Genomic DNA, 68,428 nt, shown 5'->3' with positions numbered 1-68,428 from the left:
CTCAAAAAAAAAAAAAATAAATAAATAAAAATAAAAAAAGAGAGAAACCGAGGCTTGAATCCTAGCTTTACTATTTAGGAGCACTGTGACCTCAGGCAAGTCACTTGGCCTCAGTATTCTCAGGTGTAGAGTGGGGAGGTCCATGGCACCAACCTCTTGAGGATTGTGGAGACTAAATATGCGTTATGGATGTAAAGAGCTTAAAGAGCTTACAATAACACCTGGCCCATAGTTAGCATTCTAGAACTTTCTTGCGGTTTCCCTCCTGGATCCTCCTAGCTGCAGGGTCTTGGGATTCTGGTGTAAGATCTTCCCACCCACCAGGCTTTGGTGGAGCAGGAAGAAGTTAGAAAAAAGTGATAATAATGATTAAGGTGCCCATCTTGGCTGGACACCTGTAATCTCAGCACTTCGGGAGGCTGAGGCAGCAGCATTGCCTGAGCTCAGGCGTTCCAGACCAGCATGAGCAACATAGTGAGACCCCATGTCTACGCACACACACAAAATTAAAAATTAGCCAGATGTGGTGGTGTGCGTCTGGAATCCCAGCTACTCAAGAGGCTGAGGCAGGAGGACTGCTTGAGCCCAGGAGTTTGAGGCTGCAGTGAGTTATGATTGCGTTACTGTGCAATCATTGTGTCACTGGGCTACTGAGCAAGGCTCTGCCTCAAAAAAAAAAAGAAAAGAAAAGAATGCACACACTATGCTGAACGCTTTATGTATGTAATTTCCAAATTCTCACAGCCACCTAGTGTGTGCTTGTCCAACCCACGCCCCACGGCCCTGGCCCAGGATAGCTTTGAATGCAGGCCAACACAAATTCGTAAGCTTTCTTAAAACATTATTAGATACGTCTGGGTGTGGTGGCTCATGCCTGTAATTCTAGCACTTTGGGAGGGAGGCCAAGGCGGGAGGATCACTTGAGGTCAGGAGTTTGAAACCAGCCTGGCCAACATGGTGAAACCTCATCTGTACTACATATACAAAAATTAGCTGGGCATGGCAGCCCACACCTGTAGTCCCAGCTACTCAGGAGGCTGAGGCGGGAGAATTGCTTGAACCCAGGAGGTGGAGGCTGCAGTGAGCCGAGATCGTGCCACTGCACTCCAGCCTTGGCAATAGACTGAGACTATGTCTCAGATAAATAAATAAATAAATAAATAAATAAAAAGATTTTCTTTTCTTTTCTTTTTAAGCTAATCAGCTATTGTTAGTGTTAGCGTATTTTATATGTGGCCCAAGACAGTTCTTCCACTGTGGCCTAGGGAAGCTAAAAGATTGGACACCCTTCATGGCGCATTGATACTAAATCATGAACCTGTTTTATTGCTGGGAGAATGAGACTCAGTGGGATGAATTCACTTGTTCAGGGTCCCAGAGCTGTGAGTTGTTTCAACTCCTAAGACAGACTCTGTCATTCCTCAGTTTCCCTTCCATGCCCCATCCCTGGGAAGGGGCCCCAGGAGAGGAGGGGGTGTCCTGGCCACCGCTGTGGGCTCTGGGCAATGCAGTGAGCTGGCTGAGCCTGCCTTCCAATCTGGACTTGCTATTCCCTGGCTGGGTGACCTTGGGCAAGTTTCTCAACTTCTCTGTGCCCCAGTTTCCTCAAACTGGGAACAAGAACAATCGCCAAAGGGCTGCAGAGGATTCCATGAGCTTCTGTGGGTCAAGAACTCTGAGGGCTCGGCTTGGCCAGGGCAGGTTTGTGGGAGGCTCAGAGATGGTTTTCAGATTATTGTGTGTCTCACATGCAATGAAGGGGCAGGGGCCCTCCTTTGCCCCCACTCCACCTGGGTTTCTAGGGGAAGTGGGAGAGGCAATGACCAGCCCAGGCCTCAGGGACAGTTGGCAGATGACTAAGGAGGGATTTTCCAGTCCATGAATCAGAGCCTACCCATCCACACTTGGCCCAAACCCATCCGTCCAGGCCGACTTCCTAACTCCAGAGAGGCTGGGCAGGAAAGAACACCCCCTGAAGCTGGACAGAGGATAGAGCCCGAGTGTGCTTCCTGTTCAAGTCTGGGCCATGTCTCCAACTCCTTGGGGGCCCACACTGAAGCCGAAAAAGGGGACTTAAAGGGCCCCAACTCTGGGACATCCTGGCAGTGCCCCCAGAAGCCACAGAAGAGAGGTTCTAGGTGCACCTGTCCAGGGACCACGACCCAGGCTCCGCCCCTGCTGTTTTCCTCTGGGAAGGGATAGGATAGGTCGGGGGATGAGTGGGGGAGAAGGAGGGACCCTGGCATTTGAGTAATCCCTGCTGCAAGTCAGGAGAAGCTGGGCAGCCCCGAGAGAGGAATCTGGAGGAGAGGGGTCCCCAAGGAACAGGTGGAATCTGGAGGCTTGAGGGCAGGAATGAATGGGGAAAAAAGGGGTGTCTTGAGCTGGAATCTGGAGAGATGGGGGAGTTATTTACTTGGGGTGTAAAGTAGGGATCTGAAGAGCAGGAATGGGGTAGTGTGAGTCTCTAGAGGCTACGATGGAGGGAGACAGGGTGTCCCCAAGCGGGGGGCTGAAAAGAGGATTGAAGACTGAATGGGGTGCCCTGATTGGCGAATAAAGATGCAGTAGGAAAAGAGGGGTACCGTTGGGGGATAAGGTGGGACAAGAGGGGTGCCCAGGGTTGTAGGCGGACCATGGGGGCCAGATCTCAGAGATTTGGGGTTGGTAGGAGAAGAAGGAAGTGTCCTGATCTGGGATCTGGGGCGCTGAGGGGCAGAGATGGCAGAGAAAGGATGGGGGTGGGTTACTGCGTTCGAAGGACAGAAACAGGAGGATGAGGGAGTGTTTCCAGGCAGGGTTAAGGGTCCTGGGGGTGGAATCTCAGGGGGTGTCTCTGATTGGGGTAGCTCTGGAGTCTGGGGATTGGGGAGGAGGAGAAGACAGGTGGGGAAGGTGCTGGGGGTGAGTCCCTGCCCCCGCCCCCTTCCCCCGCGGTCACCTGCTCGAAGGCCCAGCTCTCGGCTACCCGCTTGGCGCTGAGGTCCAGCAGCGCCTCGGGCCGGCCCCGGCCACGCGCGGCCCCGGCCCCGGCATCGCGCTCCTCGGGTCCCGCGGGGCAGCCCCGGCTCCGCTTGGCCGCGGGGGGTTCCATCCGGCCCGGCCGGGGCCAGGGCCGGGGCGGGGCCTCTTTGGGGGGCTCGGTCCGATGCCCGCTCCGCTTCGCCGGCTCCTACGCCCCCTGCCCGCCTTCCCGTCTGTCCTCTGCGCTCGGCCGCCCCGGGGCCCCTGCCGCACCCACCCCGACCCGCGCCGGGCCGGCCGGGTGATGCGGCCCCTTTAAGACTCTTCACAACAATGAAGCTGCTTCGGCCGCCGCTTTAGCTCGGCCGTCGTCCCGCCCCCGCCGCCGGTCCCCATTGGCCCCTCCTCGGCCTCCTCGGCCCTCCCCCACCATTGGCTGCGCTGCCAGACCCGTGTCCAAGCCTCGCTGCTCACTCGATGGCTGCGATGCCAGTCTTTTCTTGTTTACCCAACCACAGCGCACAGCGAGGGGCGCTGTCAATCACGGGGCGCCAGAGGCCAATCAGAGCGGGAGGACCCCCGCGGCCCAAGCCTTATGCGGAGTTTCGGGGCGGGCCCAGGGTTCATTCACAACATTCCTCCCCCGCCTCCCTTGGGCTGGACTGCGCGCCCCGGGCTTCTGGGGCTGCGCCCACACACGGCTTTGTTTACTGAGGGTCGCTTCCGGGCGCCGCGAGGGGACAATCAACATAGCCTGGCCGGTGAGCGAGACGGAGCAGCGGGTTCCCTTGGCAGTGGCTCAGTCCCTCGTCCCTCCCAGCTGTGCGACCCGAGAAACTCACTCAACCTCTCTGGGCACCGGGTCAAGTTTTGGTTCTTGTAGGGGCGGAGGGGTCGCAGGCTCACTGAGGGAGCTCATGCGTGCCGTGGACCCCCGCTCCAGAAACAGAGCTCGGTTAGGGGGTTCATAGGTCGTCCCTTGAGCCTCAAAACTAGTACCCGGCCCCTCCTTTCCTTGCCCTAGATACTACCTTGGGTCATATGAAATTGCTAATTTTTTTACCATTTTTGGCCCGTTAAAATGGCAATTCCATGAGGTTCAGCCTAACACTTATCAGACCCCAGCACCTCTGAGCATTTTTTCTGACTCAGCTTGTGTAGGCCACAGTCTCTGGCCTGGAAGCCGGCCATGGCTTCCATCACCCGTTCCTGTCCCGGCTCCTTGCCAATGTCCTCAGAGAACCCTGCATTTTCCCTTCCTCATACTTCTCACCATTACCATTTATTTATCTGTTTCGGCGGTTTTTTTTTTTTTTTTTTTTTTGAGACGGAGTTTCACTCTTGTGGCCCAGGCTGGGGTGCGGTGGTGGGATCTCGGCTCACTGCAACCTGCGCCTCCCGGGGTCAAGTGATTCTCCTGCCTCAGCCTCCCGAAGAGCTGAAATTACAGGCGCCCACCACCATGCCTGGCTAATTTTTGTATTTTTGGTAGAGACGGAGTTTTGCCGTGTTGACCAGGCTGGTCTCGAACTCCTGACCTCAAGTGATCCACCTTTGGTAGTAGCTTAATTTCAATCTCTCCCTCTCCACTGTGAGCCTCAGGAGGCAGGAGTTTGTCCCATCTGTGCTTTACTGTACCGACAGCACCTGGAAGGTAGGCGCTTAACCTAGAACTTGTTGAATGTACCAACCAACTCATGCTTTGCCTCCATTCAGTTAAATGATAGGCACAGCAGAAAAAAAAAAACAGTGATTATCCACCCATCCATATGGAAGCCCTAGCTTTTTCTTGGAGAAACTTCGAGTCTCACAGCTGCACCCTCTGGCCAGTCTTCACCCACTCTTCCTGCCACCCCCTCAATTAATTAAACTCCCCTGCAGACCTGCACTGTCCAGTATGGTCACCAATGGCCACAAGTGGTCTCTGAGCCCTTGAAATGGGACTGGCTGAAATTAGGTTGTGCTGGAAAGGTAAAATACAGAGTGGATTTTGGAGACATAGCAGGAAGGGAACAAGGAAAAATATTTCTTTTTTTGTTTGTTTTTTGAGATGGAGTGATCTCGGCTCACTGCAACCTCTGCCTCCCAGGTTCAAGTGATTATCCTGCCTCAGCCTCCCAAGTAGCTGGGACTACAGGCACCCACCGCCACGCCCGACTAACTTTTGCATTTTTAGTAGAGATGGGGTTCCACCATATTAGCCAGACTGGTCTCGAACTCCTGACCTTATGATCCGCCTGCCTTGGCCTCCCAAAGTGCTGGGATTCCAGGCGTGAGCCACCACGCCCGGCCTAAAATATTTCATTAAGAATGTTTTCCATCCTGGATAACACAGTGAAACCCCATCTCTACTAAAAATACAAAAAATTAGCCGGGCGTGGTGGTAGGCTCCTGTAATCCCAGCTACTCAGGAGGCTGAGGCAGGAGAATGGTGGGAACCCGGGAGGCAGAGGTTGCAGTGAGCCAAGATCGCGCCACTGCACTCCAGCCTGGGGGACAGAGTGAGACTCCAAAAAAAAAAAAAAAAGAATGTTTTGGCCAGGCGCGGTGGTTTCACGCCTGGAATCCCAGCACTTTGGGATGGTGATGTGGGAGGATCACTTGAGCCCAGGAGTTTGAGATCAGCCTGGGCAACATGGCGAAAACCCATCTCTATTAAAAAATAAGAAAATTAGCTGGGTGTGGTGGCACAAGCCAGTAGTCCCAGCTACTCTGGAGGCTGAGACAGGAGGATCTCTCGAGCCCAGAAGGTCCAGGCTACAGTGAGATATGACTGTATCACTGTGCTCCAGCCCGAGTGAGAGAGTGTGACCGTCTCAGGAAAAAACAAACAAAAAAAACAGAAAATGAGGCGGGGCAAGGTGTCTCACGCCTGTAATCCCAGCACTTTTGAAGGCTGAGGCAGGCGGATCACCTGAGGTCTGGAGTTCAAGACCAGCCTGGCCAACATAGTGAAACCCCATCTCTACTAAAAATACAAAAATTAGGGCCGGGCACGGTGGCTCACACCTGTAATCCCAGCACTTTGGGAGGCCAAGGCCGGCGGATCATGAGGTCAGGAGATCCAGACCATCCTGGTTAACACGGTGAAACCCCGTCTTTATTAAAAATACAAAAAAATTAGCTGGGCGTGGGGGCAGGCACCTGTAGTCCCAGCTACTCGGGAGGCTGAGGCAGGAGAATGGCGTGAACCTGGGAGGCAGAGCTTGCAGTGAGCTGAGATCACGCCACTGCACTCCAGCCTGGGCAATAGAGCAAGACTCCGTCTCAAAAACAAAACAAAAAAACAAAAATTAGCTGGGCGTGGTGGCAGGCGCCTGTAATCCCAGCTGCTTGGGAGGCTGAGGCAGGAGAATCACTTGAACCCAGGGGGCGGGGTTTGCAGTGAGCCAAGATTGCACCACGGCACTCCAGCCCGGGCAACAAAGTGAGACTCTGTCTCAAAAAAAAAAAAAAAAAAAAAAAGACAGAACAAAAGAAAACAAATGTTTAGTGTAGTTAACATGTTGAAATTATATTTTAGATAAATTTGGTTTAATAAAATACATTATTAAAATTGATTTCATATGTTTTCTTTTACATGGTTTCAGGACATTTAAATTACGTATGTAGGCTGGGTACAGTGGCTCAGGGCTGTAATCCCAGCACTTTGGAAGGCCGAGGCTGGCAGATCATCTGAGGTCAGGAGTTTAAGACCAGCTTGGCCAACATGGTGAAACCTGTCTCTACTAAAAATACAAAAAATTAGCCAGGCATGGTGGTGCATGCCTGTAATCCCAGCTACGTGGGAGGCTGAGGGAGGAGAATCACTTGAACCTGGGAGGCAGAGGTTGCGGTGAGCCAAGATCGTGCCACTGTACTCCAGCCTGGGTGAAAGAGTGAGACACCATCTCAAAAAAAAAAAAAAAATATATATATATATATAGATATATAAAATAAAGTAAAATAAAATAAAATAACATATGTGGCAGGGCACAGTGGTTGGTGCCTGTAACCCCAGCACTTTGAGAGGCTGAGCGGAGAGCAGTACTTGAGCCCAGGAGTTTGTGACCGGGCTAGGCAACACAGTGAGATGCTATCTCAAAAATAAATAAGTAAGTAAATAAATAAATAAATAAAAGTATATATGTGTCTCGAGTTGTATTTCTTTTTTCCTTTTTTTTTTTTTTTGAGACAGTCTCATTCTGTCACCAGGCTAGAGTGTAGTGGCATGATCTCGGCTCACTGCAACCTCACTTGAACCCTGCGTTCAAGCAAGTCTCCTGCCTCAGCCTCCCAAGTAGCTGGGACTATAGGTGTGCGCCACCACACTGGGCTAATTTTTGCATTTTTAATAGAGATGGGGTTTTACCATGTTGGCCAGGCTGGTCTCGAACTCCTGACCTCAAGTGATCCACCTGCCTTGGCCTCCCAAAGTCCTGGGATTACAGGCGTGAGCCACCATCCCTGGTTATTTATTTATTTATTTTTTTTTTTTTGAGACAGAGTTTCGCTTTTATTGCCCAAGCTGGAGTGCAATGGTGCAATCTCGGCTCACCGCAGCCCCCACCTCCTGGGTTCAAGCGATTCTCCTGCCTCGCCTCCCAAGTAGCTGGGATTGCAGGCACCCGCCACCATGCCCTTCTAATTTTTGTATTTTTAGTAGAGATGGGGTTTCTCCATGTTGGTCAGGCTGGTCTCACACTCCCAACCTCAGGTGATTTGCCTCCTTCTGCCTCTCAAAGTGTGAGGATTACAGGTGTGAGCCAGCATGCCTGGCCAATTTTTTTGAAATTTAATAGAGAGGAAGTCTTGTTATGTTGCCCATGGTCTTGAATTCCTGAGCTCAAGCAATCCTTCCGCCTCGGCCTCCCAAATTGCTGGGATTACAGGTGTGAGCCACCACATCCGGCTTGAGTTATATTTCTGTTAGACAGTGCCCGTCGTGAGAAGCCACAGCCTGCCACAGTGATAGCAACAGAAATAGCAATAATAATAATGTGCTGAGTGCTCATGCAATGCCCGTAGCTATGGAGATAAACGCTGAAGTGTAAGCCGTCAAACAGTGTTGCAAAGTGGGGACTGTCACTTCCGTTTCTTAGAGGAGGAAACTGAGGCTTGGAGAGGCTGAGCCACTTGCTTGAGGTCACCCAGCAGTAGGAGCTGGACTAGTGGAAGTCAAATGGGGGCTGCTTTGGAGCCCTAGACTTACTGGGGTATCTCCTTGCAAGGATTTAGACCTATGGGGAAGGAGTAACTGGGGTCAGAGGAGACACAGGGAGGAGTTCAAGCAAAGGATGGCCGGGTGCAGTGGCTCACACCTGTAATCCCAGAATTTGGGGAAGCTGAAGCGGGAAGATTGCTGGAGTCCAGGAATTCAAGACCAGGCTGGGCAATATAGCAAGACCCCCCCCATTTCTAAAAATTTATTTGATGTTTATTTATTTATTTATTTTTTAATTTTTGAGATGGAGTCTTGCTGTGTAGCCCAGGCTGGAGTACAGTGGTGCAATCTCGGCTCACTGCAACCTCCGCCTCCCGGGTTTAAGCTATTCTTCTGCCTCAGCCTCCCGAGTAGCTGGGGTTACAGGCGTGTGCCACTACACCGGGCTAATTCTTTTGTATTTTTAGTAGAGACGGGGTTTCACCGTGTTAGCCAGGCTGGTCTCGAACTCCTGACGTTGTGATCCACCCACCTAGGCCTCCCAAAGTGCTGGGATTACAGGCATGAGCCACTGCACCAGGCCTATTTATTTATTTATTTATTTATTTATTTTGAAATGGAGTCTTGCTCTGTTGCCCAGGCTGGAGTGCAGTGGTGAGATCTCAGGTCACTGCAAGCTCCACATCCCGGGGTCAAGCAATTCTCCTGTTTCAGCCTCCTGAGTAACTGGGACTATAGGCGAGCGCCACTACACCCAGCTAATTTTTGTATTTTTACTAGAGATGGGGTTTCACCATGTTGGCCAGGCTGGTCTCAAACTCCTGACCTCAGGTGATCTGCCTGCCTCGGCCTCCCAAAGTGCTGGGATTACGGGTGTGAGCCACTGTGCCTGGCCTAAATTTTTTTTTTTTTTTTTAATTAACCGGGTGTGGTGGTGCGCATCTGTAGTCCTAGCTACTCAGGAAGCTGTGGTGGGAGGATTGCTTGAGTCTAGAAGGTTGAGGCTGCAGTAAGCCATGATTGCGCCACTGCACTCCAGTCTGGGCGACATAGCCAGACCCTGTCTCAAGAAAAAACAAAGCAAAACAGAACAAAAATGAAAAGCATGTCTTTCTGGTGCTCCCCTTGCAAACAGAACCTCGGGGCTGGCTTTTCCCAGCAGCCCTCTTCAGCATCTGATTCGTGGCTATGTCAGCTAAGTCTAGCTTTGAAAGGGCTCCAATGTACGTCCTGTAATGCTAAATCAGAGAAGTCACTCTAGGCCAGTGGGTAGACTTTAGTAGGAACAGAGAATGGGGTATCAGAGGGTGAGAATGTCTTATTTAATTCTCTAACAATAGATACTAACATATATATATATATAGAGAGAGAGAGAGACAGAGACAGAGTCTCGCTCTGTTGCTCAGGCTGGAGTGCAGTGGAGCTATCTCAGCTCACTACAGCCTCCGCCTTCCGGGTTCAAGCTATTCTCCTGCCTCAGCCTCCTGAGTAGCTGGGATCACAGGCCACACCCGGCTAATTTTTGTATTTTTAGTAGAGACGGGTTTCACCATGTTGGCCAGGCTGGTCTCGAACTCCTCACATCAGGTCATCCACCCCCCCTCCCCCAGCCCCCACCTCCCAAAGTTCTGGGATTACAGGTGTGAGCCACGGCACCCGGCCTCTAATATTTAACATCAAGCCCATCTCTCAGGTGAGAAGACTAAGGCATGGAACAGTCATGTGGCTTGTTCAAGGTCCACAGCTGGAAAGGGTAGGGTCTGCACAGAATTTGGAAAACAAGAATATTCTGCTCACCTCCTCTGATTTAACAAGCGAGGGAAATGAGGTCCAGAGGGGTTGGAAAGCTGCCTAAGGCCACCCAGTGGTCCTGCCTGGGACAATGTGGGAGGTTGGGGCTGTCCTCAGGATGAAATCTCCAGGCTTATTGCCTGCCTCCGCTTCCTAGCAATTTTTAGGGCGGGAAAGCTGGGCAAGGTGGTGCGTTCCTGTAGCTCCATCTACGTGGGTGTCTTTTTTTTTCTTTTTTCTTTTTTTTTGAGACGGAGTCTCGCTCTGTCGCCCAGGCTGGAGTGCAGTGACGCGATCTTGGCTCACTGCAAGCTCCGCCTCCCGGGTTCACGCCATTCTGCCTCAGCCTCCCAAGTCGCTGGAACTACAGGCGCCCGCCATGACGTCCGGCTAATTTTTTGTATTTTTAGTAGAGGCGGGTTTTCACCGTGTTAGCCAGGATGATCTGGATCTCCCACCTCGTGATCCGCCCATCTCTGCCTCCCAAAGTGCTGGGATTACAGGTGTGAGCCACCGCGCCCGGCCTTCATTTTGGTTTTGTTTTGTTTTGAGACGGGGTCTCGCTCTGTTGCGTGGGTTGAAGTGCAATGGCGTGATCACGACTCGCTGCAGCTTCAACCTCCCAGGCTCGAGCAGTCCACCCGCCTCAGCCTCGTGAGTAGCTGAGACTACAGGCGTGTAGGACTATGCCTGGCTAATTTTTTAAAACAATTTTTTTAGAAGAGATGGGGTCTCACTATGTTGGCCAGGCTGATCTTGAGCTCCTGGGCTCAAGCGATCGATCCTTCCACCTTGGCTTCCCAAAGTGCTGAGATTACAGGTGTGAAGGGCTGTGCCCAGCCAGTCCCATATACTTGAAAGGCAGAGGAGGTAGGATCGCTTATGCCTCGGAGTTCAAGACCAGCCTGGACAATACAGCAAGACTCTTGTCTCAAAAAAAAAAAAAAAAAGGAAAAAAAGGAGTTTGATGGGGGTAGTTCCAACCACCTGCGTCCTTCCTTCTCAGTAAAGCCAGCAAGCTTGGGCTTTAGGGAAATGGAAGCCACATTGATCCTGCCTGCGCCCAGCATGAGCTCACTGTCTAGGCATGTACAGCTCCTGACCCCAAACCACGTGTGCTCTCAACCCGTGGAAGATGGGGCTACCCTGGGGGCTCAGATGAAGGCGGAGACAAGGACCCCCAGCTCTGTGGATGTCTCCACCCCAGCTTTCTGAGGGTCCCTCCCTTCTGCCAGCCCCCTGCAGCACCCCCAGCCACCGCTGACTCAGGCAGGAAACCAGCTGGGTAGGCTTCGCTTGCTTCCTGGTCGCGACGACGCAGCCCCTCCGGCATGCCCAGCTGGCAAGATTTCCTTCTTGCATTTCTTTTCTTTCTTTTTGAAACAGAAGTTCATGGGCAAAGTGTCAGGGTCCTGCCAGGAGAAGTGGGTGTGCCAGGTCGAGGTGGGGGAAGGTGGAAGCAGGAGAGAAAGGCTTAGGCAAGAATAACTGTGTTCTTTTTTTTTTTTTTTTTTTTTGGGGGGGGGGGGTGGAGTTTCGTTCTTGTTGCCCAGGCCAGGCTGGAGTGCAATGGCACGATGTTGGCTCACCAAAACCTCCACCTCCTGGGTTCAAGTGATTCTCCTGCCTCAGCTTCCTGGGATTGGGATTACAGGCATGCGCCAACACGCCAGGCTTATTTTGTATTTTTAGTAGAGGCAGGGTTTCTCCATGTTGGTCAGGCAGGTCTCAAACTCCTGACCTCAGGTGTTCCGCCCGCCTCAGCCTCCCAAAGTGTGTTTTTTTTTTTTTTTTGAGATGGAGTCTCGCTTGCTCTGTTGCCCAGGCTGGAGTGCAGTGGCGCAATCTCGACTCACTGCAACCTCTGCCTCCCGGGTTCAAGTGATTCTCCTGCCTCAACCTCCTGAGTAGCTGGGACTACATGCGCCCGCCGCCACGCCCACCTAATTTTTGTATTTTTAGTAGAGATGGGGTTTCACCATATTGGCCAAGCTGGTCTTGAACTCCTGACCTCAGGTGATCCACCTGCCTCGGCCTCCCAAAGTGCTGGGATTACAGGCGGGAGCCACAGCGCCCGGCCAATAACTGTCTTGAAAAGCCACATTTAATGACCCCTCTGTCCCTGGGAGAGGGGAGCTAGGGAGGGACAGAGAGGACGGCGGATGGCAGGACTTGGGTTCCCACTGCTCTGCCCCCAGCACACAAGCGCAGCTCCTAGTCACATTGGTATGTCCCGCTGGGCGTGGTGGCTCACGCCTGTAATCCTAGGACTTTGGGAAGCCGAGGCAGGCGGATCACGAGGTCAGGAGTTGAGACCATCCTGGCTAACACGGTGAAACCCCATCTCTACTACAAAATACAAAAAATTAGCCAGGCATGGTGGCGGACGCCTGTGGTCTCAGCTACGCAGAAGGCTGGGGCAGGAGAATGGCTTGAACCCAGGAGGCGGAGCTTGCAGTGAGTGGAGATCGCACCACTGCCCTCCAGGCTGGGAGACAGAGCAAGACTCTGTCTCAAAAAAAAAAAAAAAAAAAAAAATTGGTATGTCCCTTATCCTTAGGCTCCTGAGTTCACACTGAGGGGGAGTGGGGATCCCAATTTAACAGACAGAGAAACTGCGGCTCAGAAAGGTTTTAATTTTTTTTTTTTTTTTGAGACAGTCTCACTCAGTTGCCCAGGCTGGGGTGGGGTGCAGTGACATGATCTTGGCTCACTACAACCTTCGCCTCCCAGGTTCAAGCGATTCTCCTGCCTTAGCCTCCCGAGTAGCTGGGACTACAGGTGCGTACCACCACACCCGGCTAATTTTTGTACTTTTGGTAAAGACGAGGTTTCTTCATGTTGGCCAGGCTGGTGTTGAACTCCTGACCTCAAGTGATCTGCCGGCTTCAGCCTCCCAAAGTGCTGAGATTACAAGCATGAGCCACGGCCCCAGGCTGAGACTCAGAAAGGTGAAGGGACTTGAAGGTCACACAGTCAAAAAGTGGCAGAACCTGGCAAAGAACTCAAGGTGTGGGTTCTTCCGGAGTCTGGGGCTCCTGGCTCCAGCAATAATGAGGGCTTGGGGGAGTGCAGGAGGGGAAAGTCACCCAGGAAAGTGAAGGGGAAAATGAAGCTGTTTGGGGAGGCCTGAGGGGAGAGGTGAAGGGGGAATGGGTGAGTGGACATTCCAGACCCCATACCTGCAGTGCCTGAAAGCCCTTCCTTGCCCCTGGGGTCCTCCTGGAAGGGGCTGGCGTCAGAGGCACAAAGGGAGCCAGATTGCAGGATTCCTGGGCTGGTCGAGACGCCACCAGCCTGCGGGTGAATTTAGCCCCGGTTAGAGGCGCCTCCTGGTGTCCAACTCCAGTGCCAGATGGCACCCAGAGCCCACCCCGTCCTGGCCCTTGCCTTTCTGATTCCAGATAGAAAGACTGGAAGCTAATTTTTTGAAGATGGCGAACTCACCACTCCCTTAACATATAAAGATGAATGGGTGCTAAAATGTTTCTTTCTTCCTGTTCACCAGGTCAGAAATTTTTTTTGTTTCTTCTTTTTTGTGTTTTTTTGTTTCTTCTTTTTTTCTTTTTTTTTTGAGACAGAGCTTGCTCTGTTGCCCAGGCTGGAGTGCAATGGCGCAATCTCGGCTCACTGCAACTTTTGTTTCCCGGGTTCAAGCGATTCTTCTGCCTCAGCCTCGTGAGTAGCTGGGACTATAGGTGCCTGCCACCACGCCCAGCTAATTTATTTATTTTTAGTAGAGGCGGGGTTTCACCATGTTGGCCAGGTTGGTCTTGAACTCCTGACCTCAGGTGATCTGCCTGCCTTGGCCTCCCAAAGTGCTGGGATTACATGTGTGAGCCACCACAGCTAGTCTTGTTTTTCTCTTAATTTCACTGATGTGGGAAACAGGCAGATGTTATGTTCAAGACAGTCTGAAAAAGACACTTTTGTTTTTGAGATGGGGCCTTGCTGCATCGCCCAAGCTGGAGTGCAGTGGTGCGATCTCGGCTCACTGTAGCCCCAACCTCCCGTGCTCAAGTGACCCTCCCAGTTCAGTCTCCGGAGTAGCTGGGACTCCAGGCATGCCCCACCACACCCAGCTAATTTTCAAAAATGTTTTGCAGAGATAGGGTCTTGCTATGTTGCCCAGGCTGGTCTTGAACTCCTGGCCTCAAGCGATCCGCCCACCTCGGCCTCCCAAAGTGCTGGGATTAGGCCGGGCGCAGTGGCTCACGCCTGTAATCCCACACTTTGGGAAGCCAAGGTAGGCGGATCACTTGAGGTCAGGAGTTCGAGACCAGCCTGGGCAACATGGTGAATGCCCAACTCTACTAAAAATACAAAAATTAGGCGGGTGTGGTGGCACGCGCCTGTAGTCCTAGCTACTTGGGAGGCTGGGGCAGGAAAATCTCTTGAACACGGGAGGCGGAGGTTGCGCTGAGCTGTGATCATGCCATTGCACTCCAGCCTGGGTGACAGAGGGAGACTATCTAAAAAACAACAGCATCATCAACAAAAACCACACACAAACACACACAAAGTGCTGGGATTGCAGGTGTGAGCCAGGGTGCCTGACCTTGAAAAAGACACTTTAGAAATCAAGCTATTGAAGCAAAGGTGTGAGTGTAGGCAAATTGGGTTTTCCACAGGGGAATAAGGGTTGTCAACTGAACCTCTAGGCTGGACAGGATATGACATTTGCATGTCTGTAGATAAGAACTATATTGTATTGCTATCAGTTCTCACAACTTACAGAGTTGTAAAATAGTTCAAAGACAATGATATGAATCAGGTACTCGGAAGGGCGTATTGTTTATAGCTAACAGGCTGAATGAACCATTGAATAATCATAACTCATTCACTGAAACAAAATGTTTTAGAAGGAACCGTTCCTTCATTCAATAAACACCTGCTCATCGAGTACCTATTGTGAGCTGTTTTAGGTGCTTGAGACACAGCCCCGAAGTGAGTTGGGATCCTTGAGAAGCAAAGTAGAAACAGAGGAAAGTCACAGAAAGTGACCCTGGCTAAGAAGACAATCAAACAGGTCACTTCTGGGGGCAGGGGACAAAGAAAGCTTCTCTGAGGTGATGTCTCAGGGGAAGGAACTGTGGGCGCAAAGGCAGGGAGGACTGTGGCCTGGATGGGAAGGGGATACAAACTTGGTGTTGTCCCTTTTTTCTGTTGTCACTGGAATGTCAGGTTTGTTTGTTTTGTTTTGTTTTTTGAGACAGAGTCTCGCTCTGCCACCCAGGTGGAGTGCAGTAGCATGATCTCAGCTCACTGCAACCTCTGCCTCCTGGGTTCAAGCGATTCTCCTGCCTCAGCCTCTTGAGTAGCTGGGATTATAGGCGTGTGCCACGATGCCGGCCAATTTTTGTATTTTTAGTAGAGACAGGGTTTCACCATGTTGGCCAGGCTGGTCTTGAAGTCCTGACCTCAAGTGATCCGCCTTCCTCAGCCTCCCAAAGTGCTGGGATTACAGGCATGAACCATCATGGCCAACCTGAATGCTAGTTCTTAGTTCTGCCTAGAAGAGAGGTTGGCATGAAGTAGTCACAATAGCTGGGTGTGGTGGCTCATGTCTATAATCCCAGCAGTTTGGGAGGCTGAAGTGGGAGGATGGCTTGAGGCCAAAATCGGTCTGGGCAACATAGGGAGACTCTGTCTCTACGGAAAATAAAAAAATTAGCTGGGCGTGGTGGTGTATGCCTGTGGTTCCAACTACTAGGGAGGCTGAGGTGGGAGGATCACTTGAGTCTAGAAGTTTGAGTTTGCAGTGACTTATGATCGGACCACTGCAGTCGCGACACAACAAGACGCTGTCTCTAAAAAAATATAAAAGTAACCACAATAAGTACTAAACGAGGAGAACTTGGTTTCTCAAGTTACCCGTCTGTCCCTCTTCTAAGTTATACTTTCTTTCCTTTCCTTATTGTTTTAAAGCTTTTTAAACTTTCATTCCTGCTCTGAAAAAAAAAAATCCTGAATGAGCCAAGTGGCCCTACCTGAAAGGCCTTAAGTCAGCTGGGTGGCTCATGCCTGTAATCCCAGCACTTTGGGAGGCCAAGGCAGGAAGATGGCTTGAGGTAGAAGTGTTTGAGACCAGCCTGGACAACATAGTGGGACCCCATCTCCCAAAACAAAAAACAAACAAAAAAAAACAGTCCAGGCGCAGTGGCTCACATCTGTAATCCCAGCACTTTGGGAGGCCGAGGTGGGTGGATCACCAGGGGTCAGGAGTTGGAGACCAGCCTGGCCAACACGGTGAAACCCCATCTCTACTAAAAAAAAATTAGCCGGGTGTGGTGGTGGGTGCCTATAGCCCCAGCTACTCGGGATGCTGAGGCAGGAGAATCACTTGAACCTGGGAGGCGGAGGTTGTAGTGAGCCGAGATCACGCCACTGCACTCCAGCCTGGGTGACAGAGGGAGACTCCATCTCCAAAAAAAAAAAAACAAACAAACAAAAAAACAAAACCAAGGAAAGAAGTCAATTACTGCCTGAGGTGGGCAGACAGCCAGAGAAACCAGGTTCCCTAGGTGGGGCCCAAGGATGTGTGCCCTGGGAGCTGGAACAGCCAATCCCCGGCCCTGAACAGAGGCTGGGGATTGGCTGTGAAAGGGAAGCCCAGAAAGGAAAGAGCTACCCTTATCCCTCAGTCTGGGATCTGGGCCTCATTCATACTCCAGCCCCTCCCTCCCCCTTCAGAAACAACGAGGGCGGGGCCTTCCTGGCAGCTTGGGAAACGCCAGACTACTCAATCTTTCCATCTCATGCGGCTTCCACTGCCCCAATTCTTGATTTTTCAAGATGCTAAGTTAAGACTTTTTAATGAAATTTCTCTCTGCATGTTTGGGCGGGGCGGGGTGGTGGTGGTAAAATTCACCATTTTATTTTAATTATTTTTTGAGACCATGTCTCACTCTGTCACCCAGGCTGACATGCAGTGGCACCATCTTGGCTCACTGCAACCTCCACCTCCCAGGTTCAAGTGATTCTCCTGCCTTAGCCTCCCAAGTGGCTGGGATTACAGGCACTCACCACCATGCCCGGCTAATTTTTGTATTTTTAGTAGAATTGGGGTTTTGCCATATTGGCCATGCTGGTCTCGAACTCCTGGCCTCAAGTGATCCACCGGCCTTGGCCCCCCAAAGTGCTGGGATTACAGGTGTGAGCCACCACGCCCGGCCTAATGCACCATTTTAACGTGTACAGTTCAGTATAATCACAATGTTGTACAATCACTTCTGACTCCAGGACATTTTCATCCCCCTTGAAAAGAAACCCCATTCCCGCTCCCTCAGCCCCTGGCAACCACTCATCTGCTTTCTGCCCCCATGGATTTGCCTGTTTGGGACATTTCACATAAGTGGGATGATTCAAGATGTAGCCTTTTGTGGCTGGGCACGGTGGCTCACGCTTGTAATCCCAGCACTTTGGGAGGCCGAGGCGGGCGGATCACGAGGTCAGGAGATTGAGACCACGGTGAAACCCCGTCTTTACTAAAAATACAAAAAAATTAGCCGGGCGTGGTGGCGGGCGCCTGTAGTCCCAGCTACTCGGAGAGACTAAGGCAGGAGAATGGCGTGAACCCGGGAGGCGGAGTTTGCAGTGAGCCGAGATCGCGCCACTGCACTCCAGCCTGGGTGACAGAGCGAGACAATGTCTCAAAAAAAAAAAAAAAAAAAAAAAAAAAAGATGTAGCCTTTTGTGTCTCGCTTTGTTCACTTATTTTCAGGCTCATTCTTGTAGTTTCCTGGATCAGTGCTTCATTCCTTTTTAAGAGTCAGGGTCTGGCTTTGTCACCCAGGCTGGAGTGCAGTGGTGAGATCATAGCTCACTGCTGCCTTCAACTCCCAGGCTCAAGTGATCCTCCTGCCTCAGCCTCCTAAGTAGTTGGGATGACAGGCATGAGCCACTGCACTTGGCCTTCCTCCCTAAGGGTGAATATTCTATTGAAGGATAGGCCTCAGTTTATCCCTTCATCCGTAGATGGACTTGTGGGCTGTGTACACTTTTTTTTTCTTTTTTTTTTTTTGAGATGGAGTCTCACTCTGTTGCCCAGGCTCGAGTGCAATGGCACGATCTCCACTCACTGCAACCTCGGTCTCCTGGGTTCAAGTGATTCTCCTGCATCAGCTTCCTGAGTAGCTGTTATTACAGGCGTGTACCACCACGTCCAGCTAATTTTTGTATTTTTTTTTTTTTTGAGACGGAGTCTCGCTGTGTTGCCCAGGCTGGAGTACAGTGGCGCGATCACGGCTCACTGCAAGCTCTGCCTCCCGGGTTCATGCCATTCTCCTGCCTCAGCCTCCCGAGTAGCTGAGACTACAGGCGCCCGTCACCGTGCCCTGCTAATTTTTTGTATTTTTAGTAGAGACGGGGTTTCACCGTGTTAGCCAGGATGGTTTCGATCTCCTGATCTCGTGATCCATCTGCCTCGGCCTCCCAAAGTGCTGGGATTATAGGCGTGAGCCACTGTGCCTGGCCTAATTTTTCTACTTTTTTTTTTTTTGAGACGTAGTTTCCCTTTTATTGCCCAGGCTGGAGAGCAATGGCGTGATCTCAGCTCACTGCAACCTCCACCTCCCGGGTTCAAGTGATTCTCCTGCCTCAGCCTCCCAAGTAGCTGGGATTACAGGCATGTGCCACCATACCCGGCTAATTTTGTATTTTTAGTAGAGACGGGGTTTCACCATGTTGGTCAGGCTGGTCTTGAACTGCCAACCTCAGGTGATCTGCCTGCCTTGGCCTCCCAGAGTGCTGGAATTACAGGCGTGAGCCACCATGCCCAGCCAATTTTTCTATTTTTAATAGAGATGGGGTTTCACCCTGTTGGTCAGGCAGGTCTTGAACTCCTGACCTCATGATGATCTGCCTGCCTCAGCCTCTCAAAGTGCTGGGATTACAGGTGTGAGCCACTGCACCTGGCCTGTGTCCACCTTTTAGCTATTGTGAGCAGTGCTGCTATTTACATGCAAATCTGTGAGTGAACATCTGTCTTCCATTCTTCTGGGAATATACCTAGGAGCAGAATTGCTGGGTCATACGCTAACTCTACAATGAACTTACTGAAGAACCACTGAACTGTTTTTCCCCTCTATACAGCCTGTAATCCCAGCATTTTGGGAGGCTGGGGTGGGTGGATCATTTGAGGTCAGGAGTTTGAGACCAGCCTGGTCAACATGGTGAAACCCCATGTCTACTAAAAATACAAAAATTAGCTGGGCATGGTGGCACATGCCTATAATCCCAGCTACTTGGGAGGCTGAGGTGTGAGGATCGCTGGAGCCTGGGAGGCAGAGGTAGCAGTGAGCCAAGATCATGTCACTGCACTCCAGCCTGGACTACAGAGCAAGACTCTGTCTTAAAAAAAAAAAAAAAAAATTGGCAAAGTCTTGACTGTTACCATGTGGAACCCAGAAAACACATTTGAGATGGGGTTTGGGGGTAGCTGCTGGTGACCCAGCACCTCTGTCTCCTTGGTAGGTGAGGTGACCAGGAGAGGCTAAGCCACTAGGGAACCAGTCACCCCGCCCTGTCTCAGGGTAGAAGCTGACTGTATGCACAGGTACCACTCCCCAAAGACAGCAGTTCAGTATCACCCTGACTACAGCCCGTCTTTTCCCTGTGCTGTGACCTTGACCTGGATCCAGTGAAGGGAGAAAAGGAAGATTATCAGGCCAGAGATCCCAGAATATTCCATAGGCACTGTGTGGTACAACAGACTCAAACAATTTGGAGATGGAGGAACTCCAGGATGGGCAGAAGTGAATTCTGGTCTTGTGACAGTGACAGGTAGCAGAGGGTCAGCTGACAGCATGGATCGGGACTCTGCCAACTACAGGATCAATTCCACTCTGGAATGTTATGCAGGACCTAAACAGGGCATCCTGCTAGATGACATTTATAACGCATTAGAACTGGTGGGGCGTGGTGGATCACACCTGTAATCTCAGCACGCTGGGAGGCCAAGGCAGGAGGATTGCTGGAGGCCATGAAGTTGAGACCAGCCTGGGCAACTTAGCAACACCCCATCTCTACAAAAAGCAATAAATCAGCTGGGTGTGGTGGTGCATGCCTGTAGTTCTAACTACTTGGGAGGCTGAGGTGGGAGGATCGCTCGAGCCTGGGAGATGGAGGCTGCAGTGAGCTATGATTGCACCACTGCACTCCAGCCTGGGCAACAGTGTGGCCTGGCTCATAGGTAGCACTACCGCTGGCTGTCCTGACTCCCTTACAGTTGGCACTCTTTAACCAGGTAGTACTACGTGGTTTCTGAATGTATTCTGGTTTAATCAGTGCCTTGCTCCTGTGGGGTGGCATCTGACCTACTGATGTCCAACTTGACTCTGGTTGTGTCCCCAGGGCTGAGGACTGGCCAGGAGGAGGGAGTGAGTCACCCAGGGTTAGATGGAGAAAAGACTCTTTCCCGGCTCTCAGGCTCAGGGCCAGAGGTGTAGAAGCCCAGCTGTCCCTGGGCACGTGGCTGCTAAAGGTGGTGGGGTGGGGCATGCCCGGCCACGTCACTCATGGAGACTTGTGGGCTCACCTGGCCTGCTCACCCGAACACAGGACTGCAAGAGGGATGACAACGCCAGGTTTATTGTTCTGGGTTAAACCTGTGGAGGCAGGACCTGGGAAGGGGCACGGGGACAGATGAAGTTGGTGACTGTATCTTCCTGGTCATTGCTGGGTTCTCAGCACCCGTGGCCCCCACTGAAGTTCTAGGTGAAGCCCAGTGCTGGGGGACAGGGTCCTCTCTTCCTGACAGTGCAGCCTGTGGGATGACTTGCAAGGTCCCATATGGAGGTAGGGGGTGGGGTGTTGGCCTGCGCTGGGGCCAGCGTCCTCAGGAAGGTGTCTTGGAGGAGGTGGCAGCAGCTGCCCCTTTCTTCTTGGCCGGGGCCTTCAGCAGTGCCAGGTTTTTGGGCAAGCTGCTGCTGGCTTTCATCACCACATCATGTTCGATCTTCTTCCGGATCCCGACTTCTAGGTTCTGAGGGACAAACACAGGGCAGTCAGATTGTGACCTGGGGCTGAGAGAGGGCCTGACCAGTCACCCTCTTCCCAGCTAGAGCTCGCAGGGGGCTAGTTCAGCAACTATCCCCTAGAACCGCACTTGAGTGTGGGTCTGGTGGCTGGGGTTTAAGTCCTGTACTCTCCGGGTCCTCCACACACACACAAATCCTCACCTCTGCACCTTTGCTTCTAAACCTCTGCTCATGCCCATCTTATGGATGGGAAACAGTCTGCTGCAGCCAGGAGGCACTGGAGGCACTGGTTGCCCAGGTCCCTAAACCGCAAGGGATCCAGTGTGCCCACAGCCTCTGGTCCCAGCCTCTAGATGGGCAGCCTCCTCTGCCCCAGGTCATCTCTGCTTTGCAGACGGCAAGCTGAGGATCTGAGGAGTTGGCAAGGGAGCTGGCAAATAAGGCACAGGCGTGGGGCAAAACCAGCAGTGTGAACCCCAAACTGGTGGCTCAGTCGCCTTTCCCAGACTGCCCCTGCCCTGCCGCTCTGAGTTCCAATGGCCTGGGTGTGGTGGCTCAAGCCTGTAATCCCAGCACTTTGCAAGGCTAAGGCAGGAAGATCACTTGAGCCCAGGAACTCAAGACCAGCCTGGGCAACATAGCGAGACTGCATCTGTACTAAAATAAAAAATTAGCACAGTGTGGTGGTGTGTGCCTCTCGTCTCAGCTATTTGGGTGGTCGAGCCCAGGAGGTCCAGGCTGCAGTGAGCTATGATCATTCCACTACACTGCAGCCTGGGGGACAGCATGAGACTCTGTCTCAAAGAAAAAAAAGTTCCGGCTGGGTGCAGTGGTTGTAATCCCAGCACCCTGGGAGGCCAAGGCAGGCGTATCACCTGAGGTCAGGAAGCTCTAGACCAGGCTGGCCAACATGGTGAAACCCAATCTCTACTAAAAACACAAAAAGTAGCCAGGTGTGGTGGCGGACGCCTGTAATCCCAGCTACTCAGGAGGCTGAGGCAGGAGAATTGCTTGAACTCGGGAGGCAGAGGTTGCAGTGAGCCCAGACCGCACCACTGCACTCCAGCCTGGGCAACAAGAACGAAACTCCATCTCAAAAAAAAAAAAAAAAAAAAAAAAGAAAGAAGTTCCAATGACCACCAGCATTGGGACAGCTAACCAGGTGCCTGGGCACAGGGGTCATGGAGCCGGAATTCAGTGCGTGTACCGGGACAATATAAGCGTCAGTGGCGTTAATATGTTACACTGTTAAAGGATGGTAAGCGCTGCTATGGCAAAAAGGAAACACGAGTGAGGAGGGACGGGTACAGGTCACCATCAAGGCAGGCCTCTTTGAAGCGAGTTGGAAGAAGGGAGCAGTGTGGATTATTGGGAGAGGAATCCAGGCAGAGGAGACAGCCAGTGCAAAAGTTCTCAGGTGGGACAAGGAGCCCAGGAAGGGCTCCGGGAAGGAGGGGTCAGGGGCCAGTAAGGCTAGAGGGAGTTAGCAGACGAGAGGGTGGAAGGAGATGAGGGCAGATTCTGCAGGGCCTTGTGGCTGAGTGAGGACTGGGCCTTTTTCCTGGGTGAGGTGGAAGCCATGGAGGATTCTGAGCCAAGGAGGGAGGGAACCAACTCAGGTGCTCATGGGCACCCTCTGGCTTCTGTGAGAGGACCAGGTGGGATCTAGGAGACAAAGGAGAAGGTGGTTGCACTGGTCCCGGTGGGAAATGATATGGGTGGGACCAGGTAGGGGCCAAGGAGGTGGGAGGCGGGTGGATTCTGGATTGATTCTAAGGGCAAAATAGGGGCGAGCACAGTGGCTTATGCCTGTAATCCCAGCACTTTGGGAGGCCGAGGCAGGCAGATCATGAGGTCAGGAGTTCGACACCAGCCTGGCCAACATGGTGAAACCCCATCTCTACTAAAAATACAAAAATTAGCCAGGTGTGGTGGTGCACGCCTGTAATCCCAGTTACTCCGGAGGCTGAAGGAAGAGAATCGTTTGAACCCAGGAGGCAGAGGTTGCACTAAGCCAAGATCACGCCACTGCACTCCAGCCTGGGCAACAGAGCGAGACTCCATCTCAAAAAAACAAAACAAAACAAATGGGATGAGACCGGGATGTGAGAGAAAGGAGGGATTCAAGGATGACCTATGGCATTGGGAAGGAAGTGATCACAGGGGGAGGAGGGCAGAATGGGAAGGGAGGATCAGGAACTTGGTTTTGGACGTGCTGAGTACAAGGTGACCATGAGATTCCTCACTCCATTGAAGTAAGCGGGCCGCTGGGTACCCAGTTCTGAGAAAACCGACATGCTGGGGAGACGGAACAATTTGCTCAAGATCAGAGGGCTGTTTACTGTGGAGTACAATTCAAACCCAGGTTTGACTCCCACCAAAACCAGTTTTAAATCTCCTTCCAACTTCTTTACAAGCTCAACCTTACCCATCTACATATAAACGTTGCACTTAAAAACAACCACAGGGTGGCTCACGCCTGTAATCCCAGCACTTTGGGAGGCAGAGGCGGGAGGATGGCTTGAGGCCAGGAGTTCAAGACCAGCCCAGGCAGCATAGTGAAACCTGTCTCTACCAAAAATACAAAAAAAAAAAAAATTATCCGCGTATTGGCGCGCACCTGCAATTCTACCTACTCGGGAGGCTGAGACGGAAAGATTGCCTAAGTCCAGGAGGTTGAGGCTGCAGTGAGCTATAATGGGGCCACTGCACTCCAGCCTGGGCAACAGTGAGACCCTGACTCAAAAAAAATGACGATAACCAACGCACCTCACGCTTCTTTGAGCCCTCTGCTGTTCTAGGTTTACAAAGCTGGGCTTTCAATTCCCTTCCCATGTCACCTCGCTGTCTTCCTGAGTTCCATTTAAGAAAACAGTAACAGCAAGAGGCTGACGTTATTGGAACACTTTTTGCGCCGCAGGTCTTGCTTTTACGAGGCCCTGTTGAAGTGGTAAGTGGTGTTCCTGCACCCCTTGCACAAGGAAGAAAAAAGGGAGGCTCACAGAGCTGGGAGTCCTCCAGGCTTCATCCCTTGCCCTTTGCCGATCCCTGTGCTCCTTCCCTCGCCAGCTTCCACCTCTTGCCCCTCTCTCTGCGCCCCGGGCTCCATCCTTCGCTCCTAACGCGGTCCCTGGCTCTATCCCCTAGCTCCTAGCTCGTCTCCAGGATCCACCCTCTCTCCTCACCGACCCCCGGGCTCCACCCCTCGCCTCACGCCGTCCTCCGGGCTCCATCTCTCGTCCCCGCACACCTTTTTGAGCTTTTGCTGCTGCACGACGCGCGCCTTCTTCGGAGCGATAACACGACCTGGGGAAAGACGTGCTCACGTGAGGCCGGGAAGCCGGGGGTCCACCTCGCCCCCAAGTCCCCGGGCCGCTCCTTACCGCCTTTTCTCGGGCCCCGATTCTTTTCAGAGGCCGCCGCTGCCGTCTTGCTCTTTGTGGGTTTGTGCGCCTGGAACTTGCGCTGCCCCTGCGCCATGGTCCGGCACGCAGAGGAAGAGGCGGCGCTGTAAGCAGTCGTAGCCGGAAGGCACAGGGAACCATGGGATACAGCGGGGCGGAAAAACGCAAGAACTCACGGGATACAACGTGGCACAGAATTAAAGAGACAGCATTCCACAAGGGTAGTGGATCACAGCTGGAGTTTTCAAACATTACGAACAAAAAGGTGACAATGATAAGCTAACGTTTATTGAGAGCTTATGTGTTTTAGAAAACTTACAACGTTTTATGATCTTTACACATAAAAACTCAGACAAGGTTAGGGTGCGGCACTCACCTCTGGTACAGAATTTAAGGTCCAAAAACTTGGTAACCGTAAACAATATCCAAAATAATCAAATTGTTAAACTACATCCTACAGACCGGCAGCATAATTTTGTCAATAAAGTTTTAGTGGAACCAGGGTGTTGAGGTAAGCTCAAGGCACAAGTGCGGGGCTCTAGCCTCTTCAAAATTTTATTTAGGCCGGGCACGGTGGCTCATGCTTGTAATCCCAGCACTTTGGGAGGCCGCGGCGCGCGGATCACCCGAGGTCAGGAGTTCGAGACCAGCCATGACTAACATGGTGTCTCTATAAAAATACAAAAATTGGCCGGGCGCGGTGGCTCACGCTTGTAATCCCAGCACTTTGGGAGGCCGAGGCGGGCGGATCACGAGGTCAGGAGATCGAGACCACGGTGAAACCCCGTCTCTACTAAAAAATACAAAAAATTAGCCGGGCGTGGTGGCGGGCGCCTGTAGTCCCAGCTACTCGGAGAGGCTGAGGCAGGAGAATGGCGTGAACCCGGGAGGCGGAGCTTGCAGTGAGCCGAGATTGCGCCACTGCACTCCAGCCTGGGCGACAGAGCGAGACTCCGTCTCAAAAAAAAAAAAAAAAACAAAAATTAGCCAGGCATAGTGCCGGGCTCCTGTAATCCCAGCTACTCGGGAGGCTGAAGCAGGAGAGTCGCTTGAACCCAGGAGGCGGAGGTTGCAGTGAGCCAAGATGGCACCTCTGTACTCCAGCCTGGGCAACAGAGCAAGACCGTCTCAAAAAAATATTTTTTGTTTTGTTCATCATGGATTTTTTTTTTTTTTTTTTTTTTTTAAGAGATGGGGTCTCACTCTGTTGCTTAGGGTGAAGTGCAGTAGTGCAATCAAAGCACACTGCATCCTTGAACTCCTGGGCTCAAGCCATCCTCCCACCTCAGCCTCAGTAGCTGGGGCTAGAGGTGTGAGCCCCATGCCCGGCTCATTGTTTTTAAATTTTTGTTTGTAGAGACAAGCTCTTCCTATGTTATCCAAACTGGTCTCAAACACCTGGGCTCAAGGGATCCTCCCATCTTGGTCTCCCAAAGTGCTGGAATTACAGGCATGAGCCACCAAGCCTGGCCTCATCATGGATTTTTGCATTAATTTTGATTTTTAAAAAATACTGCTGTAAGGTCAGGTGCAGCGGCTCATGCCTGTAGTCCCAGCACTTTGGGAGGCTGAGGCAGGGGGATCATTTGAGGTCAGGAGTTCGAGACCAGCCTGGCCAACATGGTGAAATCATGTCTTTACTAAAAATAGAAAAATTAGCTGGGCGTGGTGGCGCATGCCTGTAATCCCAGCTACTCAGGAGGCTGAGGCAAGAGAATCGCTTGAACCGGGGAGGCACAGGTTGCAATAAGCTGAGATCACACCACTACATTCCAGCCTGGGCGACAGAGTGATACTCTGTCTCAAAAAAAAAAAAAAAAAAACCCAAAACAAAATATTGCTTTAAAATATTTTTTATCTTGGTTGCTGAGCTTTTTTGGTGTCCTCTTAAAATTCTGCCCTGGAGGTGTCACCCTAGCTCCAGCCCTGATCTTAAGAGGCAGGTACTAGTGTTATCCACATTTATTTTTTATTTTTTTAATTAATTAATTTTTTTTTGAGACAGAGTCTCGCTCTGTTGCCCAGGCTGGAATACAGTGGCGCAATCTTGGCTCACTGCAAGCTCCACCTCCCAGGTTCACGCCATTCTCCTGCCTCAGCCTCCCAAGCAGCTGGGACTACAGGCGGCCCGCCAGCATGACCGGCTAATTTTTTGTATTTTTAGTAGAGACAGGGTTTCATTGTGTTAGCCAGGATGGTCTCAATCTCCTGACCTCGTGATCCACCTGCCTCGGCCTCCCAAAGTGCTGGGATTACAGGTGTGAGCCATCGCGCCCGGCCTGTTACCCACATTTTATAAATGAGGAAACCAAGGCACAGAGAGGCGAAGTGACTTGCCCAAGATCATACAGTGGAAAAAGTGGCGGAGTCAGGATTTGAATCTGGGCAGCCTGGCTCTAGATGCTGGGCTCTAGATGGAAGGCCCTGTCTCAGCTCCCTGCACTAGGAACAAGTGTGGTCAGGGGCAGGAAGGTCAGCTTTTGGGTAGCCATTCAAGAAATGTATTAAAAAACCTAGAGAGGCAGGCTAGGGAGAGCTGAGTTGGTTACATCTGGCATCCATCTAGGGTTCCATCCCTGGAAGAGGTGGTGGTTAGGGCTGCCCGGAGCTCCTCAGGGGCAAAGACCCCCAGTTCTGTGATGATGCCGCCAGTGATGAGGTCGTGGGGGGTGACATCGAAGGCAGGATTCCAAACTCCAATCCCTGCAGGCGAGAGAGGGGAGGCAAGGAGGCAAGAATTTGCTTCTATGAAAGTTCTCAAGTTGTGGTCATCTGTTTCTACCACAGTGGTTCTTGGAATTGGGGAGTCCTTGAGAACCTGAGGATTCTCACCCCAAAAGTACATGCAGGCACGGACACTGTACTCAATAGTAAGTTTAGACTCGCCACCGCTCCTAGACTGTCACTCCCCAAGAAGAATTCAAAGTCCTATACACATCTATGCCACTTATTTTTTTATTTTTTGTGAGATGTAGTTTTGCTCTTGTTGCCCAGGCTGGAGTGCAATGGCGTGATCTCGGCTCACCGCAACCTCCACCTCCCGGGTTTCCAGCGATTCTCCTGCCTCAGCCTCCTGAGTAGTTGGGATTACAGGCATGCACCACCATGCCGGGCCAGTATTTTTAGTAGAGATGAGGTTTTTCCATGTTGGTCAGGCTGGTCTCAAACTCCCGACCTCAGGTGATCTGCCTGCCTTGGCCTCCCAAAGTGCTGGGATTACAGGCGTGAACTGCTGCACCTGGCCTATCCCGCTTATTTTTTTAGTTTTATTTTTAATTATTATTATTTTTTTGACACAGAGTCTCATTCTGTCATCCAGGCTGTAGTACAGTGGTGCGATCTCGGCTCAGTGTAACCTCTGCCTCCTGGGTTCAAGCGATTCTCCTGCCGCAGCCTCCTGAGCAGCTGGGACCACAGATGTGCACCACCATGCCTGGCTGTTTTTTTGTTTTTTGTTTTCTTGAGATGGAGTTTTGCTTTTGTCACCTAGGCTGGAGTGCAGTGACACGATCTCAACTCACTGCAACCTGTGCCTCCCAGGTTCAAGCGATTCTCCTGCCTCAGCCTCCTGAGTAGTTGGGATTACAGGCGCCTGCCACCTCGCCCGGCTAATTTTTTTTTGTATTTTTAGTAGAGACAGGGTTTCACCACATTGGCCAGGCTGGTCTCGAACCCCTGACCTCAGGTGATCCGCCCGCCTCAGCCTCCCAAAATGCTGGGATTTCAGGAGTAAGCCACTGTACCTGGCCCCATAATGCTAATATTGGTTCATGCTAGTATTTCATGAACTATTTTTTTTTTTTTTTGAGATGGAGTTTCACTCTTGTTGCCCAGGCTGGAGTGCTGTGGCGCTATCTTGGCTCATTGCAACCTCTGCCTACTGGGTTCAAGCAATTCTCCTGCCTCAGCCTCCCGAGTAGCTGGGATTACAGGCACGCGCCACCATGCCTGGCTAATTTTGTATTTTTAGTAGAGACGGGGTTTCTCCATGTTGGTCAGGCTGGTCTTGAACTCCCAACCTCAGGTGATCTGCCTGCCTTGGCCTCCCAAAGTGCTGGGATTACAGGTGTGAGCCAAGGCACCTGGTCTTTTTTTTTTTTTTTTGAGGTGGAGTTTCGCTCTGTTGCCCAGACTGGAGTGCAGTGGTGCAGTCTCAACTTACTGCAACCTCTGCGTCCTGGGTTCAAGCAATTCTCATGCCTCAGCCTCCCAAGTAGATGGGACTACAGGCACGTGCCACCACGCCCGGCTAATTTTTGTATTTTTTTAGTAGAGACCTGGTTTTGTTCTGTTGGCTAGGCTGGTCTGGAACGCCTGACCTTAAGTGATCCGCCTACCTCCGCCTCCCAAAGTGTTGGGATTATAGGCATGAGCCACTGCATCTGAGTGCATGAACTGATATTTAAAGGGCCAGTCATTGATCTAAACGTCCTGTGGGTTAATTCACTGATGGCCCTTGGGTTTATGCAGCAGGTTCTAGCCATAGCCAATTTTACAGATAGGACCAGTGAGGATCTTAGGGAATTAGAGAATTTAGGGAACTTGGTAACGGTTGCACAGCCAGGAAGTATAGGTAGCTAAGCAAAGTCTTGCAGCAAGGCATGGTAGCTCACACCTGTAATCTCAGTGCTTTGGGAGGCTGGGGCAGGAGGATCGCTTGAAGCCAGGAGTTTGAGACCAGCCTGGGGAACATAGTGAGACCTTATCTGTATGAAAATAAACAAATAAAAATAAAAATAAGTTTAGAAATATCTTGCTTTTTCTTTTCTTTTTCTTTTTGAGACAGAATCTCACTCTGTTGCCCAGGCTGGAGTGCAATGGTGCAATCTCAGCTCACCACAACCTCCGCCTCTTAGGTTCAAGTGATTCTCCTGCCTCAGCCTCCTGAGTAGCTGGGACTACAGGCAGGTGCCACCATGCCTGGCTAATTTTTATATTTTTAGTAGAGGTGGGGTTTCACTATGTTGACCAGGCTGGTCTCGAACTGCTGACCTTGTGATCTGCCCATCCTGGCCTCCCAAAGTGCTGGGATTACAGGTGTGAGCCACCTTGCCTGGCTTTCTTGGTTTTTCTTTACAAACACATGCCCAGTCAGATATTCTTATTTCCTCTTAAGAAAACCTAAGTGGAGAATAGCAAGACAGTTGCTCAAGATCATTCATATAACGGGTTAGTTGTAAATTGCGACGTTGGATCTGACCTCCAGGATGCACCTGTTAGAAGAAGCGACCTGGGCCAGGCGCGCGGTGGCTCACACCTGTAATCCTAGAGCTTTGGGAGGCAGAGGCAGGCTGATTGCTTGAGGTCAGTAGTTTATAAATAGCCTGGTCAACATGTTGAAACCCCGTCTCTACTAAAAATACAAAAATTAGCCAGGTACGGTGGTGCCCAGCTACTCGGGAGGCTGAGGCAGGCGAATTGCTTGAGCCTGGGAAGTGGAGGTTGCAGTGAGCCGAGATCACGCTACTGCACTCCAGCCTGAGGGACAGAGCAGGACTCCATCTCAAAAAAAAGAAAGAAGAAAAAGTGGCTTGTAGGAGCTGTGTATGTTCCAGAAGGATGACAAGGCCCTACATATCACCTGCCTCCATGAAGTGCCCAGGAGCTGGGGTGTCCCCTTTCTGAGGGGGCAGCTTACCGGGTGCCGCAATCCGAACCCCATTAACATCGGTCAGCTCCTGGCCTGGTCGCTCTTCAATAATGATCTCCTTGCCGGTCTCCAGACGGAGGTCACATGAAGAGCTGGGGGCAGCCACATAGAAGGGAATGCCGTGGTGCTTGGCGACAATGGCCAGCTGGTAGGTGCCCACCTTGTTGGCTGTGTCGCCATTGGCAACCACGCGGTCAGCTCCCACGACCACAGCTGGGGAGGGGGGCGTGTGAGAAGTTGGGGGTCATTACCTGGACCCATGCTCCAGAGCCCCGCCCCCAGGGCTTACCCCCCAGGGCTTACCGTCTGCTTACCTGACACGCCCCTATGGGCCATGGCAGCAGCCACCATGCTGTCGGTGATAAGGGTGGCAGGGATCTGCTCATAGACCAGCTCAAAGGCCGTCAGCCGGGCTCCCTGGTTGTAGGGCCGGGTCTCCGTGCAGAAGGCGTGCTTCAGGCGGCCCAGGCTGTGCAGTGAGCGGATCACACCTGCCGGGGCCCCACGCACCAGAAGGCCCAGGGGAGGGGCAAACAGACAGGGTGGTCCATTGGTCAGGGGTGCAGGCTCCTAGTCTGGGTGTGGATTGCCAAAGGTTTACCGAGCACAGTCCCACCCAGGGGCCCTCGCAGTGGCAGTTCCCTCTGCCTGGTATGCTCTTCCCAATGCTCGCATAGCTCCGTTTCATGTCTGTTTAAAGGACACCTTCTCGGTGAAGCCTTCCCTGATATATCAGTTTTGCATAGCAATCCCCACACTTCCAGTTTCCTGCTCTCTGTCCTTAGCATTTATCACCTTCTAACACCTCATGTGTACAGGCAGCCCCCCTTTTCTATGGGTTCTCCATCCATGGACTCAACCATGTGGATTGAAAATATTTGGGCCGGGTGTGGTGGCTCATGCCTGTAATCCCAGCACTTTGGGAGGCCCAGGCGGGCAGATCACCAGGTCAGGAGATCGAGACCATCCTGGCTAACACGGTGAAACCCCATTTCTACTAAAAGTTCAAAAAATTAGCCAGGCGTGGTGGCGGGTGCCTGTAGTCCCAGCTACTCAAGAGGCTGAGGCAGGAGAATGGTGTGAACCTGGGAGGAGGAGCTTGCAGTGAGCCGAGATTGCGCCACTGCACTCCAGCCTGGGCAACAGTGCAAGACTCTGTCTCAAAAAAAAAAAAAAAAAAAGAAAAGAAAGAAAATACTTGAAAAGAATCGTTGGAACCCAGGAGGCAGAGGTTGCAGTGAGCCAAGGTTGTGCCATGGCACTCCAGCCTGGGTGACAGAGCAAGACTTTGTCTCCAAAATAAATAAATAAATAAAAAGCAATCCTCCCATCTCAGCCCCCTCCCGAATAGCTGGGACCACAGGTTCATACCACTGCACTCAGCTAATTTTAGTATTTTTTGTAGAGATGGGGTTTTGCCATCATGCCCAGGCTGGTTTCGAACCCCTGAGCTCAAGTGATCTGCCCGCCTTGGCCTCCCAATGTGCTGGCATTACAGGCTTAAAAATAGAGACAGGGTCTTGCTATGTTGCAAGGGCTGGTCTAGAACTTCTGAGTTCAAGCAATCCTCCCACCCCAGCCTCCCAATTACAGGCCTGCACCACCACTACACCTAGCCAATAACAACAATTTACATAGTATTTACGTGGTACTAGCTATGATATGCAATCTAGAGATGATTTAAAATATAAGGGTGGGCTGGGCATGGTGGCTCACGTCTGTAATCCCAGCACTTTGGGAGGCCGAGGCTGGCGGATCACCTAAGGTCAGGAGTTCGAGACCAGCCTGGCTAACATGGTGAAACCCCGTCCCTACTAAAGATGTAAAAATTAGCTGGGCGTACTGACTCACGCCTATAATCCCAGACACTCAGGAGGCTGAGGCATGAGAATCTCTTGAACCCGGGAAGCGGAGGCTGTAGTGAGCTGAGATCATGCCACTGCACCAGCCTGGGCAACAGAGCAAGACTGTCTCAAAAAAAAAAAAAAAAAAATATATATATATATATATGTATATATATATGTGGATGTGCATAGGTTATGCAAATATGATGGCATTTTATATCACAGACTCAAGCATCCATGGATTTTGGTATCTTTGGGAGGTCCTGGCACCAGTCCCCCACGGATATTGAAGGACGACTGTTATTTACTTTGCCTGTTGACTGTTCCTTCTGCTTCCCTGGGACCCCTGAGAGTAGAGATTTTGTCTGTTTTGTTCACTGCTGCGTCCCCAGCAAATGGCAGTGTCTGAGCCACAGCAGGTGCTTACTAAATGCTGGGTGAGTGAATGAATCAAAGGCAGAGGTCTTTCCATCAAGGCCTCACTTCCAGGGATGAAGGTGGGACTCAGGCAGGTAGGGAAATTTCCTGGGGAATTTAGGGTCAAGTGGAATCTGCTGCCTTGGCCCCCTACGGCCCACTCCCCCTGTCTCCTGGTCACAGCTACCTGATCTTTCTCTGCTCACTCCCTTCTCCCCAGTTCCTCTTGGAGTCCACGTCCTGCCCTGGCTCTAGGCATATGGCTCAGGCGGGGCCCATCGAATGACTGCTCTGGCATGGGCAGGTGCCCTAGTGGACCCCCTGAGACACATGGAGACTTTTCTAGTACAGGAGGCTCTTTTCCTCGTGATTTGAACCCTAACAGCCCCCTGCCAGCCCATGGAACCTGAAGATGAAGGAGGGCAGAGCTGAAGAACAGAGATAGATAGGTCCTGATGCTACTGGTTGAGCCCCTTAATCCAGCCATACCTGAAGCCAACCGTATAAGTGTTTCCGTACTAGAACTAACACCTTCACATTTTTTTGTGTGTGGATAAAGTGGTTTGGGTTTGGGGTTCTTTCTCTTGTATCCAAAAAAGGTCCTAGAAGGCCCTCCCCTACCCCCTGAGGAGGCCCTCTCACCTAGGGCTGTACCGTAGCCAGCGGTGGCCAGAGCACCGGTGTTACAGTGGGTCAGCACAGTCACCTTGCCACCGCTCGGGGCCACCCGCTCCAGGAGGTGGCGGGCTCCTAGGTCCCCAATGCTTCGGTTGTCTCTGAGGTCTTTCTCCAGCATGTCCTCAGCGCAGCGGATCACTCTGGGGCGACAAGGAGTTTTCAGCACCAGCCACCAGGCCCCAGGGCCCAGGCCAACGCCTCCTCTCTGCCCAACGCTGCTGTCCTGAAGCCCTCCTGCTCAAAGCCTCTCACTGCTGTGGGGCCTGGACCCTTCTGCCACGGCCACCGAAGTGTCACTCCATTCATTCATGCAAAGACATGTTTATCCAGCAGTTCCGGTGTGACCCAGTAGTAAACAAGACAATCTCTGCCCCTATGGAGTTGACACTGGGGTGAGTAAGCCAGCTGATGAAGAGATAATAAAATGAAGGAAAAGACGGCAGAATCAGTAACAGAGAGCAGCGGGTGAGCTGGATCATATAGGATGGTGCAGGAGGGCGCTATGGATACCTGGCCCGCACCAATGACACGTGCAAAGGCTCTAAGGCAGGATCGAGCTTGGTGGGGTAGTGACATTGCGGGGAGGGGGTGGAGCAGAAGGGAAGTGGGGGGAAAAAAGATGGCAGGAAGGGGACCAGGACAGGAAGAAAAGTTCCTCAAAAGCAGAAACCAAGAGAACAAGGTGACACCAAAAAGGGCCTCCAAGGGCGGATAAGGGGCTGCGTGTATTCAGGGGAGGCACGATTAAGGAGTTGGGTTTCGGGGCCAGGCTGCCCAGGCTAGACTCCGGGCCCCATCTTTGGGGCCCTGGACAAGGGACTTAATGTCGCCGTGCCTCAGTTTCCCCATCTGTATAGTGGGTCACTGTACTTAAAAAGAGTCAATATAATTCCTGCTCAGCGCAGCGTCTGGTACCAGATCCCCGTACCTCTCCCGGACCGCCTCCTCCGTAGCGCCCTCCCGTTCGGCCTCCTGGGCTGCAGCATCAGCCAGGTCGCGGGCGGCGCGGGCCATGTTGACAGCGGTGGGCCGGGCGGTGACGAGAAAGCTCAGCTTGTCGCGCACGAAGGCCACGAGCGCAGCGAGTCCGGGTCCCCCGGCGCCCGCCTGCAGCTCCACGGCGAGGCTGAGACAGCCCACCAGGGCTATGGCCGGGGCGCCCCGCACCTGCGGGGCAGGGATTCGGGCGTCGGAAGCTGCAGGCGCGGGCGCACTCCCACCTCCAGCCTGGCCGCCCCGCCGCCCCGCTGCACCTTCATGGCGCGGATGGCCTCCCAGGCCTGGCGCACCGAGCCCACAACCTCGTAGCGGCTCTGCTGGGGCAGTAGCAGCTGGTCTAGGATCTGCAGGGAGCCCCGCGAGTAGCGGATCGCCTCCAGGGTCATGGTACAGCAGCCAAGCCCAGCTCAACTCATGGGGAGCTGGGGGTCCGCGCGCACTTGAGGGAGGCGGGACCGTGGGCGGAGCCTCCCCCGGAAAAAGGGACATGCGCATGCGCATCCAACCCGACTCCACAAGTTCCCAGGACGCACAGTCCACGTGGCCGAACCCACTCCATGTCTCGTGCCAAGCCCGGACGGAGTGAGCCGTCTCCTCGGAACCACAAAAGTGGCAGCATTTATGGGACGCCTAGTGGATACCAGGCCCTGTGTTTAGCAACCTGCTGTCTAGAGTTAGAGGTGTATCCCCAGTGGCAAGGTAACATCAAGTGTTCAAACGAAAGAATTTGTTAAATGATCTCCTTCTCCAAGGTTGAGGGGGAGGTTGTGGGGGATCGTGTGCCCCTTAATGGATGCACGGCTTTTTCTGGGCCATTTTCTGCTCGGTTTCATTCAAAAGTAACATGCAGGACGCGCGCTGTGGCTTACGCCTGGAATCCCAGCATTTTGGGAAGCCGAGTCGGGCGGATCACTTGAGGTCAGGAGTTCGAGACCAGCCTGGCCAACAGTCTCTACTAAAAATACAAAAAATTAGCTGGGCGTGGTAGCGCGCACCTGTAGTCCCGGCTGCTTGGGAGGCTGAGGCAGAAAAATCATTTGAACCCAGGAGGCAGAGGTTGCAGTGAGCCGAGATCGCACCACTGCACTCCAGCCTGGGTGACAGAGCGAGACTGTCTCAAAAACAAAGCAAACCCCAAAAGTAACATGCACAGGGGGCTTTTCCATGGGCCACCCCTGGGCTGGGGATAATAAAAAGCTCACACCTGTGTGCTCCAGCCCCTGCTGCATCTGGCACAGATCCTGGTACCCAGTGTGCCTTGTCCCTGGCCTTGTGTATGTGGTTCCTGGCCCCCTTTTCACCCTTCACACTTGGCCCATGCCTCCTCCAGGAAGTCTGTCCTGATTCCTGGCCAACCTGGCCCACCACCTCGAGACTCTTGTCACTCTGGGAGGGGACCACGTCTGTGGTCACAGCTATGACCCTATACCAGCATTTGCTGATGAGAGGCCTGCCAAGCTTGGTCAAGGTGGGGAGGTGGGGGGCAGCCCCAGGGTCCATCTAACAACCCAAGACAGGGAAGAGACATGTCTTTAATGTACGGAGTCTCACAAGGCACAAACACCCTCACCAGGACCAAATAAATAACTCCACGGTTGCAGGAAGGCGAGGTCTGGGGAGGATGCGGCATCTGAGCTCTCCCAGGGCTGGTAGGCGAGAGGGGGTCTGCAGTCTGTGAGGGACCTCCTGGGTGTGTCTGGGCCTCTGGAGCGGGTCCAGTCTCCAGGATGGGGATCGCTCACTCACTCTCCGAGTCGGAGTAGTCCGCCACGAGGGAGGAGCCGAGACTACAGGGGTGCCGCGTGTCGGGGGTGTCAGCTGCCTCCTGGGAGGAGCCTGCTGGCGACAGGGGCTTGTCCTGACGGCTGCCTTCCTGCCCCCTCGGCCTGCTGCACTTAGGGGTCTCAGCTGTTTCCGGAGGACAGTCTCCGGGGGACATGGGCCGGTCCTGGGCAGCCTCCTCTGGTACCCGCGGTTCCCCAGACTTGGGGGTGTCGGCCGCATGCTGAGGGCTCTCTGGGACGTCCCGAGACCTCCGCCGCACGATGCCCAGGTCCCCCACGGTGATGGGGGAGGTGGCAAGCGCGGTTCTGCGGCTCTGTGCCAGCTTCTTCAGGACGCCGCTGACCTTGCTGCTGGAGGCGGATCCGGGGGCGGAGGGGAACCAGGAGCGGCTGATGATCTCGGTCCGCTTGAGTTTCTGCTTGTCCTCGTAGGCTGGAGGAGAGGAAAGGACATTTCAGCGGCGGCAGGGGAGGGGGTCCAGAACTGCCCTCTGGTAGACCAGAGTCCACTCATGGCTGAGGACCCCCCATCTCCAGGCAATTCTGAGCCTCCCTGTCCCCTTTTCCCCCTGGCCCCCTACGCACAGTCCAGGGTGTGGAACTTCAGCAGAGCCGCCAGCTTGCGGTCATCTTCCGTCTCGGGCACCAGCGGGATGGTCAGGCTCGCCTTGGCCTGCAAGGCCTGGTCTCTCTCCTCCTCCTCCTGGATGGCTTTTTTCTTTTCCTGTGTTGAGGGCCAAGAACACCAGAGATAGGGGGTGTCAAAGCCCTGTCTCTTCTGCGTACTAGGGGGCACTGCTCCAACTCTCAGGGTCTCATTTACTCTTCTGTTTTGAGACAGAGTCTCATTCTGTCGCCCAGGCTGGAGTGCAGTGGCACAATCATAGCTCACTGCAGCCTCCAACTCCTGGGCTCAGTGGAGGCTTCTCTTAGGTCAGCCTCCCAAGTATCCAGTACTACAGGTGTGCACCACCACGCCCAGCTAATTAAAACATTTAGTTTTGTAGAGGCTGGGCCTGGTAGCTCATGTCTGTAATCCCAGCACTTTGGGAGGCCGAGGCGGATGGATCCCTTGAGGCCAGTAGTTTGAGACCAGCTTGGCCATCATGGCAAAATCCTGTCTCTATTAAAAATACAAAAATTAGCCAGGCATGGTGGCATGCGCCTATGGTCCCAGCTACTCGGGAGGCTGGGGCATGAGAATCGCTTCAACTGGGGAGGTGGAGGTTGTGGTGGGCTGAGATCGTGTCACTGCACTCCAGTCTGGGTGAAAAGGGGAGACCCGAGATCATGCCATTGCACTCCATCCTGGGCAATAAGAGTGAAACTCGGTCTCAAAAAAAAAAAAAAATTAGCCAGGTGTGGTGGTGGGTGCTCATAATTCCTGCTACTCTGGAGGCTGAGGCAGGAGGATTGCTTGAACCCAGGAGGCAGAGGTGCAGTAAACCAAGATTGCGCCACTGTACTCCGGCCTGGATGACAGAGCGAGATGACCACTGTCTCACAAAAATTTTTTTTTTTTGTAAAGATGGGGTCTCACTATGTTGCCCAGGCTGGTCTCCAACTCATGGCCTAAAACAGTCCTCCCACCTGAGCCTCCCAAAGCACTGGGATTACAGGTGTGAGCCACCATGCACAGCCTCATCCCACAAATATTTCTGGGATACCCACCTTGTGCTAGGCTTTGTTCTAGACACTGGGGATACAGCGGCAGGCAGGGAAAAACCCTTGCCCTCGTGGAGCTGGCCTCTAGTGGTGAGAAAGTGATAAGGAGAAAAAAAAAAAGCAGGACAGGTAGGTAGGGGATGGGCTGGGAGGTTCCATTTAAAATGTGGTGGCCAGGTCGGGTGCAGTGGCTCACGCCTGTAATCCCAGCACTTTGGGAGGTCGAGGCAGGTGGATCACATGAGGCCAGGAGTTCGAGACCAGCCTGGCCAACGTGGTGAAACCCAGTCTTTACTAAAAATAGAAAAATTAGCCAGGCATGGTGGTGGGCACCTGCAATCCCAGCTACTTGGAAGGCTGAGGCAGGAGAATTGCTTGAACCCGGGGTGGAGGCTGCAGTGAGCCGGGATCATGCCACTGTACTCCAGCATGGGCGACGAGCGAGACTCAGTCTAAGCAAAAACAAAAAACAAAAACCCAACAACAACATTAGCCAGGTGTGATGGCGCATGCCTGTGGGTCCCAGCTGCTTGGGAGGCTTAGTGGGAAGGATTGCTTGAACCTGGGACGTCGAGGCTGCAGTGAGACATGATTTGCCACTGCACTCCAACCTGGGCAACAGAGTGAGACCCGGTCACAAAAAGAAAAAAAAAAGAAAAAAGAAAAGGAGGCAACCAGGTAGGTATCTCCCATGGCATGGTGAGGTAGGGGTGAGCTATGGTCCCAATGTCTGTGTCCCCCAAATTGATATGTTGAAGCTTAATCCCCAACGCGACGGTGTTAAAAGATGTGAGGCATTTCGGAAAGTAATTAAGTCAGGAGGGCTATGTCCTTACCAATGAGATTATTGGACTTATACAAGGAGGCCCGAGGGAGCTTGTTTGTCCCTTCTGCCACATGAGGACACAGCTAGAAGCCACCGTCTACGAGAAATGGGCCCTCACCAGACACTGGATCTGCCAGCGCCTTGATCCTGGACTTTGTAGGCTCCAGAACCATGAGCAATAAAATTCTATTATTTATTTTGGCCGGTCTTGGTGGCTCACACCTGTAATCCCAGCACTTTGGTAGGCCACGGTGGATCACTTGAGGTTGGGAGTTCGAGACCAGCCTGGCCAACATGGTGAAACCCCGTCTCTACTAAAAATACACAAATTGGCCAGGTGTGGTGGCTCACGCCTGTAATCCCAGCACTTTGGGAAGCCGAGGCGGGCGGATCACCTAAGGTTGGGAGTTTGAGACCTGCCTGACCAACATGGAGAAACCCCGTCTCTACTAAGAATACTAGCTGGGCGTGATGGCGCATGCCTATAATTCCAGCTACTCAGGAGGGTGAGGCAGGAGAATCACTTGAACCCGGGAGGCGGAGGTTGCGGTGACCCGAGATCATGCCATTGCACTCCATCCTGGGCAATAACAGTGAAACTCAGTCTCAAAAAAAAAAAAAAAAAAAAAATTAGCCAGGTGTGGTGGTGGGTGCTTATAATTCCTGCTCCTCTGGAGGCTGAGGCAGGAGGATTGCTTGAACCCAGGAGGCAGAGGTGCAGTGAACCAAGATTGCGCCACTGTACTCTGGCCTGGATGACAGAGCGAGATGACCACTGTCTCACAAAAAAAAAAATTAATTAATTTCTATTATTTATTTATTTTGAGATTGCACGGGGTGGGGGGTCTCACTATGTTGCCCAGGCTGGTGCTGAACTCCTGGCCTCAAGCGATCCTCCCAATGTGCTGGATTACATTACAGGCGTGAGTCACTGTGCCCTGCCAAATTTCTACTGTTTCAGTCTATGGTATTTTTTATTATAGTAGCTGGAATGGATTAAGACAGGGCATGGTCACCATGTAGCAGACGGGGAAACTGAGGCTCAGAGGGTACAGTGGCCTGCTCAAAGCTAGGATGCGGTGGGGTGAGGGCTGGACCCAGGCCTTGGTCCACCATGTATCCTCTCCGACCCTGGGCTGGAGACCCCCTCACCCGGAACCTTCTCCGCAGCATGCTGTTGAGGGCGAAGTCGTCCTTCCAGGCGCTCTGGGCCTCCTGGATGTGGCTCAGGGTGGGCAGCGCCTTCTTGAGTGTGCTGCGGTCGGCCTCGCCATGCTCCAGCCGGAACATGGCGTCCGTCTCCAGCTTCTGCTTCTTCTCATGCTCTGCAACGACCAGAGCTCGGCTGGGCTTTGGGGGCCCCAGTGCAGACTCAGGGCCAGGGCCCCCAGGCAGGTAAGTGGGTGGCGCTCACCTGTGGTCAGCACCTGCTCATTGTCCGCCATGTCCCAGCGCTCCTCCTTGCGCTGGGCGCCACTCACGATCACGTAGTCACAGTTGGCGGGGTCCGTCTGCATCTCGATGTAGTTGACACAGAGGTGGCATTTCATCCGGAACCTGGGAGGGAGCGGTGGGCAGAAGTCAGGAGGCTGTGGCTGTGCCCCAGGACAGCCCTGTCACCTCTGCCTGCTTCCTTCCCCCCAATGGTGTCATTTGACAAAAATTCACTGAGCACCCACTGTGTGCCGTGTAGAGCCACGGGCAAAAGGGGCACATCTGGGCACCCAGAACGGACCTTCTGTCAGTGGGGCTGCAGTTGGCTTATTCATTTGTTCATTCATTCATTCACTCATTCATTTTTTTGGTTCATTTATTCGTTAATTCATTTGTTCATTCATTAGTGCATTTGTTTGTTGGTTCACTGATTCATTTGTTAAAGTAATTCATACATTCATTTGCTAATCCATCCATTTGTTAATTCATTCATCATTTGTTCATTCATTTGTTTGTTCATTCATTTGTCCATTAGTTCATTTATTCCACAAACCCGCCCAAGACAGGCTGCTCTGTGGCAGGCTCAGTGTCAGCTGCTGGGGACATTGCTGAGTAGTGGAAAAGCCAACCTGCTCACGGAAAGGCTGACGTTCCAGCAGGGGCCACCTTGATAGCAAGGGCACAAGCAACCAGTGTCGAGTCTCACTTTAGAAAAGGTGTCTCTGAGGGGTGCTGTTTGAGCAGAAACCCCGGGTGAGGGAGGAGCCTTGGAGCTACCTGGGGAAGAGCATTCCAGGTGGACGCACAGAGGTGGGTGTGTCTCTGGGGTGTGTGAGGGACAACAAGGAGGCCAGGGAGGGGGACAGCAGGAGGAGGTTAGGGTGAAGAAAGGACAGGCAGAGTGTGTGGTGCCCTGTGAGTCAGGGGGAGGACTTGGGCTTTTACTGAGGAAGGGTGGAGCTATGGAGGGTTGGGGGGGTGGGGCGTGCCCTGATTCACCACCAGGGCGATTTCCAGGAGAGTCCTGCAGGGAATGGGCTCCCCCCCAACTCAGGCTCTTTGTAGCCCCCTCGCCCTGTGGCCACCCCACCTGTTCCCAAGATGCCACCAAGCCGCCCTTACCTGTAGATCGGGGTTGTGTAGTAATTGCCCACCTTCTTCTTTTCTGCGTTGTAACGAACACCTGGAAGGGGGTCAGGCGGGGGTGGTAATTTCATTGCCATCTGAATTTTGCAGATGGGTAAACTGAGGTACAAAGAGGCTCACTGTCACTTGCTGAGGTTCCCCAACTAGAAAGAGTTAGAGACGGGATTGGAAGCCAGAGCCTGGCTTCCTAATCCCTCTGCAAAGGGGCTTCCATGGCCAGCCAGTCACTCGGGTGCCTGTCTCCTCCCTCATTCCTGATCAGGACCCTCCCACCCCCACCCCAGCGGCACTCAGCAGTTAGGGGGTTTGATGTTTGCAGGACTGAATGGAGGGCGGGCGGAGGCTCACCCATGCCGATGTGGTTCTTGCAGCCATCGCACCAGATGTTATACGGCATTTCGAATCTGCAAAGACAGACAGCATCTTACTTGCACTTGTCCACTTGGACACTCCCTGGGTCTCCACACCTGCGACTCTGGCCGTGGTTGTGATTTGAGGGGTGGGGTATTAGACTGCCCCCTGTTAACGGGAGTTGCTGCAGTCACATTACATAGGAAATGGATACATGGAAGAAAAAGAATCACAACCATTGTAACTGAGCAGGAACTTCCTGCCTGCTCAAAAACACTGACCAGGTCCAGGGACAGCTGCTTTTGGGTGCTGCTGCGACTTTTTTTTTTTTTTTTTTGAGACAGAGTCTTGCTCTGTTCCCCACGCTGGAGCACACTGGTGCGATCCCAGCTCACTGCAACCTCTGCCTCCTGGGTTCAAGCAATTCTTATGCCTCAGACTCCCAAGTAGCTGGGATTATAGGTGTGCACCACCAATTCCGGCTAATTTTTTTTTTTGAGACGGAGTCTCGCTCTGTTGCTAGGCTGGAGTGCAGTGGCACAGTCTTGGCTCACTGCAACCTCCGACTCCCTGGTTCAAGTGATTCTCCTGCCTCAGCCTCCCGAGGAGCTGGGATTACAGGTGTGAGCCACTGCACCCAGCCTAATTTTTTCTATTTTCAGTAGAGACAGGGTTTCACTGTGTTGGCCAGGCTTCTCTCGAACTCTTGGCCTCAAGTGATCCACCTGCCTCACCCTCCCAAAGTGCTGGGTTTACAGGTGTGAGCCACTGTGCCCAACCACAATCACTGTCTTTTTTGAGAGTCCTACGTGATCAAGTCCAGGCTGGCCTGCTACAGGATGAGACACAACATGGAGCAGAGCCAGTTGTACAGGTCAAGGCCCTGCTAAACCAGCCAGTCCCCAGCCAGCCAACTCTGAAACACATGGGAGCCCAGCCCAGCCAAGCCCTTCCAAGCCCAGCAGAGAGATTTTGCTGAGCTGCAGATATGTGAGCAATAATAAATGCTTATTGTTTTTTTTTTTTTTTTTTTGAGACGGAGTCTTTCTCTGTCCCCCAGGCTGGAGTGCAGTGGCGCAATCTCGGCTCACTGCAAGCTCCGCCTCCCGGGTTCATGCCATTCTCCTGCCTCAGCCTCCCACGTAGCTGGGACTATAGGCGCCTGCCAACACGCCCGGCTAATTTTTTGTATTTTTAGTAGAGACGGGGTTTCACGGTGTTACCCAGGATGGTCTCGATCTCCTGACCTCGTGATCCACCTGCCTTGGCCTCCCAAAGTGCTGGGATTACAGGCTTGAGCCGCCGCGCCCGGCCATGCTTATTGTTTTGTTACATGGCAATAACTGACTGATACAGTGACTTCCTGCTTTATGGAATGAAGACCCTGCAGCACTGGGCCAATGAGGGCACTGAACTCTCCTTGAGACTGAAGGAAGGGGGCAGGATGGTGGGGTCCTCAGGTGATGCTGGGCCTTACCGGATGATGAGGATGCCCTGTGACAGCTTCCGAGCCCGCTCCCGAAGCGGGTGGCTGTTGTGGTATCGGTTGAGAGAGCCATGCTGTGTGGAGAGGATGAGGAGCGGATTAGTGCTGCTGAGCTGGGGGAGCTCACGCTTTTCTGCCACCCCCACTGCTTTGGGACAAGCGCCTCACGGGTGGGAGAGGCCTTGATTCTTATGTCCTGCAGGACGGGTGTTCATCGCAATAAGGGGGCATCCAGGTCTTACTGGAACAAGTAGGCTTGGAACCAGGAATGTGAGTTTGAATAGTCCCTCTCCCATTTATTTATTTATTTTTTGAGACAGAGTTTTGCTCTTGTTGCCCAGGCTGGAATGCAATGGCATGACCTTGGCTCACTGCAACCTCTGCCTCCCGGGTTCAAGTGATTTTCTTGCCTCAGGCTCCTGAGTAGCTGGGATTACAGGCGCCTGCCACCACGCCCGGCTATTATTTTGTATTTGTAGTAGAGACAGGGTTTCAACATGTCACCCAGGCTGGTCTCGAACTCCTGACCTCAGGTGATCCACTCGCCTTGGCCTCCCAAAGTGCTGGGATAACAGGTGTGAGCCACTGCACCCAGCCCCATTCCCATTTATGAGCTGAAAGAGCCAGGGAACCCTGGGCAAGTGACCTCATGTTTTACCTTCCCGAGCCTCTGTTTCCCCTGTCTGTCAACTACGTATAATGGTCATTATTACTTCCAGGTTTTATGGGGAAGATGAGGTGAGGTGACAAGACTGGCAAACATTCGCTGGGGACTTCATGTGCATCACCTCATTTTTTTTTTGAGACGGAGTCTTGCTCTGTCACTAGGCTGAAGTGCAGTGGCGTGATCTTGGCTCACTGCAACCTCCGCCTTCTGGGTTCAAGTGATTCCTCCTATCTCAGCCTCCCGAGTAGCTGGGACTACAGGCGTGAGCCACTACGCCCAGCCAATTTTTGTATTTTTAGTAGAGATCAAGTTTCACCATGTTGGCCAGGATGGTCTTGAACTCCCGACCTCGTGATCCACCTGCCTTGGCCTCCCCGCAAAGTGCTGGGATTACAGGCATGAGCCACCGCGCCGGCTTTTTTTTTTTTTTTTTTTTTTTTGCAGAGTCTGGCTCTGTAGGCCAGGCTGGGGTGCAGTGGCATGATTATGACTCACCGCAGTCTCCACCTCCTGGGCTCAAGCAATCCTCCCACCTCAGCCTCCTGAGTAGCTAGGATTTATCCCTCAATGATTCTGTGAGGTCAGCCCATTTTATTTCCCCTTCTGACGTATGGAAAAACTTTGGCATAGAAAGGCTAAATCCTATACTCAGGACGAGGCAGCTGGGACACTCGGGCCCTTACTGAGCACCTACTCTGTGGGGACACAGCCACAAATAAGACAGACGGACATCTCTGCCCTCATGGAGATAATGTTCTAGTGGGGGAGATGGACAAGACACAAATGAATTAATAAGTGAGGGAGTTATAAGGGCTATGAGGTTGTATAAAGTGCTCAGCAATGCAACAGAGAATGAGTCAGTGGTCAGGGAGGACCTCTATGAGAAAAGCACTTAAGGAAGTGAGAGTATGGTGAAATGGATTAAGAGATTCCAGGCAGAGGGGACAACCAGGACACCAGAAGTGCTGGAGCTGGGGAAGCCAGGGGATCTGACCCTTCATCTGTGCGCTCTGCCTTATCCTGGGCCTCTGCTGTAAACACACTATATTCTATGCTGGACATGGAGTTACAGGTCCCTGAGGAGAGCTGCAGTTATCACCCAAAAGTGAAGACAGCCTCGAGACTCAGGTGACGAGCAGAAGACAAAAAGACCTTGGGGGCCACCTATCCTTCCACAGCAGTGGCTCTAACCCCAGAAGGGGATGACGTGGGTCTTTTTGCTACGGTGGACCCGGAGCGGGGAGCCTGCTTACCTTCTCGGGGTTGAAGTCCGGAGGATAGTACTTGTTGACCCCTTTCCTTTCACCCTGCAAAGCAGAACAGAGACATGACTCAGAGAGAGGCTGATATGGTTTGGCTGTGTTCCTACCCAAATCTCATTCAAAAAATTTTTTTTTGATTTTTTATATCACTATTAATTTTTAGAGACGGAGTCTTGCTCTGTCACCCATGCTGGAGTGCAGTGGCGCGATGTCGGCTCACTGTAACCTCCGCCTCCTGGGTTCAGGCGATTCTCCTGCCTCAGCCTCCTGAGTAGCTAGAATTACAGGCATGTGCCACCACGCCCAGCTAATTTTTGTATTTTTAGTAGAGATGGGGTTTCACCATGTTGGCCAGGCTGGTCTTGAACTCCTGACATCAAGTGATGCACCCACCTCAGCCTCCCAAAGTGCTGGGATTACAGGCCAAATCTCATCTTGAATTGTAGTTCACATAATCCCCATGTGTCATGGGAGGGACCCGGTGGCAGGTAACTGAATTGAATCATGGGGGCGGTTACCCCCATGCTGTTCTCATGATAGTGAATGAGTTCTCAAGAGACCTCATGGTTTTACAAGGAGCTTTTCCCCCTTGCTCCTTCTTCTTGTTGCCGCCATGTGAAGAAGGACGTGTTTGCTTCCCCTTCCGCCATGACTGTAAGTTTCCTGAGGCCTCCCCAGCCATGCTGAACTGTGAGTCAATTAAACCTCTTTCCTTTATAAGTTACCCAGGTTTGGGTATGTCCTTTCTTTTCTTTTTTTTTTTTTTGAGACAATGTTTCACTCTTGTTGCCCAGGCTGGAGTGCAATGGCTCGATCTTGGCTCACTGCAACCTCCGCCTTCCGGATTCAAGCAATTCTCCTGCCTCAGCCTCCTGAGTAGCTGGGATTACAGGCATGTGCCACCACGCCCAGCTAATTTTTTTGTATTTTTAGTAGAGACGGGGTTTCACCATATTAACCAGGCTGGTCTTGAACTCCTGACCTTGTGATGCCCCCACCTCGACCTCCCAAAGTGCTGGGATTACAGGCGTGAGTCACCGCACCCAGCCCTTGGGTATGTCTTTATTAGCACTGTGAGACTGGACTAATACACAGGCTCCCTCCAGGAAACCTACTTGTGCAGCCTCAGGGGGCAGGACCTGGATAAGGGGGACTCGGGGACATCGTAGAGGACAGTGCTGGGCTCAGTGTCTGATTGGGGAAGGGCTACTTGGGCAAAACACCCATTGTCATTGCTTTGGAAAATTCCATGAGATTCAGATGCTCCTATGGTGGCTTTCACACTCTTTTGGGGACTGTGATTGGTGGTAAGAAGTATTTAACGTTGCCACCAGGCAGACACACATGTAGTACCATTGAACACAGGTCTCAAGGAAGAACACTGAGCCTGGCTGAAGAGTCGCTCTTGTTTTCTTCTTCTTTTTTTTTTTTTTTTTGAGACAGAGTCTTGCTCTGTCACGCAGGCTTGGGTGCAGCAGTGCAATCTTGGCTCACTGCAACCTCTGCCTCCTGAGTTCAAGCGATCCTCATGCCTTAGTCTCCTGAGTAGCAGGGACTACAGGAATGTGCTACCACATCCAACTAATTTTTGTATTTTTTTTTTGAGACTCCTAATCTTAAATGATTCGCCTGCCTTGGCCTCCCAAACTGCTGGTATTACAGGCCTGAGCCACTGTGCCCGGCCTTGCAATGGTTAATTTTATGTTACATGAATTTCACCTTGTTAAAAAAAAATCAAAGAAAGAGAAAGGAAGGGGTAGGGGAGGGGGAGGGGGAAGGGGGAAGGGGAAATTTAGGTTGAGTGTAGTGGATCACTTGAGGTCAGGAGTTTGAGACCAGCCTGACCAACATGACAAAACCCCGTCTCTACTAAAAATACAAAAATTAGTGGGACGTGCTTGCTTGAACCCAGAAGGTGGAGGTTGCAGTGAGCTGAGAGCGTGCCACTGCACTCCAGCCTGGGCGACAAAGTGAGACTGTCTCAAAAACAAAAGAAAACGAAACAAAAAAACATTTAAAAAGCGCCCGCAGGTGATGTTAGCGCACAGCCACATTTCAGACCCACTGCACCAAAAGATGATGACCCAGAGATTGAAATCATCATCTTAGAGCTCTGGGAGGGGAGGAGGGGCTGCTTCCAGGGTCCTACAAAGACTGGGAGAAACCCAGGGCACACGAGGCTGTCTACTCACCATCTTGGGAGCTGGTCCTCACCCTCAGGGTGGACGATCAGAAACTGGCCTTGTGAACACACTGCCCTGTCCTGACCTCTTGCGGAGCCTGGCAGAGGGTCCAAAGGCTTCCCTGCAAAGATGTCGTGGGCCGTGTGGTGGTTCCAGCTCAGACAAGACTCCCGCCAGGCGTAGGAGGCATCCAAAAAGTGGCGTGTCTGTTTAGAAAGAGAGAGTCCTGTCCGCTCTACAGCCAATATACGCATCACATCTGACACTTTCATCCCTCTGTGGCCCCCACCGGGTCCAGCACCCATTATCACTCACGTGGGCCAGCACAGTCTTCTCTTCTTTCTCCCAACTCTGCTCTTGACACTTGCTCTCCCCACAGCTGCCCAGGGGATCTTTTTGTTTTTTTGAGATGGAGTCTCACTCTGTCGCCAGGCTGGAATGCAGTGGCACGATCTCTGCTCACTGCAACCTCCGCCTCCTGGGTTCAAGTGATTCTCCTGCCTCAGCCTCCCGAGTAGCTGGGACTACAAGCGTGCGCCATCACACCCAGCTACTTTTGTATTTTTAGTAGAGACGGGGTTTCACCATGTTGCCCAGGATAGTCTTGATCTCTTGACCTTGTCATCCACCCGCCTCAGCCTCCCAAAGTGCTGGCATTACAGGCGTGAGCCACCGCGCCGGGCTGGGATCTTTTAAAATATGAACAAACGTGTCATTCTCCTGCTTAAACCCCTCCCATGATTCATATTGGTTTTAGAATCAAGTCAAACCCCTTCCCACGGCCTGTGGGGCCCCTGCCTGCCTCTCCAAGCCCAACTCTTACCCCTCTATCTCTCGCTCACTCTGTTCCAGCCACATTGGCTTCCTGGCTGTCTTCAAAGGCCAAGTGCAACTGGCCTGCACTTGCTCTTCCTCAGGTTTGCAATTTCTTTGTTACAGGCTTTTTTTTTTTTTGAGACGGAGTCTCACTCTATCACCCAGGCTGGAGTGGGGTGGCATGATCTTGGCTCACTATCTCTGCCTCCTGGGTTTAAGTGATCTCATGCCTCAGTCTCCTGAGTAGCTGGGATTACAGGTACCCACCACCAAGCCTGGCTAATTTTTTTGTATTTTTAGTAGAGACAGGGTTTCACTGTGTTGACCAGGCCAGTCTGGAACTCCTGGCCTGAGGTGATCCACTCACCTAGGGCCTCCCAAAGTGCTGGGATCACAGGCGCAAGCCATTGCACCCAGCCCCTTGTCACAAGTCTTGACCTACATATCATATTCATCAAAGACCTCATCCAGCCAGGTGCGGTGGCTCACACCTGTAATCCCAGCAGTTTGGGAGGCTGAGGCAGGTGGATCCTCTGAGGTCAGGTGTTCAAGACCAGCCTGGCCAACATGGTGAAACCCCATCTCTACTAAAAATATGAAAATTAGCCGAGTGTGATGGTGTATGCCTGTTATCCCAGCTACTCGGGAAGCTAAAGCAGGAGAATGGCTTGAACCGGGAGGCGGAAGTTGCAGTGAGCCAAGATGGCACCACTGTACCCCAGCCTGGGCTACAAAGTGAGACTCCGTCTCAAAAAAACAAACAAACAAAAAAACAACGACCTCATCTGACCACCCAATCCATAGTCGCTTGTTTCCTGGAATTCTGATCATATCACCCTGCGTTGGTTTATGTCTCCCCGGGGAGGTCACACTGTGCCATATCCCCAACACCTAGGACAGTGCCAGGCCCAGATAAATGTCAACTGGGTAAACTACTGAGATAACTGAATGAGGCTCCATAACGGTCACAGTCAGTGCAGGTGACCCAAGTGGGAAATGCAGGGGCTCCTCAAACTAGGGGTGGTGAGACCCCCTCCCTTGCATGTTTGGAAGGGAGGCTTTTAGGTCATATAGAAGGAAGTTCTTCACGCCTGTAATCCCAGCACTTTGGGAGGCCAAGGCGGGCGGATCATGAGGTCAGGAGATTGAGACCATCCTGGCTAACACGGTGAAACCCCGTCTCCACTAAAAAATACAAAAAATTAGCTGGGCGTGGTGGCAGGCGCCTGTAGTCCCAGCTACTTGGGAGGCTGAGGCAGGAGAATGGTGTGAACCTGGGAGGCGGAGCTTGCAGTAAGCAGAGATTGCGCCACTGCACTCCAGCCGGGGCGACAGAGTGAGACTCCGTCTCAAAAAAAAAAAAAAAAAGAAGGAAGTTCTAGTTTACACTAAAGAGAGACTCCGGGAGGCAGTGAAGCGTAGCCTAGAACAGAGATTGGCAAAGTTTCTCTGTCAAGGGCCAGAGAGTATTTCCAGCTTTTTAGGCCACATTATCTCTGCCCCAACAACTCAACTCTGCTTTCATAGCTAGAAATCAGCCCCAAACAATATATAAATGAATGGGCATGGCTACATGCCAATATAAATTTTATTGATGGACACAGAAATTTGAATTTCATATAATCGTCATCTGTCACAAAGTATTATTCTTTTGATTTTTCCCCAACCACCAGAAAATTTAAAACCATTCGTGGGGGCCAGACTCGGGGGCTCATGCCTGTAATCCCAGCTGTTTGGGAGGCAGAGGCAGGTGGATCACTTGAGGTCAGGAGTTCAAGACCAGCCTGGCCAACATGGTGAAACCCCGTCTCTACTAAAAATACAAAAATTGGCCGGGCCTGGTGGCATACGCCTGTAATCCCAGCTACTGGAGAGGCTGAGGCAGGAGAATCGCTTGAACCTGGGAGGTGGAGGTTGCAGTGAACCGAGATCGTGCCACTGCACTCCATCCAAGGTGACAAGAGTGAGATTCTGTCGCAAAAAAAGAAAGAGAAAGAAGCTGATGGAAGAGCTTCTGATGGAGTGGAGGTGGTGTAGTGAGATGGTGAGGCAGTGGTGCAAAGTCCCGGATATAAACTGTTGTACTCTCGGCCGGGCGCGGTGGCTCACGCTTGTAATCCCAGCACTTTGGGGGGCCGAGGCGGGCGGATCACGAGGTCAGGAGATCGAGACCACGGTGAAACTCCGTCTCTACTAAAAATACAAAAAAATTAGCCGGGCGTGGTGGCGGGCGCCTGTAGTCCCAGCTACTCGGAGAGGCTGAGGCAGGAGAATGGCGTGAACCCAGGAGGCGGAGCTTGCAGTGAGCGGAGATCGCGCCACTGCAGTCCAGTCTGGGCGACAGAGTGAGACTCCGTCTCAAGAAAAAAAAAAAAAAACAAAAAAACCCCAAAAAACACTGTTGTACCCTCTCACCTTAGTCTTAGATCCTCCAACTATAAAGTGTGCCCCCTAGATTGGATTATTCCAAGGTCCGTTCCGACCTAAAAATACTTTTGCCAACAAAATAGCTAAGTGCCCCTTGAGGCGTTAGGGGACACGGCTCCCTGGGTTTGAATCCCAGCTCCACTCCTCATTAGCTGGATGACCTTGGTCAGTGTCTGCGCTTCCCTGGGCTTGTATTTCGACACCGGTAAAGGGCGAATGATGACAAGACTGACTTTCTGGGGATGCTGTGAATCAACTAACACACGGGAAGAGCTTGCAAAGAGCAAATACTCCGTTTACAGGAGCTTGAGGGTGTGTGTGTGTGTCTTAAGATGGTTTTGTTACCCCAGTAAATGGCAGACAGGGCTATCGGGTGGGCGTGTAGATATCTCCGGTCCTTGGTGCAAAAGTAATTACCGACCCTGTTTGTCCTGGGCTTACAGCTTGGGCTCGGAGCTCCACCCTGCTGCTTCCTATCTGCTTGACTTGGGGCAAACTGTTTTCTCTCTCTAAGCCTCATTTTCCTTATGTGTAAAATGGCTGGTTAAGGCATTCAGGGCAGCGCCTGACGCCGAGTTAAACGTTGGCAGTTTAGTCATTTCTCCTGCTCACGGTTTTACAAGAATCATTTTTATAAAGTCTGGTGAGGTAGGGACTTACTGGTCCCATTTTCCCGATGCAAAAACCCAGGGCCCTTCAGGCATAATATGGATCCGGGCTAGGATGGGGCCGGGTCCCGGGCACTTGGGTCAGGGGTCTCAGCTGGGGCCTCAGGGACTTTGGTCCTGGCTGGGACCTGGGCCGGCTCCGGGCATCTAAATCGGGTCCTCAGCTCCGCGTCCCCCGACGCGGACGTGCGCGCCAGGCGGCTCCGAGGCCAGGGTGGGGCGGCTACCGGACCCCCGGCCCTCCCCGCTCCTCCGCCCTCCGGCACTTACCTGCCCTCCTCCCGACGTCACGCCCCGATCGTGCCCGGAAGTGCGCGCTGAGAGCGCGGTGAAGCTGGGCGCCCTCTCCGCGCACCCCGGACGCCGGCGTGAGGCGGGGCGAGGCAACAGCGCCACGCTGATTGGCTGAATGACCATACGCCAAGCGCTCTGCGACGCCGGAGTGGGCCAATCCAGGCATGCCCCGCCCAACTGCGCTTACGACAAGAGGCTCCATCCTCTGTCCAGCCCACTTCGTGAGGCCCAATCCGAGGCCCACCTCTTGGCACCGCCCTCCCAGGAGTGCTGTCTTGAGCGCTGCAGCCGGTCAACGAGGGTGAGCAAAGTGCAGTACGCGGGCCGAAGCACACTGCCCGTGTTTTTGAACGGCTAGTGAGCTAAGAATTACTTTTCCAGTTTATTTTTTATTTTTGAGACAGGGTCTCTTTCTGTCGCCCAGGCTAGAGTGCAGTGGCGCAATCATAGCTTACTGCAGCCTCGAACTCCTGGGTTCAAGCGATCCTCCTACCTCAGTCTCCCAAGTAGCTGGGACTACAGGCGCGAGCGACCGCGCCCGGCTAATTTTTTTTTTTTTTTTGAGACGGAGTTTTTCTCTGTCCCCCAGGCTGGAGTGCGGTGGCGCGATCTCGGCTCACCGCAACCTCCACCTCCTGGGTTCACGCCATTCTCCTGCCTCAGCCTCCCGAGTAGCTGGGACCACAGGCGCCCACCAACACGCCCGGCTAATTTTTTTGTATTTTTTAGTAGAGACGGGGTTTCACCGTGTTAGCCAGGATGGTCTCGATCTCCTGACATCGTGATCCACCCGCCTCGGCCTCCCAAAGTGCTGGGATTACAGGCTGGAGCCACCGCGCCCGGCTAATTTTTAAAATTATTTGCGGCCGAGCGTGGTGGCTCACGCCTGTAATCCCAGCACTTTGAGAGTGCGAGGCAGGCGGATCAGTTGAGGTCAGGAGTTCAAGACCAGTCTGGCCAAAATGGTGAAACCCCGTCTCTACTAAAAAAAGACGAAAATTAGCCGGGTGTGGTGGCGGTCCCCTGTAATCCCAGCTACTCGGGAGGCTGAGGCAAAAGAATCGCTTGAACCCGGGAGGCAGAGGTTGCAAAGAGCCGAGATCGCGCCACTGCACCCCAGCCTGAGCAACAACAGCAAGACTCCGTCTCAAGAAACATTATTTGCACAGGCAAGGTTTTACTATGTTGCCCCGGCTAGTCTCGAACTCCTGGGCCCAAGCAATCCTCCTGCCTCCCAAAGTGCTGGGATTACAGGCGTGAACCACTGCTCTGTTTTTGCATTTTTAAATAGGTGGGGGAAAAACTATTTTATGACTCATGAAAATAAAAAATTCAAATTTCAGTGTCCATAAATAAAATTTCATTGGAACACAGGGATATGCGCTTTGATCTGCTGATTGCTTCAAAATAAGGGCACTTGGGGGAACAGCAAATGCAGAGAAAGAGAGGTTTTCTCTGAATTTCTCTTATCTGCCTAAAGACAGAAAGACAGAAGGAAGAATGTTTTCCTACAGTCTTATTAACTAGGGAAGAGTGAAACCATTCCCAATCATGTATTCTTCTGAGGGCTGCTCTGAGACAACTTTTATTACCTGCAAGACTTTTTATTTGCTTAACAAGACAGACTTTCTTCATCATACAATTTCTCCCCTCACCCTCCCATAACTTGTGTTACTACCACCCTCCCAGAAGCGCCAAACCCCTATTCTTTTCTATACTTTTTTTTTTTTTTTGAGAGGGAGTCTTGCTGTGTTGTCCAGGCTGGAGTGCAATGGCGTGATCTCAGCTCACTGCACTCTCCATCTCCCAGGTTCAAGTGATTCTCCTGCCTCAGCCTCCCGAGTAGCTGGGATTACAGGCACCTGCCACCACACCTGGCTATTTTTGTATTTTTAGTAGAGACGGGGTTTCACCATGTTGGCCAGACTGGTCTGGAAGTCCCAACCTCAGGTGATCCGCCTGCCTCGGCCTCCCAAAGTACTGGGATTACAGGCATGAGCCACTGGGCCCAGCCTCTCTCATCCTTTTTGGAGTCTTGTAAGTTTATTTTTTATTTTTGAGACAGGGTCTCCCCTGTATAGATACATAATTATGACTTTTGTCCTGTCTGTTTACATGTCAATTTAATTAGCAGTCCAGCCAAATAACCTATAAAGGTGAAGGGAAGCCATTTTTCACCTACCTACAACACCCGGGCCGATTCATTTATCTATTGTCTATGGCTGCAACAGGGCTGAATTCAATGGTTGCCACAGAGGAAGAGAGAGCCCAAAGAGTCTAAAATATTTACCATCTGGCCTTTTACAGAAGAAGTGGGTAGATACTTCTCTTAGAGCCTTCAGATTAGCCTGGCCCTTTCTTCTGCACAGGTGAATGGCTTTTGAATTTACTTTTTTTTTTTTTTGAGATGGAGTCTCACTGTCACTCAGGCTGGAGTGCAGTGGCATGGTCTCAGCTCACTACACCCTCCGCCCCCAGGTTCAAGTGATTCTCCTGCTTCAGCCTCCCAAGTAGCTGGGACTACAGGTGCCCGCCACCGTGCCTGGCTAATTTTTATATTTTTAGTAGAGACGGGGTTTCACCGTGTTGGCCAGGCTGGTCTCGAACTCCTGACCTCAGGTGATCTGCCCGCCTCGGCCTCCCAAAGTGCTGGGATTACAGGCATGAGCCACTGCGCCCAGACTGAATTTACTTTTATGCCTTGTAGGGCCTAACAGAATCTATTTGTTCATTCAACAGCCAAGCTGTTCATTGGACACCTGCTATATGTCAGGTCCTGGGGATTCAGAGAGGAAAGAACACACCCTTTTCTCAGTGATGAAGCAGACACTTCAACTGGCAATTTATCAAAGACAGGATGAGAAGTGATGACACTATTACTACCATTCCTCGTTTTATATATATTATATAGATATTATATAGATAACATATATGTTATATATATTATATATAATATATGTTATATATAATATATATCTGTTATGTTATATATAATATATCTGTTATATTATCTATATAATATATGTTATATTATCTATATAATATGTTATATTATCTATATAATATATGTTATATTACTATATATGTTATATATATTACTATATAAATATGTTATATATATTACTATATAAATATATGTTATATATATTATCTATATAAATATATGTTATATATATTATCTATATAATATATATGTTATATATAATCTATATAATATATGTTATATATATGTTATCTATATAATATATATGTTATATATATATATATTTTCTTTTTGAGATGGAGTTTTGCTCTTGTTGCTCAGGCTGCAGTGCAAAGGCGCGATCTTGGCTCACCGCAACCTCCACCTTCCTTCCGGCTTCAAGCGATTCTCCTGCCTCAGCCCTGGGATTACAGGCATGCACCACCACACCCAGCTAGTATTTTTAGTAGAGATGGGGTTTCTCCATGTTGGCCAGGCTGGTCTTGAATTCCCGACCTCAGGTGATCCGCCCACCTTGGCCTCCCAAAGTGCTGGGATTACGGGCATGAGCCACTGCACCCGGCCTCCCCATGCTATATTATTCGGTGCCAGGTTCCATCTCTGCTCTAAAGCCGGGCTCTACTAACAAGTGAATTCTGATGTAGTCATGGTGCTGCATACTGAGTGCTCACTACCCACTAGGCACCACTGAGCAGTGCTTGGTACTCAGTTACACATGCATAATCTCACAGAATGCCCCTAGAAGGTAGATACTTTTCATCATTTCTGTTTTACAGATGAGGAGACAGGCCCAGAGAGGTTAAGTCGCACAGTTAGTGAGAGGTGGAGGAGCTGACCTAAAACTGCTCATGCTAAACCTTGTTCCCTTGTCCTCTGAGCTATACTGTTTTGGGTTGTATGCATTTGACTTGACCATGAGACCCCAGAGAAATCTTTAATGAGGGTAGAGTGTTTGGGAATGGGCCGGAGTGAGGGTCAGTAAGACCCTGAGACAGAGCAGGGATCCCCTTTTTTACAGGACCCCAAGCATGGAAACAAAGGAAATTTCTGAGTTCCTTCAAGGGAAATTCCAGGCCCCTAGCTAGCCTTGAGAAGTAAATAAGTAACTTGTTAAACAAAAAAGTCATAATGACCTAAAACAAAAGCTAAGGAAGTTAGAGTCCCAGAGATGTTTGGTTTCCCTATAGAAATTAAAGATAACATCTTAACATATGTCCCTGAATTGTCTTTCAGAGTCTTGGAAACCCCAGATAAGGGGGAAGTGAAGACTAAACTTTATGTCCCTTTTGTTCCAAGTTTCCTCCTGAGGGGCTTGGAGAAAGTTACTTCCCCTAACCAGTTGACATGTTTCTACTGACTCGAAATTTTTAAACAAAGCTTCTCTTCCTTAATCCATTGCAAATCAGAAGATGTTTAAATCTTTTTCTTTTCTTTTTTTTTTCTTTTTTTTTGAGGCAGAGTCTTGCTCTGTTGCCCAGGCTGGAGTGCGGTGGCGTGATCTCCGCTCACTGCAAGCTCCGCCTCCCAGGTTCACACCATTCTCCTGCCTCAGCCTCCCGAGTAGCTGGGACTACAGGTGCCCGCCACCGCGCCCGGCTGATTTTTTTTATATTTTTAGTAGAGACGGGGTTTCACCATGCTAGCCAGGATGGTCTCGATCTCCTGACCTCGTGATCCACCCGCCTCGGCCTCCCAAAGTGCTGGGATTACAGGCGTGAGCCACCGCGCCCGGCCATCTTTTTCTTTTCTTTTCTTTTTTTTTTTGAGACTAAGTCTCACTCTGTTGCCCAAGCTGGAGTCCTATGGCACGATCTCGGCTCACTGCAACCTTCACCTCCCAGGTTCAAGTGATTCTCCTGCCTCAGCCTCCCGAGTAGCTGGGATTACAGGCACCTGCCACCATACCCAGCTAATTTTTGTACCTTTAGTAGAGACGAGGTTTCACTATGCTGGCCAGGCTGGTCTTGAACTCCTGACTTCGTGATCCACCCGCCTCGGCCTCCCAAAGTGTTGGGATTACAGGCGTGAGCTACCGCGCCCAGCCTTTCTATTTTTTTCTTTTTCTTTTTTTTTATTGAGACTGAGTCTTGCTGTCGCCCAGGCTGGAGTGCAGTGGCATGATCTCGGCTCACTGCAACCTCAACCTCCCAGGTTCAAGCGATTCTCCTGCCTCAGCCTCCCGAGTAGCGAGGATCACAGACATGTGCCACCACATCTGCCTAATTTTTGTATTTTTAGTAGAGACATGGCTTCATCATGTTGGCCAGGCTGGTCTCGAACTCCTGACCTCAGGTGATCCTCCCATCTTGGCCTCCCAAAGTGTTAGGATTACAGGCATGAGCCACCATGCCCTGCCTAGAAGATATTTAAATCCATCTACAACCTGTAAGCCCCCATTTTAAGATATCCTGCCTTTTTAAGTGGAAACCAATGTGTAGTCTCCATGCATTGATGTATGATTTTGCTTGTAGCTTCTGGTTTCCTGAAATTTACACCTGCCTTAAAAAACCCCCACCTGCAAGCCATTGGTGATTTCAGGTCTTAAGCATGAGCTGCCCTGATTCTCCTTGCATGGCGCCCTGCAATAAACACCTTCCTTTCTATCACTGCAAAGACCTTAGTGTGGGTATCTGGTTTTACTGTGCTGGGTGAGCAGACCTCAGTTGGGTTCTATAAGAACTCCTGTAAGGAGGGACCTCTGACCTGCATGAGGCGGAGTGAGTCAGGTGGGGGGTGTGCAGTAGGGAGGTGTGCTCGAGCATCCCCAGGAATGAGAGGGAACTGCATTTCACCACAGTAACCTCACTCAGTCCATCTGGATTTTGCTTGAGTCCTTGTCTTGTACCTGAACCAAGAGTTAGTGACTGAAAAGGCACAGAATGTCATCTTGGGAGCAGTACTTCGCAGAGAGGGCAGAAGGAGAAGCCTTGGCTTGTAGAGTCTCACTGTTACTACTTAATGCACAGGGCAAGTGATGGAGCCTGAACATCAGCCTGGGATACAAAGAGGCTGTTCTATAAAGATACCAAATGCAGGCCAGTTCTGGTAGGGCCAAAGGAATTGATACAGGGAAAGGAAGGCATAGGGCAAAGGGAAAACTTCCCTTTCACCTTCTGAAGTTTCACTGAAATGAACTGACAATAGACAAATTAACAAGAGAAAGGGCACAGAAATTTATGCGTAAGCGTGGGAGCCATATAAAATGTGAGACTCGTAACCCAGCTACTTGGGAGGCTGAGGCAGGAGAATCGCTTGAACTCGGGAGGCAGAGCTTGCAGTGAGCCGAGATTGCACCACTGCACTCCAGCCCTGGTGACAGAGTGAGACTCCATCTCAAAAAAAAAAAAAGTGAGACTCAAAGAAGGGCCAGATGGTTGTGAGTTAAATACTGTCTTCCTAGAGGAGAGAGAAATGGGGAATGTAGGCAGTTTTGAGGGGAAATGAATGATGTTCAGGGGAACTGATGAAGCCCAATGAACAGACAATGGCCTGGGACAAAGTTTGTCTGAGCTCTGGGGGAAGCGACGGACAGGTGAGGGGCAGAACTTCATTGTGAACAAAGGCCGTCTTATTATGTAGATGAAGTCTCCCATGTAATCTCTCCCAGCTGCCCACAGAAGAGTAGATGAAGTCTGTTTGGACATGATGACAATTTTTAGTCTTTTCTCTTTGCCAGTGGCTAATATTTCCTGGATATTTGATGAGATTCTTAGGGAGGAGTCATCTCAAGACAACTGCATTTCTTTTGGAAGAAGTTTTCATCAGTCAAATAAGGGAACTTCCAAGGAGAGCCCCTCCCTGTGCTTGGGAGATGAGGAGAAACAAGAGGAAGTTAGGAAGTCCTTGGTTCTGAGGCAGCTTATAAGGCCTTCCAATATCCTTCTTTTTGTTTTTGTTTTTTTGAGACAGGGTCTCCACTGTCACCCAGGCTGAAATGCAGTAGTGCAATCACAACTCACTGCAGCCTTGAACTCCCAGGTTCAAGCCATCCTCACACCTCAGCTTCCTGAGTAGCTGGGACCACAGGCGCCATGCTTAGCTAATTTTTTTTTTTTTTAATTTGTAGAAATGAGGTCTTTCTGTGTTGCTCAGGCTACTCTTGAGCTCCTGTGCTCAAGTCATCCTCCCACCACTCCAGCCTGGGCACCATAGTAAGACCCCATCTCTTAAAAAAAAATTTCTGGCCAGGCATGGTGGCGTGTGCCTGTAATCCCAGCATTTTGGGAGGCCGAGGCAGGCGGATCATGAGGTCAGGGGTTTGAGATCAGCCTGACCAACATGGTGAAACCCCGTCTCTACTAAAAATACAAAAATTAGCCAGACATGGTGGCGTGTGCCTGTAATCCCAGCTACTCAGGAGGCTGAGGCAGGAGAATCACTTGAACCCAGGAGGCAGAGGTTGCAGTGAGCTGAGATCAAGCCATTGCACTGCAGCTTGGGCAACAAGAGTGAAACTCCGTCTCAAAAAAAAAAAAAAAAATCTATAAAAGCCAAAGGCCTCCAGCCAGCACAAAGAAAGAAACAGACATCTGGAAAGACGAATTAAAGCCTACCTGGTTTTGACAATATGTTACTTATCTCTGGCTGTGTAACAAATTACCCCAAAGTATAGAGGCCTAAAACATTATCTCACTGTTTCTTTGGGTCAGGAATCTGGGTGTGGCTTAGCTGAATCCTATGCACAGGGCTGCAATTGAGGTGTTGGATGTGCTCATATAGAGGGTAGGGCTGGGCAGACATCCCAAATGGCTTTGATCACAGCCACAAATCAAATATAAAAATGTCTAAGGCCAGGCGCGGTGGCTCATGCCTGTAATCCCAGCACTTTGGGAGCCCAAGGGAGGCAGATCGCGAGGTCAGGAGTTCAAGACCAGCCTGACCAATATGGTGAAACCCCATCTCTACTAAAAATACAAAAATTAGCCAGGCGTGGCTAAGAGAAATCACCTCAACATCCTCATTTGACAGAGGGGAAAACAAGACCAGGGAAAAGTTAAGTGATAATGTCACAGAGCTTTTAATGGCAGAACTGGGAACAGACTCAAGTCTCCTGATTTTTTTTTTTTTTTTTGAGATGGAGTCTCACTCTGTCACCCAGGCTGGAGTGCAGTGGTGGGATCTCAGCTCACTACAAGCTCCGCCTCCCGGGTTCACGCCATTCTCCTGCCTCAGCCTCCCGAGTAGCTGGAACTACAGGCGCCCGCCACCACGCCCGGTTAATTTTTTGTATTTTTAGTAGAGACGGGGTTTCACCATGTTAGCCAGGATGGTCTCGATCTCCTGACCTCGTGATCCACCCGCCTCAGCCTCCCAAAGGGCTGGGATTACAGGCATGAGCCACCATGCCCGGCCAAGTCTCCTGATTTTTTGAGACAGAGTCTCACTCTGTCTTCCAGGCTGGATGGAGTGCAGTGGCGTGATCTCAGCTCACTGCAACCTCTGCCTCCAAGGTTCAAGCGATTCTCCTGCCTCAGCTGGGAGTAGCTGGGACTACAGGTGCCCACCACCATGCCCGACTAATTTTTTGTATTTTTAGTACAGATGGGGTTTCACCATGTTGGCCAGGCTGGTCTTGAACTCCTGACCTCAGGTGATCCACCCACCTAGGCCTCCCAAAGTGCTGGGATTACAGGCATGAGCCACTGTGCCCTGCTGAGGTCTCCTGATCCTTGGCCAGGGCTAGCTCCACTCAGTTGAACTGCTGATTACAATCATCCATTGTGTTTCATATAATCCAACTGGGTCAACCTGTTTCCAGAAAATCTGGCTATTTTAAGAATCTTGGCCGGATGCAGAGGCTTATGACCATCCCAGCACTTTGGGAGGCTGAGGTGGGAGGATCACTTGAGCCCCAGGGAGTTTGAGAGCAGCCTGGGCAACAACGCGAGGCCTCACTTCTACAAAACAGAACCAAAACTAAAACCAAAAACCAATTAGCTGTGCATGGTGGAGCACACCTGTAATCCCAGCCACCTGGGAGGCTAAGGTGAGAGGACCCTTTGAGCCCAGGAGGTTGAGGCTGCAGTGAGCTATGTTTGCAACATGCACTCCAGGCTGGGTGGTAGAGTGAGAACCTGTCTTAAAACAAACAAAAAAAAGGGCCAGTTGCGGTGGCTCATGCCTGTCATCCCAGCACTTTGGGAGGCAGAGGCCGGCGGATCACTTGACGCCAGGAGTTCAAGACCAGCCTGGCCAACATGGTGAAACTCTGTCTCTACTAAAACTACAAAAATAGCCAGATGTGGTGGTGCGTCCCTGTAATCCCAGCTACTTGGGAGGGTGAGACAGGAGACTCACTTGAACCCGGTGGCAGAGGTTGCAGTGAGTGAAGATTGTGCCATTGCACTCCAGTCTAGGTGACAGAACAAGACTCCATCTCAAAAAAAAAAAAAAAAAAAAGGAAAAAAAGAATCTCTACAGTGAGAGAATTAATATAGTGTATACTTTCTGGTAGAGGACAATGGTTAAAGAATTCAAGACCAGGCGTGCTGGCTCACGCCTGTAATCTCAACAATTTGGGAGACTGAGGTGAGAAGGTCTCTTGAGGCCATGAGTTTGAGACTAGCCTGGGCAACATAGTGAGACCCTGTCTCTACAAAAGATACAAAAATTAGCCAGGCAGGGTGGTGGATGCCTATAGTCCCAGCTACTAGGGAGGCTGAAGTGGGAGGATCCCTTGAGCTCAGGAGTTGGAGGCTACAGTGAGTCATGACTGCACCACTGTACTCCAGCTTGGGGGACAGAGTGAGATCCTGCCTCTCAAAATAAAATGAAACAAAAACAATAAAATAGAATAAAGAATTCAAATCTATTTAGTGAAAACTAACAGATTTCTCTCTCTTAATTCTTGGCTCATGGCCAGTGTTTCTCAACAGGAGCCATCTTCACCCCTTCAGGGGCAATGTCTGGAGACATTTTTGGTTGTGACAAATTGGGTTGGGAGGGAGTGTTCATGGTGTTTATGTTCGTTTTTTGTTTTTTTGAGATGGAGTTTCACTCTTGTTGCCCAGGTTGGAGTGCAATGGCACGATCTCGGCTCACTACAACCTCCGCCTCCTGGGTTCAAGCGATTCTCCTGCTTCAGCCTCCCGAGTAGCTGGGATTAGAGGCATGTGCCACCACGCCCAGCTAATTTTGTATTTTTAGTAGAGACAGGGTTTCTCCATGTTGGTCAGGCTGGTCTTGAACTCCCGACCTCAGGTGATCTGCCCGCCTCGGCCTCCCAAAGTGCTGGGATTACAGGCGTCAGCCACCGTGCCTGGCCATGGTGTCTAATGAGTGAAGGTTGGATATGCTGCTCAACTTTTCACAGTGCACAGGACAGCCTTTGCACTACAAAGAATGATCCGGCCCCGAATGCCAGTAGTGCCAAGGTTAACAAACTCAGAAATCAAAATAGGAGCTCAGTTTGAACAGGAAGTTGGTGGGCCGTTTGACTAAGATGGAGATGCCAGGTGGGCTTAAGAATTTTCCAGCAAGGCCGGGCGTGGTGGCTCACGCCTGTAATCCCAGCACTTTGGGAGGCTGAGACTGGCAGATCACGAGGTCAGGAGATTGAGACTATCCTGGCTAACACTGTGAAACCCCGTCTCTTCTAAATATACAAAAAATTAGCTGGGCGAGGTGGCGGGCGCCTGTTGTCCCAGCTACTCGGGAGGCTGAGGCAGGAGAATGGCGTGAACCTGGGAGGTGGAGCTTGCAGTGAGCTGAGATCGTGCCACTGCACTCCAGCCTGGGCGACAGAGCAAGACCCCATCTCAAAAAAAAAAAATTTTCAAAAGGTATGCATTTTTTAGGCCAGGTGCAGTTGCTCATGCCTGTAATCCCAGCACTTTGGGAGGAAGAGGTGGGTGGATCACTTGAGGTCAGGAGTTTGAGACCAGCCTGGCCAACACGGTGAAACCCAGTCTCTACTAAAAATACAGAAATTAGCTGAGTGTGGTGGTGCGTGCCTGTAGTCCCAGCTACTGGGAGGCTAATGCAGGAGGGCTGCTTGAACCCGGAAGGCAGAGGTTGCAGTGAGCCGAGATCATGCCACTGTACTCCAGCCTGGGCAACAGAGCAAGACTCTGTCTCAAAAGAAAAAAAGAAAGTATGCATTTTTTTTTTTAAAGGGGACACGGATCCCACTATGTTGCCCAGGATAGATTGGCACTCCTGGGCTAAAGCGATCCTCCTGCCTCAGCCTTCCAAGTAGCTGGGACTACAGACTTGGGCCACCAGGCCTGTCAAGGTTAGCATCTTTGAGCTCCTAAGTCCAACACTATCGCCATCAGTTTTATGGGCCGGATGGCGTTTGGGGCATTTTGGGCATTCTATTTCTTGCCTTCATTCCTTCTCCCCACCCTTAATATTTAAATATTATCCTACTCCCTCTGCTGAGATAGGTACAAGGCTCATCCCACCTCTGGATTCTCCAGTGAGGGTTACTCCTGGGCGAGCCCCTTCCCCTTCACTTCCTGCCAGGCAATCCCCTTGGGGCGAGTCATAACTGAGGGAAGGACCTCAGTTTCCTTCCCTGTAAAATAAGAACAATAATAATACCTCCTCGGGCTGTTGTCGGGGACTCTTCAGCGCACCACTCCCACCCCGAAGCCCTACCCAGCGCTCACCACAAAGCCTACCCTCTTCTAAGTTCTCTGAATCCTCAAAGCCTCCTCTGAGGTAAAGGCTGTGAAACCCTTTCCTACAAATGGGAAAACTGAGGCTGGGAGACCCGAGAACTGGACCATGATCTCAAACCTTTGAGGGAGGGAGCTACCCTGGAAGGCGATGGTCTTCTCCAGAGCCCTCCCAAGGGCGCTCAGTACCAAGTGGGCACCCAGAGAAGTTTTCTTATCCCTCTTGGTCCCCTCGGATCCTAACTCTCAGCTCGGCGAGGATCGCGGAGGCTGGTTCAGCCTTCGCTGGTTGACGCCAGCTCCGAGGCGCATGCGCAAGTGAGCGCGCGCGGTGGCCTGTGGGAGGCTGGCTGTGAGCCCGAAGCTCAGCCCAGACGCCGGCGCTGTTGTCAGGGCGACCGGGGTGGGGCGGGGCCAGAACGTGGCCACGCCTTTACTTGCTCTTCAATGGCCCCTTGCTTTCACCGGGCCAACCTTCTCTTAATTGTTCTTTGTTAGTTCGTTCCCTTCCTAGATGGACGGAAGCTGACTTGTAGCGTGTGTCTACCGAAGGACAGGCAGAAGCAGGAGGATCTCGGCCATGATTAAGCGCCGGTGGAGACCTCTGAGTCAATTCGGTTCATATACACGTGTCAATTTTTTTCTTTCCTCTTTTGCCTTTTGAGTAGTCTGTAATTTATTAGCGACATCTATAATTTATCTCACTTCTCCGGCCAGATCTTGCTTAGGCAAAACCGCAAACCTGAAGTTTGCAGAAATGACTCAGTGGTGACTAATTCCATTAGAAAAGCATTCTTCACAAAAGAGTTCACAGCAGGATTTCTTTAAATAGAAAACTTCCTCAGTGCACTGAAAACGATTCATTTTATATAAAACACATTTGGATACCGGATCCTCTTTTCTCTTCACTTTTTTTGAGACTGAAGCTTGCCCTGTCGCCTAGGCTGGAGTGCAGTGGTGCGATCTCGGCTCACTGCAACCTCTGCCTCCCGGGTTCAAGCAATTCTCCTGCTTCAGCCTCCCGAGTAGCTGGGATTTCAAGTGCCCGCCACCATGCCCGGCTAATTTTTGTACTTTTAGTAGAGATGGAGTTTCACCATATTGGCCAGGCTGTTCTCGAACTCCTAATCTTGTGATCCGCCCACCTCGGCTTCCCAAAGTGCTGGGATTACAGGCGTGAGCCACCGCGTCCGGCCTATTGTTGTTTTTGTAGTTGCGTACAGACATAGTCAGGGCCACTGTGTACGGTTGTACAGGTTGTGCCCTGAACAAGTGTGCCTGGCTGAGGGCATGAGAATGGGGCTGAAGTCCAGCCTAGGCTGTGTTCTTCAAGTTGGAGGATAGGGCACCTTCTTCTAATTTGTCTTTTAGAGAGCATACTTTATTCTACTTGCATGAAGTTTCCATGTGTGCCAGCTGTCTTCCTGCATACGATACTTTTAGTGTCAAAAATATAATCAGGCCTGGCACGGTGGCTCACGCCTGTAATCCCAGCACTCTGGGAGGTGGAGGCGGGTGGATCACTTGAGGTCAGGAGTTCGAGACCAGCCTGGCCAACATAGTGAACCCCCATCTCTACCAAAAATACAAAAATTAGCCCGGCATGGTAGCAGGTGCCTGTAATCCCAGATACTCGGGAGGCTGAGGCTTGAGAATCACTTGAACCCAGGAGGCAGAGATTGCAGTGAGCTGAGATCATGCCACTGCACTCCAGCCTTGATGATAGGGCAAGACCGTCTTAAAAAAAAAAAAAAAATATATATATATATATATATATATATGTATACATACATACATAAAATCAGATACAGTTAGAAAAAATTTAAAAGTTGTTTGTCATATAGCAAGTACACGTCTTGATTCAGGAGATGTCAAATCAAGTGGTAAGAAGTTCTCTTACAGCAGTTAGGGCAAGTTTATAAGGCATAAAGGAGGAGGTATTTTGAGTTTTTTTGTGATTGGCTGTTTTACATTAACTTCTTTTTAAGGCAAATAGAGCCGTTTAAGCTCATTTGTCTACAGCCGATTGGTTTAATTTCACTGAATCATGCTGACGAGGATGTAAAACTTACATTTTCGTGTTTCATTTATGATTAGAGCTAGCATTTCAGGGGAATCAGGATGACAAACTTTGTGTAGTTATGGGTGGTCGGCCTTGGGTGGGGGGGATGAATCTAAACTATAGCCTTCATTTTAACTTTTTTTTTTTTTTTTTTTTTTTGAGACTGAGACTCACTCTGTCTCCCAGGCTGGAGTGCAGTGGTGTGATCTCGGCTCACTGCAACCTCCTCTTCCCAGGTTCAAGTGATTCTTGTACCTCAGCCTCCTGAGTAGCTGGGAGTACAGGCGTGCGCCACCAAGCCTGGCCCACAATATGCTCTTAATTCCAGGAAGTGGCACAAAAATATATAGCCAAGGGGAAAAGAGGCTAAAGTGTTGAAATGTCCCATCTCATTGCTATTAGAAAAGTATGTTGAAACCATGCCTATCATTTATCCTCTTGTGAGCAAGAGACTTAATTTAATTTATTATTATTATTATTTATTTATTTATTTTTCTTTTTGAGATGGGGTCTCGCTCTGTCACCCAGGCTGGAGTGCAGTGGCATGATCTCAGCTGACTGCAACCTCCGCCTCCCGGGTTCAAGCGATTCTTCTGCCTCAGCCTCCCGAGTAGCTGGGACTACAGGCACACGCCACCATGCCCGGCTAATTTTTGTATTTTTAGCAGAGACGGGGTTTCACCATATTGGCCAGGCTGGCCTTGAACTCCTGACCTCATGATTCACCTGCTTTGGCCTCCCAAAGTGCTGGGATTACAGGTGTGAGCCACCATTCCCTGCCCTTAATTTTATTTTTTAAAAAATTTATTATTATTATTTTTTTCCCAAGATAGAGTCTTGCTCTGTCACCCAGACTGGAGTGCAATGGTATGATCTCGGCTCACTGCAACCTCCGCCTCCTGGGTTCAAGTGATTCCCCTGCCTCAGCCTCCAGAGTAGCTGGGAGTAAAGGCTCGTGCCACCATGCCCAGCTAATTTTTGTGTTTTTAATAGAGATGGGGTTTCACCGTGTTGGCCAGGCTGGTCTCGAACTGACCTCAAATGATCTGCCTGCTTCAGCCTCCCAAAGTATTGGGATTACAGGCATGAGCCACTGGGCCTTGCCAAAAAAGACAGTAATAGTGAATGAAGTCTACTTAATAGTATTGTACCAATGTTAATTTCATAGTTTTGACAAATGTGGCATGGTTATGTAAGACGCTCAGATTAGGGGAAGCCAGCATCGTCCAAAATTTGCTTTCTTTCTTTTTTCCTTTTTTTTTTTTTTTTTTTTAGACAGAGTTTCACTCTTGTTGCCCAGGCTGGAGTGCAATAGCAATGAAGCGATCTCGGCTCACTGCAATCTCTGCCTCCTGGGTTCAAGTGATTCTCCTGCCTTAGCCTCCCGAGTAGCTGGGATTACAGGTGCACGCCACCATGCCCTTTGTATTTTTAGTAGATATGGGGTTTCTCCATGTTGGTCAGGCTGGTTTCGAACTACTGACCTCGTGATCCTCCCGCCTCGATCTCCCAAAGTGCTGGGATTACAAGCGTGAGCCACCGTGCCCGGCCCAAAATTTGTTTTCTTTTGCTTGCATAGCAGTGGTGCTGTTTCACCTTGCATGGTGGCCCAGTTAAGTGTCACTTGTCCCAGCCTTCATTGTAGCCAGGTGTAGCCATGGAGGGCACCGTCTGTCTAGTGAAAAATGAACAGTGATGAGGCATGGCGTTTCTGGGTGTGGGCCTTCTAACACCAAGTGTGGGCTACTCTGTGCTCTTTCTCCTCCATGGAGTAGAAACAGGGACGTTCCTCCAACCCAGCACCAACCCTGCAACAGGGACAGTGCTCAAGGTGATGGCTGTTAGGAGTTACCTTGTGTCCCCTCAAAGATATGTCAAAGTCTTAGCCCTCAGTGTCTGTGAATGAGACCTGATTTGGAAATCTATTTGCAGGTATTACCAAGTTAAATGATGTCATTAAGGTGGGCCCCAGTCCAAAATGACTTCATGCTTGGATATTCTTGAAACTGCTACATTCTTGGGTCTCTGTTATATAACAGCTTAGTTTTTTTTTTTGAGATGGAGTCTCGTTCTGTCACCCAGGCTGGAGTGCAATGGCGCGATCTCAGCTCACTGCAACCTCCGCTTCCCGGGTTCAAGCGATTCTCCTGCCTCAGCCTTCTGAGTAGCTGGGATTACAGGCACTTGCCACCACGTCTGGCTAATTTTTGTATTTTCAGTAGAGACAGGGTTTCACCATGTTGGCCAGGCTGGTCTTGAACTCCTCAAGTGATCTTCTTGCCTTGGCCTCCCAAAGTGCTGGGATTACAGGCGTGAGCTGCCTCGTCCAGCCACAGCTTAGTGTTTTTGTTTGCTTGTTTTTGGAAATATTGGACCAGTGTCTTTTATTTATTATTATTATTATTATTATTTGTTTGTTTGGAGACAGTCTCACACTGTCACCCAGGCTGGAGTGCAATGGCACGATCTCGGCTCACTGCAACCTCTGCCTCCCGGGTTCAAGCAATTCTCCTGCCTCAGCCTCCTGAGTAGCTGGGATTACAGGTGCCCACCACCACACCTGGCTAATTTTTTGTAATTTTTAGTAGAGACGGGGTTTCACTATGTTGGCCAGACTGGTCTCGAACTCCTGACCTCGTGATCTGCCCGCCTCATCCTCCCGAAGTGCTGGGATTACAGGCGTGAGCCACCGCACCCGGCCTTACTATTATTATTATTTTTAAAGCGACAGGTTTTCCCTGTGTTGCCCAGGTTGGAGTGCAGTGGCACGATCATGGCTTACTGAAGTCGATAATTCCTGGGCTCCAGTGATCCTCCTGCCTCAGCCTCCCAAAAAGCTGGGACTACAGATGCACACCACTATGCCTGGCTAATTTTTTATTTTTGGTAGAGACGGTATTTTTTATGTTGCTCAGGCAGGTCTTGAACTCCGGGCCTCAACCGATCCTCCTGCCTTGGCCTCCCAAAGCGCTGGGGTTACAGCACTCACCATGCCTAGCCTGACTAGTGGCCACTTTACAATAAGAGGAGATGACAGAGAGGGATAAAGGGAAGATGGCCATGTGAAGATGGCCATGTGAAGATGGAGGCAGAGATTAGAGTGATGCAACCATAAGCCAAGGAACGCCAGGGGCTACCAGAAGCTGGAAGAGGCAAGAAAGAGCCTGCAGAGGGAGCATGGCCCTGCTGACACCTTGATTTCTGACTTCTAGCTACCAGAACTGTAAAAGAATACATTTCTGTTTTGTTAAGCCACCCAGTTGGTGACACTGTTATGGCAGCCCTCGGCAATGAAAACCTTGGTAGAACAAGAAATAGCAAGAAGCTACATCCCAAGTGACCCAACAGAAAGACGCTCTTGGCCAGGCGCAGTGGCTCATGCCTATAATCCCAGCAGTGTGGGAAGCCAAGGCGGGTGGATCACCTGAGGTCAGGAGTTCGAGACCAGCCTGGCCAACATGTTGAAAACCCATCTTTACTAAAAATACAAAAATTAGCTGGGCATGGTGGCGGGCACCTGTAATCCCAGCTACTCAGGAGGCTGAGGCAGGAGAATCACTTGAACCCGGGAGGCAGAAGTTGCAATGAGCTGAGACTGTGCCACTGCACTCCAGCGTGGGCAACAGAGTAAGACTCTGTCTCAAAGAAAAAGAAATAAAAGAGACGCTTTCATGCCGTTTAGTATCAGTTACCTCAAGGTAGTTACCCGAGAAAGATTCGAGCTTGGATATTCTCTAAACTGCTCCCTTTTAGGGTCTCTTTAGTTTAGGTTAGTTTTTTTGTTTTTGTTTTTTTTTTTTTGAGACAGGGTCTTACTCCTCAGTAACCCGGACTGGAGTGCAGGGGCACGATCATGGCTCACTGCAGCTTCAACCTCCTGGGCT

The 68,428-nt window shown here is 51.2% G+C and overlaps 4 protein-coding genes across 8 annotated transcripts in view; all 4 read right to left on the bottom strand.

Annotated features, from left to right (window-relative positions):
- Positions 1–3,299, bottom strand: part of ZSWIM4 (zinc finger SWIM-type containing 4) — a 41,353-nt gene extending 38,054 nt beyond the window's left edge. For 2 of the 3 annotated variants that reach the window (XM_032169911.2, XM_032169913.2), the window contains exon 1: positions 2,942–3,299. In XM_032169911.2, the coding sequence (XP_032025802.1) occupies positions 2,942–3,094 (153 nt within the window). In that variant the 5' untranslated portion in view covers positions 3,095–3,299. The remainder of the gene's footprint in view (positions 1–2,941) is intronic. The other variant, XM_032169912.2, reaches the window with a different exon arrangement.
- A 17,169-nt stretch (positions 3,300–20,468) lies between these two features.
- On the bottom strand, positions 20,469–25,011 carry CUNH19orf53 (chromosome unknown C19orf53 homolog). Its single transcript, XM_032169909.2, has 3 exons — positions 24,261–25,011; positions 24,128–24,183; positions 20,469–20,882 (listed from the first exon to the last, which is right to left on the bottom strand). Exons 1-3 carry the CDS (start codon positions 24,355–24,357, stop codon positions 20,736–20,738), a joined length of 300 nt encoding a protein of 99 aa, XP_032025800.1. The 5' UTR covers positions 24,358–25,011; the 3' UTR covers positions 20,469–20,735.
- A 246-nt stretch (positions 25,012–25,257) lies between these two features.
- Positions 25,258–34,330, bottom strand: MRI1 (methylthioribose-1-phosphate isomerase 1). Of its 2 annotated transcripts, none has more exons than XM_032169907.2 (6): positions 34,124–34,330; positions 33,799–34,037; positions 32,835–33,010; positions 30,246–30,422; positions 29,920–30,144; positions 25,258–26,984 (listed from the first exon to the last, which is right to left on the bottom strand). In XM_032169907.2, the coding sequence occupies exons 1-6, from the start codon at positions 34,253–34,255 to the stop codon at positions 26,827–26,829; spliced, it is 1,107 nt and encodes a 368-aa protein (XP_032025798.1). In that variant the 5' UTR covers positions 34,256–34,330; the 3' UTR covers positions 25,258–26,826. The 2 variants fall into 2 exon arrangements, with proteins under 2 accessions (XP_032025798.1, XP_032025799.1); XM_032169908.2 differs by lacking the exon at positions 32,835–33,010 and adding an exon at positions 30,533–30,621.
- A 1,057-nt stretch (positions 34,331–35,387) lies between these two features.
- On the bottom strand, positions 35,388–50,945 carry YJU2B (YJU2 splicing factor homolog B). Of its 2 annotated transcripts, none has more exons than XM_032169905.2 (10): positions 50,855–50,945; positions 46,683–46,879; positions 44,482–44,535; positions 42,553–42,635; positions 41,073–41,128; positions 40,701–40,761; positions 39,559–39,701; positions 39,297–39,469; positions 36,239–36,377; positions 35,388–36,086 (listed from the first exon to the last, which is right to left on the bottom strand). In XM_032169905.2, exons 2-10 carry the CDS (start codon positions 46,683–46,685, stop codon positions 35,608–35,610), a joined length of 1,191 nt encoding a protein of 396 aa, XP_032025796.1. In that variant the 5' UTR covers positions 46,686–46,879; positions 50,855–50,945; the 3' UTR covers positions 35,388–35,607. The 2 variants fall into 2 exon arrangements, with proteins under 2 accessions (XP_032025796.1, XP_032025797.1); XM_032169906.2 differs by lacking the exon at positions 50,855–50,945 and adding an exon at positions 46,989–47,362 and having other exon boundaries at positions 35,390–36,086.
- Between the last annotated feature and the right edge of the window lie 17,483 nt (positions 50,946–68,428).

This window comes from Hylobates moloch, unplaced genomic scaffold (assembly GCF_009828535.3).
Source record: "Hylobates moloch isolate HMO894 unplaced genomic scaffold, HMol_V3 SCAFFOLD_12, whole genome shotgun sequence".
In the NCBI taxonomy this organism is placed as follows: domain Eukaryota; kingdom Metazoa; phylum Chordata; class Mammalia; order Primates; family Hylobatidae; genus Hylobates; species Hylobates moloch.
Note: the sequence above shows the minus strand (reverse complement) of the source record. Positions and strands in the feature narration are given on the sequence as shown.

Bases quoted from the DNA above. Each gene is read 5' to 3' on its own strand.
- YJU2B (XM_032169905.2), bottom strand. The intron at 39,702-40,700 runs GTAAGGGCGGCT...GCTCCCTCCCAG, and splicing joins TACACAACCCCGATCTACAG to GTTCCGGATGAAATGCCACC. The intron at 39,470-39,558 runs GTGAGCGCCACC...TGGTCGTTGCAG, and splicing joins TGAGCAGGTGCTGACCACAG to AGCATGAGAAGAAGCAGAAG.
- CUNH19orf53 (XM_032169909.2), bottom strand. From the start codon at position 24,357: ATGGCGCAGGGGCAGCGCAAGTTCCAGGCGCACAAACCCACAAAGAGC. The intron at 24,184-24,260 runs GTAAGGAGCGGC...GTCTTTCCCCAG, and splicing joins TCGGGGCCCGAGAAAAGGCG to GTCGTGTTATCGCTCCGAAG. The intron at 20,883-24,127 runs GTGTGCGGGGAC...TTTGTCCCTCAG, and splicing joins AGCAGCAAAAGCTCAAAAAG to AACCTAGAAGTCGGGATCCG.
- MRI1 (XM_032169907.2), bottom strand. From the start codon at position 34,255: ATGACCCTGGAGGCGATCCGCTACTCGCGGGGCTCCCTGCAGATCCTA. The intron at 34,038-34,123 runs GTGCAGCGGGGC...CCTGCCCCGCAG, and splicing joins AGGCCATCCGCGCCATGAAG to GTGCGGGGCGCCCCGGCCAT. The intron at 30,145-30,245 runs GTAAGCAGACGG...CCCCCTCCCCAG, and splicing joins GGCCCATAGGGGCGTGTCAG to CTGTGGTCGTGGGAGCTGAC.